Source organism: Lygodium microphyllum, chromosome 15, assembly GCF_053477565.2.
Source record: "Lygodium microphyllum isolate KBCC chromosome 15, Lygodium_microphyllum_v1.1.10, whole genome shotgun sequence".
In the NCBI taxonomy this organism is placed as follows: Eukaryota; Viridiplantae; Streptophyta; class Polypodiopsida; order Schizaeales; family Lygodiaceae; genus Lygodium; species Lygodium microphyllum.
In genome coordinates this window covers 119,923,751-119,995,839 of record NC_141149.1, presented here as the reverse complement: position 1 = coordinate 119,995,839, position 72,089 = coordinate 119,923,751, and the positions used below count along the sequence as shown (strand labels likewise).

Genomic DNA, 72,089 nt, shown 5'->3' with positions numbered 1-72,089 from the left:
CCATTTCTTGCTTGAGCTATCAAGCATACTGTATGCTGAATTGGGCCACCTCATTCTTTTGTTACATAATATGTACGAATGAAACAACCAAAAGGTAATGTATAATATAGTTTAAGCTAATGTATAATATAGTTCAACTTTTTTAGAGCCAAAAAGGTGTGCCACATATTGAGATTGAGTGAAGTTAGGATGCAAAAATCGGAGTGATGAGAAACCTACCTATCTTGGTTAGCAAGATCAAATACAATTGTATGAAAATAACTCTAAATAAGGAGTAAAAACTATTCAATCCCAAGGACAGAATGTAGTGGGAAGGTAAACCTTTGTTCAAAACTCACGAAAGTTCTAGGAGGTAACTTTTGGAGCTCACTTTGGTAAAGAGGCAATAATGGAAGGGGCATATCCTTAAAGAAACACACACTCATGGTGTACAAAGACACAATGTCATAGACGTGTATATACGCATGTGCATGTATACGAGCATGTAGCCACACAAACGCGCACACACACTCTCTCTCTCAATCAATAGGCGAGTGGAAAACGTTACATTAGTGAGCCCTTACACGAGATTACACGGAGGCCTCATACATTAAACGGACGTTGGGTGGGTTTGTTGGGTGGGGGTGGTTGAGACGGTGTGTTTTCTCTTCTTTCTCACGTCGCCTCTTATTCTACTCCCTCAATCTTGGCGTCCTTTGGGAGCCCCGGCACGGGGAAGAAAAGGAGGGAGGGACGTTTCTGCGGCAACAGGCTCTCTCTCTCTCTCTCTCTCTCTCTCTCTCTCTCTCTCTCTCTGTGTTTCGTGGTTCGTGTTGATGGAGTGTGTGAGGAATGACTGATGCAGGTGCAGAAGGATGGCGCTGGCGATCAGGATGATATGATGCGACAGGATATGGTATTGAATTAGAGGCCGCGAGGCAAGATTGGTGTTATGCGGATGCAATAATAAAGATGATGGGCGGGCAAGGCGCAGCAGCTATCAATGAAGCAGCTGCAGACGCCGCCAGTGGTGGTATTATCAGTCGAAGCAGGGGGGTTTCCCGGCCGCCACGTGGGAAGCCCTATCCAATCGTGCATTGCCAGGTGGCGCGCCTGCGGAAGGAGGACCGCCAGCTCATCCGGGACATAACCGAGGCTCTCCAGGAGAGTCCCTGCGACTCACCATCATCTCCATCATCATCATCATCGTCATCATCATCACCATCACCATCGCCATCATCATCAGCTTCATCATCATCATCATCTTCTTCTTCTTACCATATCCGTCCACACAGGGGCAGCAGTACGATGGCGATGATGCTGCGGCAGCCGCACCTGCACGACAGCGCCGGTGAGCTCCACGTGTCCTCTTTTAATTCGTCCTCGTCTTGTAACAGCAATAACAGCACCCCCCGCGCCTCCACCCCTTCCCCTCTCGGCGTGCGCGCCCGCAGCTGGTCTGCCGAGGCCTGGGACGCCGCGACCTCTACTTCCGCTTCTTCCAATTCCTCCATTAATTCCTCCAACCCCTCGAATCCCTCCTCCAATACCTCCCTCCTCTCTCGCACTGTCAGCAGCAGCTTCTAGGGTTCTGGATCGAGAGAAAAAGAGAGGTGTTAATGGACGGCGCTACAGCGGCCTCAGCACTACAAGAAATAGAAGGTGTCCACTAGGTATAGCGTGCGCCATAGCACACCTCGCGGTGGGAAAAGATGGCTCCTAGCGGATTTCTAGCTTTCCTTAGCCCTCCTTGCACCTCATCGCAGCATATCTGTAAATTCCTATGGTCTTTTAGGATTTGCTATTTTGCCTCGCTCACTTTAGTAGCTTATATGTTAGATGTAAACTATCTCTTAAGTCCTACAATTATGGAGCATGTAATTATAAGTGGTGTCTTAGTATTTTTGTTATGCGTGGTGTATTTAAAATTGATGTAGTATATTTCTTATTTTATGTTCTAAGTATTGTTCTCTTTTGTGCGCTATATAGTTTTTCAAGAAAAATTTCTTACCAACATTGATTATGCATTCCATGATGACTTGAATAGACTATGTGAGGGAAAGCCTATAAGTCTTCAAAATACAAAGATATGACGAAGTTTAAGCTTTAAATTTTCTTTGGTTATCAAGTAACAATCACAAGGATGGGATGTGCTCTAACACATGTAACTTCCAATAGCCCATCTCTGAAGCTCAGAACACCAATTAAATTTTCACTAAAGGTGGTTTTCATGTCCAAGCCCATGTTGTGCTCGGTTTTATCCATGCCCATGTTGTGCTATACAAGTTGCAATATCCAATAGTTAGAGCTCATCTTTCCAATGAGACTCTATGGTCTCTAAACATAAAGCTATGGTTATGTTGTGATAAGTTGACCTTGCTGTGACCTAGAAAAAGAGGAATAATTGAGTTAGTTCTTATAGAATCATCATATTAGGACTTGTCGAGAGTTCAACCGTTATAGAAAACACGTAGCGTGTGTAGATTGAAGAAACATCATAGATAAAGAAAAGTCATATCACTTTTGTATATGATTATATCAAATGGTACTAGACATAATAATGTTGTGAAAAGGTATATGGGTGGCCATGAAAAAAGGTGGGTGTATTAGATTGCCCTAATATTTTATGGAACTTTTCACTCATCCCATTTTGCCAAATCAATATGAAGATCAACCAATCTACTATTTTCTATATCAAGGATCTACCCTCAAGTACCTTGCACAAAATTGACAAAAAAATAGCTCAAGAATAGTAGGCATCAATGTGTAATAAATCAGAAACCGCACTCTATCGACTCACATTCGAGTGAAACCACATTAATGTTTACAAATACCATGTCCAATGACATTTCTAGATATCATCTATTATGTGTGTTTTCTTTATTTGACCAAAATTTCATTTTGAAAAATATATTTTATTCACCATGTCACTTCTTAAAGGCAATTTTTGTCACCATAATATAGTCCATGGAAGGCTCAAACCGATTAAGACTGATGTCTATCTCTAGTAGACTGTCTCAAAACAAGTTGTGAGGCATGTACATCTTGTCTAATATCATGATTATGGGCCACTAGAAAATTAGTTGCATGCTATCTAGCTAGTTGTATGATAACAAGAGGCTCCTCTTTAAATATCACCCTATGTACCTCAACAACGTGCTCAAATTGCTTATGCATCTTCTCCTCGTTGAAAACATCATGGCTATGAATAACTAGACTGCAAATCCCATAGGCAATAGTCCATCTCACCTACATTACCAAAACCAAGAAATATGTATTTACTAATTTAGGATTCAACTTATTCCATTGTCCTTGGAAACATGGCAAAAAGCCTCGTATCCAAAGACACGCAAATGAGCATATAACAAAGGTTTTTCAAACTATACCTTCTTTGTAACTTGACAACCAGTAGTAGTGTATGGGAATCTGTTTATTAAGTATTTAACAATAGTAACTACCTCAATCCAAAAATGCTACGATAAGCTTGACTAGCTAAGCATACTACATATTCTCTCCTAAATCGTCATGCTCATGCGCTTTGCAATATCATTTTGGGGTGGGTTGTTATAAGGGGCAATCAACTAATGGTTAATACCCCATTCATTGCAAAACTCAAATGCTTTTGAGACATATTCACCCCATTATCTGACCTTAGGTATTTCAGTCTATGCCCAAATTGGTTCTCAACAAGAGTAAGTCGATGCTAAAATATAGAAAATGCATCCAATTTCTTATTTATGGGATATGCCCAAACCTTATGCAAATAATCATCAATGAAAGTCACAAAATTCAAAGATGTCATGGTGGCCAAATGCAGTAATGTCGATAAAGTGATTGATAAAAGCTATATGGAACCTTTCAAAAGCACTAGTAAACGCTTGGTTGAGAAGTATGTGAATGACTTAGAAGGTTGCAGTTTATTGAATTCTATGAAGCTTTTGGAATTATATACTTTTGACGAGTCTATTTCTTTAGTTTTACAATTTAGTATAGATCATTTGAGCAAGTTGGAAGATTATATCCATGGAAAAATTGTTGTTCCATGCCATTTGTGAGTGTCTTGAGAAGCACTCTTAATAGTTTACTCTTCTAGCATTCCTTCTTCTTCTCTTCATATGCATTGCAAGTCAACAACCATTAAAGCAAGTGTGGATTAGCAAAGTAATTGAGCATGCAAATGTGGCTTGTGAGGGAGGGCCTAGTCTTGAATACCCCAAAAGCCATGCAACTTTCTTGTATGATAGCCTCCTCACTCATGAGTTTTTATCTCAAACAATAGAAATCAATGTCATAATGATGCATTAATCCAGTAATTTATGGTTCACACCATCTATGTTCTAAAATTATATGCGCATAGCCTAGCAAAGTAATATGAAGGTTGGTGCAAGTCCTATGATTTTGATCATGTTGTTTTGAACTTATTAGTACAAATATGTGCAACCCCATGGACCTTGCACTACTTATTAGCAAGCTGTCATATGATTTTGTATCTCTTTTTTTAATCTTACACTTTGTATTAATCTCTCATATCTTCAACTCACTTATCACAGTCCATTTATTTCTTCTCAACCTCTTATCATATAAATATGTTTGTGATCTATCATTACGTGTGATTATCTCTGCTATAGGATCTTCCAATTCATAACTATTTTGGTGAAAAAGGCTTTCCACAAGCATATTTCTAAGCAAGAAATATCTCAACCTGTGAGATTCAATGTCCTTAAAAGTGAGGTGGATTTAGGGTGCATGAAAAAAGCCTCAAAATACTATGGATAATCAAGTGAACCGAGAAAAGTAGTCTACCCAAGTCAAAGGGTTATATAATTGATTTTTGTAAGAATAGAGAAGTGATAGACCACAGTGCAACATCGAGTCCTAGAAAGAGAAAAAAAAAACATACCCTTAGGATAGGATAGTTAGTTCTTGTGTAAAGGGACTGGGAGTATGGAAAATTTCTATTCTGGTTCTATAGAATTAGAAACCACTATTATCAACCGATTCTTATTTCTCCACAGCTGGAAGAAAGACGAATCTTTCACTATTATTCATCTATCAATCAATAGGATCTCACTAGGAGTAACTAAAAGAAGTGGAAAGAATTCATAAAAATACATTGAGTTGTACGAGATAGGAAACTCTCGAGTTCAGCTCTTAGGGAGGGTCCCCCCATAGTGGGAGATTATCCATACCAATCGAGGGGAACATGCCATTCAACAAAATTATGCAAGAGCTTCAAAGTCTTGGTTCGATTAGGCGCTAAGTATTGGAAATTAGCAATATCACTTTTCCCAAGTAAATACATTGAAGCACAATATTGGTTAGGAATTACAAGTCACTACTGCCCGCAGGGGGGGTATAGAGATTGATATAATCAGCAAGAAGAGTTGAGGCAAATGAATTGATAAGAATCAAAATATTTTTACATCCCCTATTCATATTTGGCCCCCTCTCCTGTCCATATTTAAACTCTCGAGCTTCTCAAACTCATAGTTCATTCCACAAGGTCCATGAAGCACTTATGAGCCATGTAATAATAAGATTAAATGCATGCCACATGGATCAATCTTCTACCATAGCCATTATAGTTTTAAACTCATAGACAAGAAGGGTATTTTATGTTACATAAATCCAATCTCTTAGAAGTTTTGTATCTCCTGTCAATAGGTTGTTGCTATCCTCCGTTCAAAGAGAGGAGAATCTTAATGACTATTCGTTCACCAAAACCAAATGTCAAGATTATGGTGGAAAAGGACCCCATAAAAACTTCTCTTGGGGAAGAGGAAACTTCGTACAATCCATTTGACAACCATTTGATTGACTATTAGTTTTAGATTGGGTAATTGTCACTATCACCAAAAAAAGAAAGTTTTTAGAGAGGCTATCCAATTGCTTGAGGTAGGCTATAGAGGGTTTCAAGCATGAGAGGAAGTAGAGAGTGGCAGGAATGACTACGTGTTTTAGAACTATGACTCTTCCTACTAGATTGAACTAGAGACCCTTCCATTTATCTAGTTTTTCCTTTAATTTTTCCATAACCCAGCCCCATCTTTGTTTCAAAGAAACTCCAAATTCCTTAGGGATTCCAAATAATCTAAAAAACTTTCCTTCTTTTAATATTTTGCATCCTTCTTTGAGCAGCGAATTAGAATGATTTTTTATTTGAGTTTTGCTACCTGTTTTGGTGGGTTTGATAACATAGCCAAAAGCTAGAAAAAACATTTTCAAGCAGTTCCAAAATGATCTTATTAAGATAGTCTCATTATTGATTGTACCATTAGTGTCATCAACAAATTGATTGACAACCATTTGTTTATTACATGGGATTTTTATACCTTTGATGTTGCCTTTACTGACATTATTGTCAATTAGCCATCCTAGTTGCTATGGCAAAGAGTAGAGGAGCCAAAGGGTAGCCTTGCTTGATTAACCTTCTCAAAGGGAAGGCACCTAAGAGTTCTCCATTGATTGCTACTCTCACAATAGCATTTCCAAACAAAATGCTAATATATTTAATGAACTTTCTACTTAACTCCATGTTAACCAAAGATTGCAGTATAAAAGTCCATTCCAACCTATTTTTTGGGCATGTTCAAACCCTTCCCATAAGTTAAGTATAGAGTCAAGAATGTATCTTCCTTTAATGAACCCCTTTTGTTCTATTCTTTCCCATTCATGTAAATGGTTGGATGATCGCCTTGCCAATGTTTTAGCAAATACTTTATAGCCTGAGGTCAAGCAACAAGTAATAGGTGTCCAGTTATTGAGGCAATCCTTATTATCTCTTTTGTGGATTAGCTTAATAACTCCTTCATTAATGCTAAATGGGAAGGCTCCAAACCTCATGGCTTCCTCCTAGATGGCTAGCAACGGTGAGATTAAGATTCCTTTAAATTCTTTATAGAATTCATTAGGGTGACCATCTAGTCCTAGACTCTTCCCATTAGCCAAGGATTATATGGCATTTGTCAATTCCACTAGTGTGAGTTCTCCATCTAAAATTTTTGATATGGACTGCGGCACCACTTTTTTCCTAGTTCTTGATATTTTTTCTCGAGCTAGAGTTACTTCTTCATCATATTTTGCAGGATCACTAAATATATATATATTATTATTGTGATCTCTCTTGATTGTCCAAGGCTAGTGCACCATTTGGTTTCCTAAGTAGGAGGATGTGGTCTCTTTCTCATTTGGTTTTCAGAATGGAAAACGTCACTTTGGTTGGCTTGTCAACCTACCTACCCAAAAGCTTCTAGTATATAGTGAGATCCTAGTTGCATCCTCTTCTTCTAGCTTCCTTAGCTCTTGGCGAGAGCATGCCTTAGGGCATCCTATAGGTTAGCATTGCCTCTACTAATTTCTAGTTCCAACCATTGTATGTCTACATATTTCTTGGTTCTGTTTTCTCTTCTCAAATTAATATTAACTCTCTTGGTTTCTCTCAGTAGTTCTTGGGCCTTGGCTCTACTGCCAATTTCCAAGCCAATGTTGGAGATGTTTGGCTATTAAAAGATTCCTACCATATTCTTTAAATTCCATTCTGAACTGGCTCTAATTTGAGCAACTTAGGTTCTGTATGAAGCCACCTTGCCCTTACATTGTGTAGGTTGTTGGACAATGTTAGAGTGATTGGAAAGTGATGTCAAAGGACTATATCCTTGTTGGCCTTACTGCTACAATTGACAAACGTAGAAAGCCATACGGATATATAGAATCTGTCTAGCCTTGCTTTTCTAAGGTTAGCTCCTTTCTGGTTATTAGCCCATGTGAATCTTATGTCCTGGCTAGCATCTACAAGGTTGTGAAATGTTCTATAAATCTCCCAACTATCTTTCTCCTTGCCATTTATGGTGTTTATTTGATTAAGGAATATTTCTTCTATGCTTTAAACCATGTTGAAGTCTCCTACTATAATAACTGGACACAGGAATTTGAGGAGGCTTGGCCACAATGTGCTTCTTTCATTAACATTGGTTGGAGCATAAAGAGAAACTTTAACAAATTCCTCATTAGTTTTCATACTACTAAGGATCCATCTATGATTGGTGTCCTTTGAGATTCCTATACATAGACCTTTAATCCTTATATGGATTCCTATTGTTGTTGACCCCCCACTCCCTCCTTTGTGATTTGATGTGGTCCATTCATAGTCTTTAGAGATTGATTGTAGGTTTTTTAGTAATTGCATTCTGTTACTTTTAGTTCCTGCAACAAATAAAACACGTCATGCATGGATTGGTTATTTCCTAACCAATATTTAATGGCCCTTTAGTGTTATAAGATAATATTTTAGAGACATGATCATTATTATCTTTACTTGGATCTTTTTAATTTATCTTTTTTGACCTGGTCATTTCCTTGGATGAAGGGGTTGCTGCCACTAAGTCCAACTTTGGAAAACCTTCCTTTGAAGGCTGAAGCCATTTCATTATTTTTTATTGGGCTCAAAAAGAGGATAGGTTCAACTAAGAACTCTTGAGGCAAGCTTCCTCTTCAACATTAGTGAGCTCAATCTCATTAATTTGTTCATTGAGATTAGTTTTGGGTTAGGATGAGCCTCACGTGAGACGAATTTACTTGAGTTTCATCTACTAGGATCTCATCATCCTCAAATTAGATGGGACATTGACTGGATTCTAACTAACTTGCTTTGAGGATGAGGGATTTGGGTTACTTGTACAGTCTTACTCATCGAGAGGTCCATCAATAGGGGGAATATTTATTGTTAACGGATTTCTTGTTTTTACCTTTTTCATTGACATTTTTATTTGCATTATTTTTCCTATGAACCATTTGGAAACTATCTTTAGTTTTGCATTGGTGGTCTGATTAAGAATAGGGAGGTCTTTGGGTTTCAGCTTAGGACAATCCCTAATGAAGTGCCCGACTTTTAAGCATTTGAAACATACATCCAATAGATTCTTGTGAACTATATGATATTTTTTCAAAAATATCCTCGATGAATTAGAGATTAACAAGGAGTCATGTAGATTTTGGTCTAGATCAATTTATATTAGGACCTAGGGATGCCAATGAGGATAATAATTTGCCCTAGGGGGGAAACCAAACCTTTGATGAATGGCTGAAGGTTATATGGCAAGCTAGGTAGTTCTATCCACATAGGGACCTTGGTGGGCTTGGGACCTAAGGGGTCAAACTCTTTAGTCCATTTGAAGAGTGATAGAGATGCATTCCTTAGTATCCACTAGCTATAGCTTTGGATAGCAAGCACATTTATTCACTTCTAACAAAAATATCATATAGTTATATGGTTCGAAGATATGAGTCTATCTAACAACAACAACAAAATGGATACCTAATTTGCCACCGTTAGAGTCATCGTTGTTGTTGGATTGGGAAGAAGTATGCATGCTAATTTTGGCTTCTTCTTGGGACTTCATGTCTCCTCTTTCTCTACTTTTACTACCTCCTTGTTGAGGAAGTTCACCAAAAACTTGATTTGTTTCATAGACTGTCTGCACAAGGCCAAGAGAAGGGGCGTCTTGTCTACTATCTGGGATGTTTTCCTCTGGGCTTCCTTCAAAAGTTCTTCAATTCCCTTCTGCATGAGACCTTGCCTAGTGAGCACACCATTCTCATCCATACTGCAATGTCCAATGATAATGACTATTCACATTATGGATGTTGGTTGCTAAGCTCATTGCAAAATGTTGTAGCCTCGCAAAGTTGTTGATGCTATGTAGCAGATTGTTCATGATAGTTCCATACAACACTCCCAATCTATCTACCTAGAGGGATAGGTCACAAGTTGGATACACCTCTTGACTCATCATTGTTGCAGAGAAGGAGCCAAATCTTGGTAGTGCTCGAAACTTTGTTGCATGTAGGAGACCGCTCTCACCATAGCTTAGTCTAGTGGAGGTGGAAGAATGATGGCACCTTTATTCCCACATTCCAGGATTCCATACAAAATCCTCCAATCTAGTGTTGAGAGATGGGGATAATGTGACATCCTCAAGGGAGGCTTCCCCAAAGGGCAAGACTTCTCGAGGGGAGAGCTAATAGCTAGTTAGCTATCCATTCATTCATTTTGCACTTAGTTGATCTCAAACCTTTCTAAATCAAACATTCAAAGCTTACCATCCCCCCTCCCTTCCTCATTTGGTTGATTTTATGCCTTCATTATTATTCTTTATTTTTAATATTATTTTATTTTTCAATTAGAGAAAACAAAATTCCTTCAGCCATTTGCTCAACCCCATCAAAGCTCACTTGGCCTACTACTGGGCTACTCGATCAGTCCCTAGTCACAAGAGTCCTTGGCCTCACCCCTTGGCTAGTTAGCCATTTCTTGGTTCCCACAACCAAGGCTAATTGGCCCCCATCAATGTGCAAAGGCTCGTCTCTCCATCCACATGGCTCACCATGTTAACATAAAGGGTTGCTGCCATAATCCTCAAATGTAATAAGTCAAAAATTGCCATTGTGGTCAACATGATTACTTCGATGGTAGGGTGCCACATTGACTCTCAACAGGCTTGGCAGATTTACCATGTTAGTAAATGTGATTAGGAACATTTTAGTGTGGAAATTCATGCATACTTATACCTTGATGCTCACACGAGTCTCCCATCACACCTTTTGTGCACACCTTGATGCGTCTCTACACAAACTAATTTCAAATCTCTACCCATGTATCTACCAAGTCATCGACATAACTAGTTCATGGGGCAAGAATGATAATTAATAATCATCATGCATCAACTATTGTTGTTGTGGGAGCTTTCGCTCAACCGCCAAGACCCACGGACCACTTATTGTTTCAAGCGTTCCAAGCCGAGCACTAATGGCTACCTCTCACATAGTCAATGCACCATCCATATCTACAGGTGTAGTGGGCTTACCTCTATGCCGATCGAGTTACCTCCTCTCCCGCGCACTCTGGTAGCTCCGCGATCCAAGTGCAAGCTTCAAGCAAGCTCCATCCTCAAGCTCCATACTCCAAGCACCCTAGCCACGAGCAAGACAAGAGAAGAGAAGAAAAGAAGAAGAAGAGAGAAGAAGATGGAGAGCTTCTCCTCCTTGGTCCCTCACCCTCACACACTCACTCCCTCACACTCTCACATTCCCTCTCTCAAGCACAAGCTCAAGCAAGCAAGAAGAAGAGTGTGGGAGCTTTCACTCAACCGCCAAGACCCTCGGACTGCTTATTGTGTCAAGTGTTCCAAGCCGAGCACTAATGGCTACCTCTCACATAGCCAATGTGCCATCCATATCTACGGGTGTAGTGAGCTTACCTCCATGCCATTCGAGTCCTCTCCCGCGCACTTTGGTAGCTCCACGATCCAAGTGCAAGCTTCAAGAAGCTCCATCCTCAAGCTCCACGCTCCAAGTTCCATCACCACGAGTAAGAGAAGAGAAGAGAATAGAAGAGAAGAAGAGAGGAGAAGATGGAGAGCTTCTCCTCCTCGGTCCCTCACCCTCACACACTCACTCCCTCACACTCTCACACTCCCTCTGTCAAGCACAAGCTCAAGTAAGCAAGAACAAGAACAAGAAGAAGAAGAGGAGAGCTACTTTTGGCCACACACAAGAATGAGCTTCTCATTCCCTTTTCAACTTTATATACAAAACCCTAAATCCCTTTTTGGGCAGTCATCCCCTTTTCTCTTTTTTACATGGCCGGCCGTAGCCTAGGCCATTTTTCCCATTGTTCTTCTATCTTCCTAGCTTCCTTTCCACCACCCATCTATATTTACAAATTGCACGGGTGAGAGCCTGGCGCTCCTTGAGTTAAACCGCGGTGCGCTTGCGCTCTTTTACACAAGTTTTGTCTTGCGTTTTTCCTGGTGCGCCTTTGTATTTTAAAATGCACCTTTCTCATTTTGCAGCTGCCTTGGACTTTTAAGGTCGCCCTTGCGCTTTTGGCCTTTTCTTCTCTTCCTTCTTCAGCCGAGCTACCTTTTTTCTGCCTTTGCCCTGCATGTTCTTTATTTCCTTTTGCTTTCTTCGTGTTGGGGTTAACATTACCCCCCTCCTAGACGAGTGCCAGTCCCATGGCACTCACCGTCATAGGTATCAGGCAGTAGCATGCATTGAAGACGTGGGTAGCAAGGACGATTGTGGTCTGCTTTGGGGGAGTTCTGAGGTTGGTGCGGATGAAGGTCGGTGGGGCACTAGCTGTTCCGAGTGGCATAATGATATGATTGTTGTAGGGGGCGATAGGGTAACTCTTCGTTGGGAATGGCTACTCATAGCTGGCACAGGGATTGGTGTGCGTGGGATGCTCTTAGTGGAGTTTGTGCGTGATGATTCTCTGGTGATTGGCATGATGGAGTGAAGGACAAGAGTTTAGATTTGAGCGTTGATGTCGAGCTGACGGCACTTTCGTTGGAGTCTTTAATACCTGCAATTGGAAAACCTTTCAAGTGGTCTCTCCCTAAGGGGTAGTGCTAGTTGTGTTAGCGTGCACAATACATATTTGGATGAGTTTGGGAGACGGGTTGAACTCTGAGCAAGCTTGGAGTATTGTCCTGCACTTGAGGACCCAAACTGTGTATAGACTTTCGTGTAGATATTATGTGAGTGTCTGTGCATACTTAGATATTATGTAGGTAGAAGACTGCGGCTTGGTGGCTCATAACGTCGTGGGGATGAAGCAGAGTGGTCCATGGTGGAAAGAAGTACATGTGAAGGTGGGTGCGCCATCTTGTGCATTGTGATTGTAGACGTAGCATGATAGGGCACGGGGATAGGGTACGAGCCGTAGGTGGGCAACATTAGGCCTGTGGATGAGAACGGTGTACTGTTCATGGCCATTCGGGCGGTGCATACCCCAATTGGTTGCCATGGTTTTAAGGCAAAGTGTGAGAGGGAATTGTGGGAATGGTTCAGGGTGACAGGTCTAACCACAGGCGAGATAAGCTCCCTAGGGCTGTCCTGCCCTTGATGTGCCCTGAACTATTGTGGGGGATGCTAGGGGGCTAGGGGACTAGAGATGGAGCCAGCCGACCAAGGTCACTGGATGCAACTAATTTTGAGGACCCCTAGGTACAGTGATGTGTTCGTGGGTGCTTTTTTTTTTTGCCACAGTACAACCATTGCAATATGCGGGGGCTATGAGCTTTTCAATGGGTCAGGACATGTCAAGCCTCGGAGGCTCGGGAAATGGATATGACCGTGATGAATTTGCCCTAGCCTCGTTGTTAGGGGAGCCGTTGTTGTGATGTCGGTACGATTGCAGCGCCCCCGTCGTGAGTGTAGAGCGTGACCCAAGAAGAGAGTGTAGCCCATGACTACGCGTGGGTTCATGCGATGTGGGCACTTGCGAGGGTGATTGTTCGCGTTCAGCAGCGTGACTTTGTTGCAATTAGTGCACGGTCGTGGTTTTGCGGTGACCCAGGCGTTGAACATGTTTGCACGAAGACCTGTGTTATCCTTCATCCACTTGTCACGTCGTGAGAGCACATGCTTGATTTCGTTAAGTAATTCAACAGATGTAGTTACGTTAAAACATGACTTTTCAAAATGCTATGATGTTAATTGCACTGCCTATGTGATCGCTTGTCAAAGACGCGGCATACATTAGCGACAGGCAGAAGAAGTTGTACAAGTGGGGAGTTGCTCTTTCACCCATCAAAAGACAAAAAGTTAGGTCCTGATAACTTGTCAAGCTGCTTGTACATCATAGGGCTTAGTCGATTTCTACTAGGCGGGGCGAGTCTAATTGGTTGGGCGATTGGGCTGGTGCTGGTGCGGGATTGTCGTGAGGTCGGGCAGGGCACATGTCGGCCGAGACATGGATGGTATAGTCTCGGGCCGCCACCATTTCCAAAATGCATTTAAATAATTCGTCGAACTCTTTCATGTCACTGGCCGCCTTTCCTACCCTTGGGCATTTGGTGCTTGAGCGCTCGTGGGGGATTTGTGCATCTGGTGTTGCCACGGCTTGCACGCTTAGCTGAGCTTTGACTTTCCCTATCCGAGGATTTTTAGGCCTTCGTCCGGGACGGTGCCATTTAGGTCCGCGTTTCTTTGCATATCTCTTGAGAGTGGGTACATAGTGCACCGGTGGAGGGGCGCATGCCGTGTGCTCTCGTCATCCGCGAAGAGCATCTCTGCATGCCAGCTGTCCGTGGTTCTCCATGTTTTCCTTCTGGGGGCCTGCAAGATGCAATCCAAGGGTTAGGCCTTGATACGGAATAAGATTGTTCGCATAGGAGGGATTTCAGTGTGGGTTGTCAAACGCATATGACTAGAAGAGAAGGTGCGGAACATGTTGTACTCATTGTAGAGGGATGGCCCTCGTAATGGTGTCCCTCTAGCCTCTAACTACTAGCAGATCTTGACTCACGCTGAGTTACATCGGTTGGTGGTCCTGCGTTTGGAGGGCTCATCCTCGGAAGGATAGGCCGGGAAGGGAAAAGTGTGTAGAGAGGGACTGCGCCCTGCTTACATCACTAGGGATATTGGTCAGGGCTTTCCATGGTGGCAATATGGGGTGCATGCCCTTTGCCCGGAGGCGGACATGATCTGGTGAAAGGGGGACCAGCCTAGCCTAGCATGTTGGCCCCGATTCTTTGTCTACGCTTGACTTTTTATTGCTTGTATGTGTTGATAATGTCTATACAGGGTGACACAAAAATCATTGTTTATATATATACTTTTTTTTTTCGAATCCATGTCACTTCACGAGGATAGAAACCAATTGTAGAACTCAGGATTGTACTGAAGCGTGGCACACGCATATAGTACACGTAGCAGCTTACTCAATACTGATAGATATTTCACCACATCGAGTAGCATGGAACCTTGTCCGAGTCTACTGGCGACATGTAACTCCTCCTCAGTGAGAACCTTATCAAGCAAAGGGTTTTCTTGGCTTGGTTTAGCCAAGTCCTTGCCCCAAATGGCAGTCAACACTCGAAGGAAAGTTGGTGCCACATAGATTGGGTCTCTTTGGGATCGCCATTTGGCCAATCGCTCCTCAGAGACTGTCATGATCTGAGCTCCTCGTTCGGCCATTGCAACGTGGCTTTCACACCAACACTGTTCAAATCGACTTCGGTCTACTGACAGTCGCTTTAGTTGCTCTATTTCTAAGAGATTCGATTGGCAGAGCGCCTCATTGAATGTGACAGTTAAGCGCAGTTCGTCAGCTTCCTCGCCCGAGATGAGAAGCAAGCATTCGTGTAGGAGCCTACTATAGTGCTCGTCAAGGTGTTCCTGCTCTTCCCAAGATAAAGGAAAGGGCAAGCAGTCTCCAAGCTACTCTTTAGGGAATGCGCACATGTCTGCAAGAACATAGACACGTGTGAACACCTTGAGCTTGGCATCCAACTCAGCTAGGCATTCTGCGACACCTCTATGTTCGACGAGGACTTGCTCGATTGCCATCTCATGCAAGGTTCTAGGAGTTTGCCTGGGCTTTAGCATAGTTGGGGGCTCAGGCCTAGAAGAGCAAGATTGCTCAATGCTAGGAGTGCTCATGCGCTTGGGGTTTCCATGTTTCTCTTGAGGCTTTGTCATTGCGTCATGGTTCTCTTTGGACGTGACTGGTATGAAGTTGTCGCCCTGTTGTGGCAGGATTATCTCCACTCTTGATTGGTCAATGAGAGTTCTATTGTCGGTGGATTGAGTGTTGGAAGCAACTGTTGATGGCAACGGATGCTTTAACTTTTTAGAGCACACGAATGTGTCTAAGGTTTCACCGCTATTAGGAGAGACATCAATGGGTTCATTGGTGGATGGACATGATGCTTTATTCCCCAGCTCTCCAACGCTCTTGGTTTCAATGCTCTTGGGGTCCATGACCACCTGTAGCGGCTGTTGTTTGCGATGTTTTCTCCTCTTTCTCTTGGTCAGTGAAGGCATGTCTCTCAATGGTTCAGGACCTTGGACTCGGTCAACCGTTGTTGCGCCTGGTTGGGCCTTAGTATTTCCTTTCTCTAGTGTGTCCTCATGGAGCATAGCCGCGGCCCACTGAATAGCCTTGCTAGGTTGAGTGGTTTGGTGCGTTATCTCCTTGGCCACATCTTTGAGGGGTTTCTCCTCAAGCCTAGGCTTTAGGTGCTTGGGACGGATTGGAGTTGTCAAGGATACTGGTTGTGGCACCTCCTCCTCAGATGAAGTGTTAGGGACACGTTCTGCAAGGGGTGTGGTCATAGCTGAGGGCTGTGACTGCTGCGATCCCTGATTGGGAGCAATGGCGTTTAGTCCAGTGGGTTGGTTACTCTTGGTGGATCGCAGTGTGGAGTCCGTGGGGCAATCGGACATGGTCATGGCTTTTGTTGTTCTCTGAACACTCACCTATGTAGATCTCCTAAGTTGATCCAGTCACATTGGGTCACACAGGAGTATCCGTGGGCCGAGAGCTACGGCCAGTGTCATGTTTCCCCTCTTGGGTGTTTGGAAGCCTTAATGGAGACAGAGATTGGGGGTGAGCCCCTGCCATTGACAGTTGTCATTGTGCCTCCTGGGTCCGTTTGGGAAGAGAGGACGTAGGGGACCTAGGACTCTTAGGCAGACCTGGCATTAGCTGAATGATTTGCTTGTGATTGTTGGAGAATTCCGTCGTTAGCTTTGCTGAGCAATTAGCCCTATCATGAGTGACGTTGTGCCTGTGGTGCTCCTTGTTCCCTTGGGAAGTCAAAGGCTCCTTGGCCACTAGTGGACCTCGTGCACACTCGACGGATCCCTCTGATATCTGCTTGCTAGGCACGCTAGGCTGAGGATCTAGTATTTGATGGGTCATGTTCGGTTTCTTGATTTCAATCGTGAGGGACGCAATCACTCCAATATTTTTGGTCCGAGACTCGGATTTTCATTTAGGGATCCTCCCATGCCTCGTTTCTTTTGACCTAATTTGGGCTCCTGACCGAGGTGGTTTAGTAGGGGGTTTCGGTACCCAAATCCATCGGTTGCCTGCATAATACCCTTGAGCACGAAGCAACGCCTTGGATATCCATCGTGGCGTCGTGCCAGCTCTCCATGGATGCCTTCGTCTATAAGGCTTGGGCTTCTTTCGTGATCTTCTACGATATTTGTAAGTCCAAGCCCTATCCTTGGGCTTATCTCCTAACCTCTTTGTTTCAAGTATGGCCTCACTTACTGGTTCTCTCTGTTCGACCTGCGCTTGTATCAACTCTTTCAACAACTCCCTACTCTCATTACTAGGCTTGCTTGGTATGTCAGAATGCTCCTTGCCCTTCCCTCGAGGTCTGGTGAGGTCACCCTCGCTAAAAGTCGTGATTATCCTCACACCTGCTAGTGCTAGGTATATCCTCTATGCTATATAGTCAGCTTCACACTTCGTTGCCTTTTTTAAGGGCCTTCCTAGGAGGATTTCCTTTCCACAATTCTTGCTATTTGGAGGAACATAGAACAGGACTGGCAAGATTTCTATTTCAATAGTTACAAGGATTCTGCACTTCCCTAGAAGTGCTTGTGGGTTTTCCCCGTGAGGCTTAAGAGTTGCATTAGTCGATTTGAGCTCTGGTTGACCTAGTAGAGTCCATGCTTCGTAAGTCAAGATATTGAAATCTGCTCCTTCATCAATGAGAGCATCAACACTATGCTCTCTTTTTGCGGTGAGTTTGACCCTAAGATAAGCAGGTGGTACTATGTCTTCATCATCCGGGTCTTGGTTTACAGCTTCAAGCCTTCTGATACATGCCCTTGAGTCCCTACCTACACAGTCAGACATGGATTCTCCACGGAGATCTTGGATTGTCTGTGCAGCGCTGCTCGGGGTACATCTATCATCAGGACTGTCATGTCTAGTCATCTCCGCATTGGTAGCTTGATGATGTTGCATTCTGCTTTGACTAGACGTAGTTTGAACACAATGTACATGTGTCCTTGTAGTGTGGCCTTTTTGCCCTTGATGGCTAGATTGGCCCGTTAAGGTTCTAGGGTCTCTGTTTGCCTTTATTCGGGTGTGGGCTTCTAGTTGCTCCTTTTCAAGTGAGCATCCATGCTCGCATAGGGCCATTACTACCCGAGGGTCTAAGTTGGAGAGCCTGTCCACGGCGTGCGTTTTCTCTCCAACCTACTTGGGGGATGCAGAGGGGGCAGAGCCCCCTTTGCGGGGGTCCGGGAGGCAGTCCCCTCCCTGACCCGCAGGGCCGTTACAGTAAACACCATGCACAACTTGGAGGATTGTTCAGCCAAATCTTGAACCACTTGCTCGAAGTTTCGGCCCAGTGGTGAATCTACGATGCGCCTTTCGCTCTATGTAGCCTGTGGGGTCAATTTCGAGGTTCAGAGTTTTTCTAATTCGTTGCCTCGTTCATTTTTGGGTCCAATCAGGCTTTTCCACTCAGTGGTTTGCATCTAAGTCCCTAGTTTCGCAATTGCCTACCTCTAGCTCTGCTAAGCAGCTGCGCCCTACGATTTTGCCTATTTTGTGTGCCAGAATCAAGTTCTGAGTGTTCTAAGGGCTTCCGAAAGTTTGCGCTGCTGAGTGTTGGTTGGGTCAGGTAAAGTTTTCTAAAAAGTTGGTAAAACCGCACACTTAGCCTAATTGGTCCGAATTGCAGGGTCCGAGTGCCCAATTCGGCACGTCCGAGGGTCGAGTGGGAAGGGCCGTACGTAACTGTCCGAATTCACAATTTGGCTAGTCCGAACCCGGGTGTCCGAGGGCCGAGTGGGCCGAGGCTGAACTCTAAGGTAGTCCGAGTGCTTGATTCGGACGGCTCGAGTGTGGGCGTCCGAGTGGTAGTGGCCAAGTGGGTCGAGTCGAGCGGTCTGAGGGCCAATTCTGGGCCTCGAACCAGAGTCGTCATTACTCGGATGCGCCGAGCGCCGCGCGTCTTTTCGCCAACTCTCACGAAATTCTTCGTACCGGGTGTTGGAGGCCTCCCCCCTTGTTGAGCAACTCCAGATCCATCCTACTACTGTAGGGAAAGGTGTAGAATTACCTAGGCTGGCCAAATATCTCTCTGATGCCAAGATTGAAGCGGATCTCCTCACCAAGCTTTCCTCTTCTCTCCTGCTCTCCTGAAACCCTGCAATGCACAATGTGGCCTTTCTTGCCACTTTTGGCCCTTATACCCCTTCCCAGGTATGATATTGATATTCCCAATGGCTCACTTGCCAATCTTAGGTATCACCAGCAAGTTTTTTACCACTTTTGCACGATTCTTGCCCTGTTTTTGCCATGTTTTGCAACAGTAAACCCTAGTGCTTATTTTCTTTGTTTTTCTTTGTTTTCTCCTACTCTAATGCATCCAAATCACAAAGTAAATACCTACACTACTCCATCTCACAACATAAATCTCAAAAAGTAAAAAACCTACTTCCCAAGGAGATCGAATACCATCTTCAACCCCCTCACTTCCTACCTATCTCAAGCACCGGTTTGTGGGAAAACCCTTACTTTGATGCTCGATTCGAAGCGCGCAAGTGCTCAAGGCTTGAATCTGTTGGTCCCGGCAACGGAACCAAAATGTGGGAACTTTCTCTCAACCGCCAAGACCCTCTAACCGCTTATTGTTTCAAGCATTCCAAGCCGAGCACTAATGGCTACCTCTCACATAGCCGACGCGCCATCCATATCTACGGCTGTAGTGAGCTTACCTCCATGCCGTTCGAGTTACCTCCTCTCCCGCGCACTCCGGTAGCTCCACGATCCAAGTGCAAGCTTCAAGCAAGCTCCATCCTCAAGCTCCACGCTCCAAGCTCCATCACCGCGAGCAAGAGAAGAGAAGAGAAGAAGAGAGGAGAAGATGGAGAGCTTCTCCTCCTCGGTCCCTCACCCTCACACACTCACTCCCTCATACTCTCACACTCCCTCTCTCAAGCACAAGCTCAAGCAAGCAAGAATAAGAAGAAGAAGAAGAAGAGGAGAGCTACTTTTGGCCATACACAAGAATGAGCTTCTCATTCCCTTTTCAACTTCATATACAAAACCCTAAATCCCTTTTTGGGCGGTCATCCCCTTTTCCCTTTTTTACATGGCCAGCCGTAGCCTAGGCCCTTTTTCCCATTGTCCTTCTATCTTCCTAGCTTCCTTTCCACCGCCCATCTATATTTACAAATTGCACAGGTGAGAGCCTGGCGCTCCTTGAGTTAAACCGCGATGCACTTGCGCTCTTTTACACAAGTTTTGTCTTGCGTTTTTTCTGGTACACCTTTGTATTTTAAAATGCACCTTTCCCCTTTTGCAGCTGCCTTGGACTTTTAAGGTTGCCCTTGTGCTTTTGGCCTTTTCTCCTCTTCCTTCTTCAGCCGAGCTACCTTTTTTCCGCCTTTTCCCTGCATGTTTTTTATTTCCTTTTGCTTTCTTCGTGTTGGGGTTAACAAAGAGGAAGAAGAAGAAGAAGAAGAAGAGGAGAGCCACTTTTGGCCACACACAAGAATGAGCTTCTCATTCACTTTTCAACTTTATATACAAAACCCTAAATCCCTTTTGGGCGGTCATCCCCTTATCCTCTTTTTACATGGCCGGCTGTGGCCTAGGCCCTTTTTCCCATTGTCCTTCTATCTTCCTAGCTTCCTTTCCACCGCCCATCTACATTTACAAATTGCACAAGTGAGAGCCCGGTGCTCCTTAAATTAAATCACGATGCGCTTGCATTCTTTTACAAAAGTATTGACTTGCGCTTTTCCTTGTGCGCCTTTTTCCCTTATTTAGGACTTTTATGCGCTTCTTGTGTTTCCAAATTTTTCTTTGTGCGCCTTCGTCTTACGTTTCACTTTGCCTTGGCCTTTGTCTTCTACTTCAGCTTTTTCGGATTTTCCATCTTTATTTGTTTGAGGGTTAACATCACCCCCTCCTAGACGAGTGCCAGTCCCATGGCACTCGCCGTCGTAGGTAGCAGGCTTTGGCATGCACCGAAGACGTGGGTGGAAGGGACATCTGTGGTTGTCGTGGAGGAGTATTGATGGTAGGTTATTGGGGGCATGTTGTTGGCCTGGGTGGCTGGTGGTAGGGTTGTTGGAGTTGGTGATAGGGCTGTTCTTTGTTGGGGATTGCACTCATGGCTCGCACAGGTGTTGGTGTTCTGGGGATTCTGTGTGGGCGACAATTCTTTGGTAGGCTTGCAGGATGATAAAGGATAAGAACTCAGAGCCGAGTGTTGATGACGAGCTGATAGTACGTTTGTTGGAGTCTTCAATACCTGCATAATTGAAAACCTCTCATAGGTGGTCTCTCCCTAGGGGTAGTGCTAGTTTTCTCTATCGTGCACAAAACATAGTTCAATTAGTTTGGGAGACAGGTCAAACTCTAAGCAAGCTAAGAGTATTGTCCTGCACTTGAGGACCCAAATTGTGTATATATTTTGGTGCAGATATTATGTGAGTGTGTGTGCATACTTAGATATTACGTAGTTAGAAAACCCTGGGCTAGTTTCTCATAACAATGTGTGGATGAAGCAAAGTTGTCAATGTTGAGAAGAAGTACACGTGAAGGTGTATGAGACATCCTTTGTGTTGTGACTGCACGACGTAGCATAATTGAACATAGGGGCACCACACTTTCGGTGCTGGTAGCTATTGGACATGCTTGATGAGGACAATGTACTTTTCATGCCCATTCGTGCAGTGCTTACCACAATTGATTGTAATGGTATTAAGGCAGAGTGCAAGAGGGAATCGTGCGAATGGGTCAGGGTGACAGGTCTAACCATAGGCGAGACATGCTCCTTAGGTATGTCCTGCCCTTGATGTGCCCTGAACAATTGTGGGTGATGCTAAAGGGCTAGGGGACTAGGGACAGAGCCAGCTGACGTCCAAGGTCACTGGACGTACCTAATTTGAGGACCCCTAGGTGCTGTGCTGTGATCGTGGGTGATTCGTATATTTTCTTTCTTTTCTTTTCTTTTTTTCTTTTCTGTTTTTTTTTTTCGTTTCTTTCTCTTGTTCTTTTTTCTTTCTTTCTTTCTTTCTTTCTTTTTTGGACTTACCTGAGTACAACCATTGCAATATGTTGAGGCTATCATCCTTTCAATGGGTTGGGAACCTGCGGATAATTCAACTGACCCGGCTCACCACATTGGAAGATTCACAACACCTTTCATATTAGTTTATTATGACCCTTTAGAGGCCAATTACTTGTACACCCTGTCTATGAAAACCCACCTTTGTTAGATGAAGAGACTGAAATCCTTGAGCCTCTTTCAATGGGTTGGGAACCTGCGGATAATTCAACTGACCCGGCTCACCACATTGGAAGATTCACAACACCTTTCATATTAGTTTATTATGACCCTTTAGAGGCCAATTACTTTTACACCCTGTCTATGAAAACCCACCTTTGTTAGATGAAGAGACTGAAATCCTTGAGCCTGAAGCTATTATAGATACTAGCTTTATGACCACTAGAACCGGACGTAGATATTCTAGATATTTGATCAAGTTTAAAAACCGATGTATAATGAAGCCAATATTCAAACAATCTTGCGACAAGTCCCTTTAGCTGATTAGATGGAAAATGGCCTTTAAGGCCTTACAAAGGCCTATTTGATCCCTTTGAGCTAATGGTCGAAGGCTCAGGAAATGGATATTATAGTGATGATTGTGCCCTAGCCTCGTTGTTAAAGAAGCAGTTGTTGAGATGGGGAGATACACTTGAGATATTGTAACCCTCTTTGGAACGTGTGATGTTGGTACAATTGAGGTAACAGCTGCCGTGAGTGCCCAGCGTAGAGTGTAACCCAGAAAGAGAAAGTGGTTAAGATCATACTTTGGGTCATGCGACGTGGGCACTCGCAAGGGTAATTTTCACTTTTGGCAGCATGGCTTTGTCACGGCTCTTCGTGAGGTTGGTGGTTTTGTGGTGACTTGGGCATTGAACATGTTCGCACGAAGACCTGCGTCATCCTGCATCCACTTGTCACTTCATGAGAGTATATGCAAGTCGCATGCATCAAGTACAACGAACAAATGCAATCACATCAAGATATTACTTTATCAAAATCCAATGATGCTGATTGCAATGCATATTGTGGTGCTTGTTAAAGGCATGGCATATATTAGCAATAGGTAAGGAAAGCATATCCAGGTGGGGAGCCTGCCCCTTTAACCATTTAGAGACAAAAAGTTATGGTAAGATGGCCTTTGTTAAGCTGCTTATATATCATACGGGCTACTCTATTTGTATGAGGCGGGGCGAGTCCGGGTGGTCGGGCAATTGGGGCTCTGCTCGTGAGGGGCTCCTGCAAGGTTGGGCAGGGAAGATGTCGACTGAGACCTGAATGGTGTAGTCTCTAGCCGCAACTGCTTCCAGAATGCTTTTGAACAATGCATCAAATTCCTGCTTGTCTCGAGTTGCCCTCTCCTCTTTCGAGCACCTGGTGCCTGAGCGTCTGGTAGGGGCCTGCATGACCAGTGTTGCCATGCCCCGTGTGCTCCCTTGAGCTTCTATTCCCCTGGCCTGGGGATTTTTTGGCCTACGTCTGGGGGGTGTCACTTGGGGCCTCGTTTCTTTGCATACTTTTTAAGGGTAGGTACATAGCGTTTCGGCGGAGGAGCTTATACTGCATGCTCCCTTCCACGACGGATAGCGTCCTTGCAAGCCAACTGCACTGTGTGCTCCATGTCGGCTACCATAGGGAGACCGGCAAAATGTGAACCAAGGATTAGGCCTTGAGGCAGGATAAAACTATTCGCATGGAAGGGATTATACAGTGGGTTATCAAGCGCATATGATGAGGAGGGGAGAGGTGAGGCATGCAGTGTTTGTTGTACAGGGACGGCCCCCGTGATGATGCTCATTTTTCCTCCATCCATTAGCAGATCTTAGCTTATGCTAAGTTGCGTGGACTGGTTGTCATGGAGTGGGGCAGGGCTCATCCTCGGAAGGATAGACCGAAAAGGGAAAAGGTGTATAGAAAGGGATGGTGTCCCATCTACACCATCAGAGATGTTGGTCAAGGCTTCGATGGAGATAATGAGGGTTGCATGCCCTCCAATTGGAGGCAGGAATGGTCACACGACTTCTAAATGTGTGGTGAGAGGAGGACATGAGGAGCTTAGCCTATCAAACCTAACTCTTCTCCTTGCACTTGACTATCATTGCTTGTGTGTGTTGATATTGTCTACACAGGGTCACAAAATTCATTGTTTATTTATGTACATATTTACGAATCCATGTCACTTCACGAGGATAAAAGCCAATTGTAGAACTCCGGATTGTACTAGAGTGTGGCACACGCATCTAGTACTCATGGTAGCTTACTCAATATCGATAGATATTTTACAACATCGAGTAGTATGGAACCTTGTCCGAGTCTACTGGCAACATGTGACTCCTCCTCGGTGAGAACCTTATCAGATAGAGAGTTCTCTTGGCTAGTTTCAGCTAAGTCCGTACCCCGAATGGCAGTCAGCACTCGAAAGGAAGTTGGTGCCACATAGGTTGGGTCTCTTTGAGACCGCCATTTGGCCAATCGCTCCTCTGAGACTGTTATAATCTGGGCTCCTAGTTTGGCCATTGCAACATGGTTTTCAAACCAATGTTTTTCAAATTGACTTCGACCCTCTGATTGTCACTTCAGTTGCTCTATCTCTAAGAGATTTGGTTGGCAGAGCACATAATTGAATGTTACAGTTAAGCATAGTTCGTCGGCTTCCTCGTCAGAGGTGAGTCGCATGCGTTCATGTAGGAGCCTATCATAGTGCTCATCAAGATGTTCTTGCTCTTCCCAGGATGGGGGAAATGGCAAGTATTCTTCAAGCTGCTCTTTAGGAAATATGCCCATGTCTACCAGGACATAGACACGTGCAAACACTTTGAGCTTAGTATCCAACTCAATTAAGCATATGCGACACTTCTATGTTCAACGAGGGCTTGCTCGGTTGCTATCTCATGCAAGGTTCTAGGAGTTTGCCTAGACTTTAGCATAGCAGGCGGCTCAGGCCTAGATGAGCAAGATTGGTCAACGCTAGGATTGCTTATGCTCTTGGGATTTCCATGTTTCTCCTGAGGCTTTGTTATTGTGTCATGGTTCTCCTTGGATGTGACTGGCATAAATTTGTCACCATGTTGTGACAGTGTTGTATCCACTCTTGATTGGTCAATGCGAGTTCTGTTGTCAGTGGATTGAGTGTTGCAAGCAACCGTTGATGGTAACAGCTGCTTTGATTTTTCAGAGCACACGGATGTGTCTGAGGTTTCACCGCTATTAGGAGAGACATCAATGGGTTCATTGGTGGATGGATTCGATGCTTTATTCCTCAGCTCTCCAACGCTCTTGGTCTCAATGTTCTTGGGCTCCACAACCACCTGTAACTGCTGTTGTTTTCGTTATTTTCTCCTCTTTTTCTTGGTCAGTGAAGGTGCATAACTTAATGACTCAGGACCCTGAACTAGGACAGCCGTTGATGTGCTTGGTTGGGCCTCAACTTTCCCCTTCTCTGGTGTGTCGTCTTGGGATGTAGCTGCACCCTATTGGACAACCTTGCTAGGTTGATTGGTCAGATGTGCCATCTCCTTGGCCACACCTTTGAGAGGTTTCTCCTCAAGCCTTAGCTTTAGGTGCTTTGGAAGTGCTGAAGTTGTCAAGGATACTGGTTGCGACACCTCCCCGCAGGTGAACTGCTAAGGACACGTTCCGCAAGGGTCGTTGTCATGGCCAAGGGTTGTGGCTGCTATGATCCCTGATTGGAAGTGGTAGTGGCTAGTCTAGTGGGCTGGCTAATCTTGGTGGATTGTGATGTCAAGTCCCTAGGGTGATCGGAAGTGGCCGTGTCCTTTGTTTCCCTTTGAGCATTCACATGTGTAGATCGAGCATGAGTGATCTAGTCACATGAGGGTGCACAGGCATATCCTTGGGCCAAGAGCTACGGATAGTGTCATGTCCCACCTCTTGGACATTTGGAAGCTTAGATGGAGATAGAGATTGGGATCGAGCAGCTGCACTTGATGACTATTGTTGTGCTTCCTGTGTTTGTTTAGGGAAAGAGGGTGTAGGAGACTTGGGAGTCTTAAGTGGCTCCGACACTGGTTGGAAGATTTGATCGTGACTGTTAGATGATTTTACCATTTGCTTTATTACGCATTTAGCCTTGCCATGAGCAATGTTGTGCCTATGATGCCTGCTATCCTCTTGGGGAATCAAAGGCTCCTTGGGCACTAGTGGCATTTGCGTATCCTCAATGATTACATATGATATCAGCTTGTCAAGCACGCTAGGCTAAAGATCTACCCTCCAATTGGTCCCATTTGGTTTCTTGATTTCGACCGTGAGGGGCTCGGTCACTCCACTGTTGTTGACTTGAGACTCGGTTTTTCGTTTAGATCTCCTCCTACGCTTCTTTACTCTTGATACGATCTGTCCTTCAGTCGACAAAGGAGGTTTAACAGGGGGTTTTGGCACCCAAATCCATCAGTTACCTGCGTAATACCCTTGAGCACGTAGCAACGCTTTGGATATCCATCATGGCATTGTGCTGACCCTCCATCGATGCCTTCGTCTGTAAGGCTTGGGCTTCTTTTGGGGTCTTCTACGATATTTGTAAGTCCAAAGCCCGTCCTTGGCATTGTCTCTTGACCTTCTTGTTTCAGGCATGGCCTCACTCACTGGTTCTTGTTGTTCGACTTGTGCTTGTATCAACTCTTCCAACAAGTCCTTGCTCTTGTTAGTAGGCTCGATTGTTATGTCAGCACCTTCCTTGCCTTTCCCTTGAGGTTTGATGCGGTCACCCTTGCTAAAGGTTGTGACTATCCTCACTCCCGGTAGTGTCAGGTGTATCCTCTGTGCTACATAGTCGGTCTCACAGTTGGTCGCCCTTTTGAAGGGTCTTCCTAGGAGGGTTTCCGTCTCGCAATTAGCACTCTTTGGAGGAACATGAAATAGGATAGGCAAGCTTTCAGTTTCAATTGTCGTAGGAATTTTGTACTTTCCTATCAGTGCTTGTGGGTGTCCCCTGTAGGGGCTAAGAGTTGCATTAGTCGATGTAAGCTCTAGTTGGCTTAGTAGGGTCCATGCTTCATAGGTCAAGATATTAAAATTTGCTCCTTTATCAATCAGAGCATCGATAGTGTGCTCTCTTTTCGCGGTGAGTTTGACCCTAAGATAAGCAGGGGGTACTATGTCTTCATCTTCAGGGTCTTGGCTCATAAATTTAAGCCTTTTAACAAATGCCCTTGAGTTCCCAATTGCACAACCAGATGTGGAGTCTCCACTGATGTCTTGGATCGCGTGTGCAATGCTATTCAAGGTGCATATATCGTTAGGACTGTAATATCTAGTCATCCTCGCTGTTGTAGCTTGATGTTGTTGCTTTCAGCTTTGACCAGATGCAGTCCGAATGCAACACGTACATGTTTTTGCAGTGTGGCCTTTTTGCCCTTGTTGGCTAGATTGGCCCATTGAGGTCCTAGGGTCTCTATTTGTCTCTGTTCAGGTATGGGCTTTTGGTTGCTCTTTTGCAAGCGAGAATTCATGCTCGTGTAGAGCCATCACTATACTAGGGTCCAATTTGGAGGACCTGTCATGGCGCGTGTTTTCTCTCCAACCTACTTGGGGGAGGTCTAGGGGGAGGGGGGACAGTCCCCCCTGGCCTGTAGGGCTGTTACGCTAAATGCCATGCGCGATTTGGAGGACCCTTCATAGCCAAATTTTGAACTACTTGCTCTAGATTTTAGCCTAGTGATCGATCTATGATATGGTCTCGACTCTATATGGTCTCTCGATCAGTTTCAGGGTCTACATGTTAAAATTTGAAAAAATCCAAATTCGCCCCAACAGGTCCGAATTGCAGGGATCGAATGCTTGATTCGGCCCGCGTCCGAGGGCTGAGTCAGGTGGGCCGAGTCAAGTCGGCCGAGTCGGCAGGGCCGAGGGCCGAATTTCAAAGTTGGTTCGAATGCTTCACTTGGACGGGCCGAGTGAAAGGCGTCCAAGTAGTGTGGTGAGCTGGATGGTCCAAGGGCCGAGTGGCCGAGCGGTCGGAGGGTCGATTTTGGAACTCGGCCCAGAATCACCATCACTCGGACGAGCAGAGTGCAGCGCGTTTTTTTACCGGATTTCAAAAAATTCGTCGCGCCGAGAGATGGAGACCTTCCTACTGGTCAAGCAGCTCCAGATCCAACCTACTCATGCAGTGGAAGGTATGGAATTACCTGGGCTAGGCAAATAACTCTTGGATGGCTAGATTGAAGTGGATCCACTCAACAAAGCTTTCTCCTCTCTCCTGCTCTCTTGAAACCCTGCAATGCATAATGTGGCTTTTCTTGCCACTCTTGGCCCCTTATCACCCTGCCCAGGCCTGCACTCACCCGAGTCTTACTCCCTTCACCAACATTTAACCCAAAATTTCATTTTTTGCCCTTATTTTTTCTATTTCAATATGTTATACAGCAACATAAAACCCTACTATTTGCTCCAATGTTTTGCTCCTATCCTTTCTAAATGCAAGAAAAAATCATAAGGAAAATAGCTACACTACTCCATCATACTTTCCCAAGTCCAAAACAACGAAAACCTACTTGCTAAGGAGATCGAAGACCTTTTCAAATCCCTCGCTTCCTACCTATCTACCTCAAGCACTGGTTCGGGGAAAACCCTACTTCAATGCTCGATTCGAAGCGCACAAGCGCTCAAGACTTGAATCTGTTGGTCTTGGCAATGGAACAAAAATGTGGGAGATTTTGCTCAACCGCCAAGACCCACGGACCACTTATTGTTTCAAGCGTTCCAAGCCAAGCACTAATGACTACCTCTCACATAGCCAACGTGCCATCCATATCTACGGGTGTAGTGAGCTTACCTCCATGCCAATTGAGTTACCTCCTCTCCCGCGCACTCCGGTAGCTCCACGATCCAAGTGCAAGCTTCAAGCAAGCAAGAAGAAGAGGAGGAAGAAGAATAAGAAGAGGAGAGCCACTTTTGGCCACACACAAGAATGAGCTTCTCATTCACTTTTCAACTTTATATACAAAATCCTAAATCCCTTTTGGGCGGTCATCCCCTTATCCCCTTTTCACATGGCCGGCTGTGGCCTAGGCCATTTTTCCCATTGTCCTTTTATCTTCCTAGCTTCTTTTCCACCGCCCATCTACATTTACAAGTTGCACGGGTGAGAGCCCGGCGCTCCTTAAATTAAATTATAACGCGCTTGCGCTCTTTTACAAAAGTATTGACTTGCGCTTTTCCTTGTGCGCCTTTTTCTCTTATTTAGGACTTTTCTGCGCTTCTTGTGTTTCTACATTTTTCTTGGCACGCCTTCGTCTTACATTTCACTTTGCCTTGGCCTTTGTCTTCTACTTCAGCTTTTCCGGATTTTCCACCTTTGTTCGTTCGAGGGTTAACAGTTATCAGGTGGAAATATCATATTTTTCACGATGAATAGAATGAATGTCATGACTAATTAATCATCATGAGTCAATTATCTCATATGGAATGGTTACACTAGCTAATCCTTTGGTAGTATTGTCAAACAATGGTTCAGGGAAAACCCTACTTCAATGCTCGATTCAAAGCGTGCAAGCGCTCAAGCACCGGTTCGAGGAAAACCCTACTTCAATGCTCGATTCGAAGCACACAAGGCCCTTGATGTTTGGACACACAACTTATCTTCATCACTCCTTTCCATATTGTACATCTACATGGAATTAATAAGGCATGGACATATGATCTCATCCTTGCATCATGAAAAGAGGGTTTAGCTAAACTATTTCCCAAAAAGAAACTTTAGGAATAATTATTTGATTGCAGCCACTAAGGTTGACATAAATGATTTACAAATTGGTCATTGAGATACTGCCAATCAAATCAAAAGGTTGCTAGATAATGGTTCATCGTGCTCGCCTAAAAGATAAGTTAATGATAAGATTGCCAATGTGAGTATTGGTATTGCATATGTTGAATATGCATGATCCAATGTACTCATAGTGTAGGTGGATATAGAAAAGGCATTTGACTTTGTAAAATGGCATCAATATGGGATATTGGGTGTTATGGTTGCTTAGTGTTCTTGTAACCATCCTATTCTTGGAGACTCATCTTTTTTACTCTTACACATCATAGAGACCACTTAAGTGGCTTTTGCTTAATTGTTTATCTCTCCATGAGATTGACCATGAAGTTTACATTTTTCTCAAAGTTTTTGTTTTTGTTTTTTTCTTTTTTACTCTTACACATCGTAGAGACCAGTTAAGTGGCTTTTGTTTGATTGTCTATGTCTTCATGAGATTGACTATGAATTCACATTTTTCTCAAAGTTTTTGTTTCTTTTCTTTTTTGAGAAGACTTGAAATTTGAAAGACAACTTCAGGATGCTCCCAAGGTTTGAACTCACGTACACATGTATACACCCACACACTCAAACCATGTGGGCTTAAGGGAGATCTTGAGTTAGAGTTTGAGTAGAAGCATCCTAGCTACAACCCCGTTGCCCTTTTCTCAATCTCAATCTCAATCTCTAATCTCTAATATGTATTAATAGAAGGTTTTGGGAGTGCACATGGCAATTGCTCATCACTCCTCAAAACTCTCTCTCTCTCTCTCTCTCTCTCTCTCTCTTTGTTGTGAAAATGAAGTTTTCAAGTGAATAGCTTAAATATGAGAGAGAGAGAGAGAGAGAGAGAGAGAGAGAGAGAGAGAGAGAGAGAGAGAGAGAGAGAGAGAGAGAGAGAGAGAGAGCCCCTACCCCTTCTTCTTCTTTCCTCTCTCAGATGTGTCGATGGATGCATTGTTCCTTCTTCTTCTAACCAACACACTTCCCCTTGCCCACACACCACCATGCTCCCTCCCTTCTCCTAAATTGACACATCTATCACACACACACATGCGCGTGCGCACACGCACACACGCACACACGCACACACACGCACAAAGGATGCTGACCATGATATCTTCCTCTTGGACCTACCTTCCACATAGTGCACACACCACAAATTTCATCACCAAGGTCCTGTACATGGGTAGGACCTTTGGCCTGAAGTTGACCATTGTGTTGTCTCACTCTACATATGGGAAATCCTAGTCATTGGAGAGCTTAATGGTGGTGTTAAGCGGTCCCCAAGGAAGGGATACATTCCATTTCATTGGAAGCATAAGCATGACCATGATGGACCCTTCGAAGGGACTAATTGCAAATGCTAGTTGTTGAGAGAAAAGAGGAGGGTGGCCACTTTTCAATGGGCACCATATCATTTGTGGTGCGAGTGGGGCAGCTAAGGAGGTCATGGAAAGTTAGGTGGGGTAGGGCCATTTTTCAAGCCTATGGAACAATTCAATAGTTTGAGTCCTTTTAATTAGTTGGTTGTATAATCAAGAGGGCCAAGGAAATAAATCCTCTTGCCGACTCTTATCATGCAAAGCATCATACCAGTGTGAAACACCAACCCAACACCATTGTGAAGCATTGCGGCAGCCTAGGTGTGTCGAGCATATAATACACTCTACTCGTTTCACAAAAAATAAGTGTGACAACACGCCCTTATTAGGAGAGAGGCGCTGAAAGAGTGGCTAGCTTAGATAGAGTGCATGTTGCAATAGAGAAGGGAGAAGGATAAGGCAGCGGTAGCGGAAATCGGGACAATGGCGACGCTCTCCATTCCGTTCTCTCGACTGTCTCTTCAACCGCAGCAGCAGCATCATTGGACGCCTACTCGCGCCTCTCTCACATGCCAGAGCAAGCAGGCTAGGGCTCTTTGTGCGCCCGCTCGAAGCTTTCTGGGACAGCCACTGGTTCACGGTTAGTCTTCTTCTTCATTCTCACCTTAATCTCCAGCATGATTATCTTCTTCTCCGTTTTTCTGTTTCTTCTGCACTGTGTCCCTTTTTCTGCTCATTCTTCTGATTATATGTGTTTTTAGGACCTTCGCTCTCCAGGCCCTTCTCTCCGCTCACCACTAGACGGCGCTCTCTCACAGTTTGTTTCGCCGCTGCCGCTGCCAGCAAGAAGAAGCAGGCCGACTCTGCTGCAAAGAGAGCTCGCCAGTCTGAGAAGGCCCGTATTTACAACAAATCGCGCAAATCAGAGATTCACACACGCATGAAGAAGGTGAGTGCCCGTCCCTTCCTGCATCCTGCCAAAATAATGCGATATTGTAAGGCTTTCTTTATTAATATTACCTATCCAGTCTAATTGTTCTTCTACGTCATGTCTGTCCTTTTACCTTACAAACTTATAGAATCGTGTCTTTCTCTTGTTAACTTGAACCATTACCTATCCAATCTAATCGTTCTTGTACGTTAGTCTGTCTTTTCACCTTACAAACTCTGATAGGATCGCGTCTTTTTCTTGTTAAATTGAATGCCTATGTAAACCAAAACGTGAACAATTACTACCTGCCATTTCTTATTGTCAATCATGTGTTTCTCAAAATGGTGTTTAATTTCGCTCAAGGCCTTCAGCAAGGTGGTTTGTATCAGGTTGCTAGTACTGGATTTGCTTTTAGGTGTATTGAACGTTTTAAGCAGTAGATACCTTCCTCACATTTCTTCCAGGACAATTCTAGCTGTATTACCCTCTCTACTGTTTTGAGTGATTTTCCTTTTCAATTGAAGAGCCACAGCCCATGCTTCCGGGTTAATGAGGTTCTCAGTGTGCTGAGATGAATATGTACTGGTGGCAACAACTTACTGGATTTCTCATTCCAGTAATATCGAGAGTGGGTAATGTCCTGTAGCTAAAGTAAAGCTGAAAAAGAAGCCTGTTTGCCCGTAATTTGCAGGTTCCATCTAATTAGGTTCTGGCAACCATAGGGTTTTCTGCTTTTCAACAGTTCACAGATTCCGTTTTTGCCCTAGTCATAGAATTATAGATTCTCCACCAATCTTGGAATTTAAAGATCCAATGCATGCTCCATTGTAAAAGAAAACACATATTTTTGATTTTGAAAGATGTCTTAGGCTGACTTGTGAGTGGAGGAAGAACCAATGCTATTTAGTTGTCTGGCCTATCTTCAAGGTGGCATTGCTGTTATGCTAGGTTGTCTAATGGTAGTGGTTAATCATTTGGGGCTCTCTCAAGATATGTAGCACAGATGGATTTCCAAATGCTTGCAAGGCAATGTCTCTTGCAAGACTACTATCAATGCACAATCAGTTGGGGCTCTCTTAGTATACCCTTAATAGCTTTTCTATTCCTTGTAAGGCAAATCTCCTTAAAAGGCTTACTTTTATTGAGCCTTAAAACATATGGTACTTCATCAATTGTGGTGCTTTGGTTGCGGAGACTATGCTTCAAGGACTCCGCTTCCCAAGCTAGAGCGCTCTTGCACTACACATTGACACTCGTTGGTTTCAAAGCTTGGCGCCCCTTTCGGTATTTCTTTCGATTATTGAGATATGCTCAAAATTGGTTATAAGTGGCTGTATTTCAACGATTTCTCATGACATAATTGATCCATGGGTGCACAATGGTCTTGATACCTTTACTGCTGGCCTCGAAGCAGTTGTAGAGTGTTCAAAACTACGAATGAACACCTCAGTTTACCAAACCATATAAATGAGAGCAAGCATTTGAACCCAATTTCGCAAAGCATTTACTGAGATAACTCTCGTGCATAGTTCCCATGCAGTCCCACGCTGTTCCTCTCACAAACAAGGGGGGTTTCTCATGATGAAACTATGAGAATGTTGCTTTCTTCGTGACAAAATTGCCCAGAAAGTGTACTAGGCTTGAGATCTCAAAGAAAAGGAAAGGATCTCAGCCCATAGTGCTGTTATAACGTGTTTTTCTGATATTTAGCTAAAAAACAACAGCATATCTTGTTGTATATGGAGTTATGAGGTTACCCAATGGAATCCCTATGCGAAGAGGAGAAAAATCGGTTGCTCTCCACACTCCATTTATGTTGTAAACTCATCTCATGGCTGCAATTTGCAATTTTTTACGGCAAGAAAGAGAATAGTAACTGTCTCCAAACTTGGTTTTTTTTAAATGAGAGAGAAGTCGTCCCAAATAGCTAAGATAAGCTTTCCAAATGAATAACCAGTTGCTTCTTAATATTAGCACATTTTTTACTAAGGGTTAATTAATGACTTAGTCATTAATTATAAGTAAGTTGCTTAGTGGGAGAAACTTTAACTTAGGGTCTGCTTAATAACTCAAGTATTCCAAATGAGCCGCTTATTAGACTTTCAATGTAACTCAATTCTAAGATATAAACCTTCAATTTAATGAAGGTTTCATATTGTACCTTGTTCTTTTAGCCTTGGCCATGTACCACATGGCTTGCATACTTGTTCACTATATGTGCTAGTGTCAAATCTTTCATTGCCGATACAATGGTAACCATGCTAAGAGCTAGGAGTACTAGAATTAAAATTCTTTAATTTTCGTGAAGTTTAATTAAATCATTAAGTTTATTTCTCATCATGGTGACAACCCCCTCTTGAAACATCGCAAGCGACCCCGATTGCATGTAGTCAAGATTTAACATGGTATACTAAATGACCAATACATGTTTTCTAGCAATCAAGCATACTGCTATTATTGTATATATTATCAATGTATAGTTGTTCATACATATTTCCAAGTAACCAAGCACATTGCTATAACTCCATGTATTGCCAACGTATAATTATCTATACATGTATCCATGTAACGAAGCATGCTGCTATTACACCACGTTCTGGAAATGTACATTTTTAAAAGAAGATAGTAGTTATTGCACTAGTATACAACAAATCACAACCGTATAAATCGATAGTTATAAAAATGATACTCACTGCACTAGTAAATAATTTCAAAGATAATTGTAGAAACACAAGTGTCTTGTAGGCTAATTCCTCAATCTATGCTTGTTATCTCATCGCTGATATCGTCACACACATCACTATGGAAAGATCTAAGAAGATTCACATGAAAAGCATTGTGAATCTTCTAATGATCAGGTAGCTTCAACCTGGAAATCACCTCATCGATCCTTTGCAACACTTATAAAGGCCCATAATATCTCTCACTGAGATTAGAAAAAAGATGCTCTTTACTTTTCATTTTCTTTAACTTGGCCTTTTCAAAGTGTAACAAGACTTAATCACCCTTTGCAAATACCAAAGCTCTACACAGTGACGATCAATTGCTTTCTTTTATTTTGCTTGAGTATTTTGGAGAGCTATTTTTACTTTAGCATAACCTTCATCTAAACTCTTGATATACTTTTTTGTCTCAAAGATCTTATCTTTTGTATGCAAAATGAATGGAACTTTCTTCCCCCCTTTCACAATCTCACATGGTGCCTTCCCAATGGAATTATGCATTGTGTTGTTATTAGCATATTCCACAAGAGTCAAAAATTATTTCCATTTCTTTTTATGCTTAGATACATAGCATTTGAAAAGATCTAAAATACGAGCATTTGTTTCTTCAGATTGCCCATCTGTTTATGGATGAAAAGAATATAATTTTAGGGTGGTATCCATATTCTAAAAAATGCTTCTCCAAAAGAGACTCATAATGCAAGGATCCTTGTTACTCACAATAGACTGTGGCATGCCATGATATTTAAAGATGTTCTGCATGAACAATCTTGCCATGTGATTTGTAATTATCTTTTTTCTCAATGGAATGAAATGAGCCTATTTGCTAATATGCAAATAATGGTCCAAATGCCATTATTCCTTGTAGGTGTCCTAGGAATATCAAAGATAAAATCCATGGCTATATTATCTGATGGTCTATCAGGAATAGACAATGGTTGCAACAAATTGAGTGCCTTCTGTTGGTTGAACTTGACCTTTTGACATACAATATATGTGTGTACAAAGTGATCTATATCATGTCTCAAGGTTGGCCAATAAAAAAAAGTATCAACTGCTTTCATAGAGGAATCAATCCCATGATGCCCCGCATAAGGAGGTGCAGGACTTTCAACCATAACCTTGGCCCTTAATTGCTTTGCAACACATAATTAACCACACATCATAAGAAAACCCTCTCTAAGAGTATAGTGCTCATGGTGCCGACCATCTGATAACAGATCATAGACTCTAGTAAAGCCCGTATCCTTTGGATTGTGTATTTATCTCATCTAACTCATGATAATATGCTATAGACATTGTTGAAACCTGTGGTTTCCTAGACAATGCATTGGCCACAACATTCTTTTTACCCTCCATGTGCACTATCTGAAAGTGAAACATGGATAAAAAGTTGGCCCATTGCATATGTGTTATGAGGACATGTATTTTTGAAACCTCACTTAACATGTGGATTAATTTTTAATTACATAGTTAAGTAAATATTGCACATGTGAGATGTAACTGGGTTTAGAGTAAATCTACGAGCTTAGTGTTTCCAAGTGGAAAGAGCATGAATTGCATCAAGTAACTCTATCTCAGAAACCGGCAAATTTTTCTCAGCACCCTGTAAAATTCTACTCTTATCCATAACATGGCCTTCTTCCATTGGAACTGCAACAGTGCTGTTCCAACATGCATCACATTGAACAATGGAAGCTTTTCAAAGATCCGGCATGATCAACACTAGAGCCAAAGCAAGCTCTTCTTTCAGCTTATTGATGCTGGAATTTCATTATCAGCCCATGTAAATGGAACTCTCTTCTTGTGCAATGAATGAAGGGGTGAAGCAATTTCGGCAAAGTGGCATATGAGCCTTCTATATGAGACCAGTTGCATATTGCTTTCACTTTTGTAGAATCCATTCTAACATCATCTTTTGAGACAATATGCCCCAAGAAGTGAATCTCTGATATGAAGAATTCACTCTTTTTTGCAGATTGTGTTTTCTAAGTTCCTTAAAGAAAATAGTCAAATGCATATGATGTTTTGCCTCATTCTTTGAAAAGACTATGATGTCACCAAAGAATGTAATAAAAAACTTGTAGGGTTGAAAAATTCGATCCATTATGCGGTTAAATGTTGTAGGTGCATTTGTAAGCCCAAATGGCATGACTAAGAACTCATATAATCCAAAAGTGGTCCTAAAAGCCATATTGTGCACATCTTCTAGCCTTATACATATTTGATGATACCCACTTTTAAGGCTCATTTTGCTAATGATTGCACTTCTCTCTAACCGATCAAGGATATCATCAATCCTTGGTATAGGGAATCTATTTTTAATGGTATTTTTGTTTAGCGCACGGTAATCAATATAATTTCTCCATGAGCCATTCTTTTTTTGCACAAGGAGTACAGGTGAGCAAAAGGGTCATGAATTGGGCTGAATCAACTCTTTTTCCAACATCTCATTAATTTGATTCATTATTTCCTATTGTTTGGCATTGCTTATTCTATAGGTTGGCTTATTCGGAGGTGTAGTACCAGGCGCAAGGTCATTAGAATGATCCTTTGGCCTTTTAAGTGGTAATTCTCTAGGTAGAGAGTTAGAAAAGAGTCTTGGAATTCTTTTAAGAATTTTGTCCGCTCATTATTCAGCATTGAAACATTAGACTTGTCAAGAAATGACTGAGGAACAAGAGAGACAGTAGGGTTTGCGGGGAGAGTATGTATGGCAAACACTGAGAAGAGGAGAGAAACTCAGATGACTAAGATGATGGATTGAAATAATGAAGTGTATCTGATACAAGGGTGATGTAGCATGAAAGATGCCTTGGAGCAAGGAGATTGTTGAAGAAGCCTCTGAGTCTGCAAACATAGGGATGATGAGGTGTCACCTAGAGCAGGGTGATTGCTAAAGAAGCCTTTGAATCTGCAAACACATGAATGATGACTGATGCTAGCTGTGCTACGAGTGATGCCAAGTGGTGAGGAGCGGATGGGCCCAGGCTATCAAACGCAAGGTCTAGTGGCCACTAAAGTTGATGCCACTTGGAGATGAGGTCGCCAGAGGTTGAAGGAGCCATCAGGACGACAAACACAAGATGCAGGCAGTGGGGGTGATGTTGGTTGATGAAGGTGACCTCTCGGATAGCCCAAATATAGATATTAGAAGCCACAAGGACTAGTGCACCGTCACTTGAAGGAGAGAGGAGCAAACTCACACCAATCTCAAACAAGAGAAACGCTTGTAGATAGTGTGACACCTGATGAAGAGATGACCTCCAAGTATTCAAATGCTAATGTAGGAGTGACGCTAGAAGGATGTGGACTATTGCCTAGTTGAAGAGGATGACACCAACTGTCATGAGGGCATGTATTTTTGATACCTCGTTTAACATGTGGATTAATTTTTAATTACATAGTTAAGTAAATGTTGCATATGTGAGGTGCAATTGGGATTAAAGTAAATTTACGAGCTCGTGATCCGAGGAAATTACAGAATGTCAAAGATAAAAGTTGCCATAAGTTATGTTGCACAGGTACTTGATGGTATCTGGTGCCAGTTGTTGGCCTAGGTCATTCATTTGGCCATAAGTGTCAGTTGGTAACACTAGAGAAGTGGCGTCTAATGGTACCTAATGCCTATCTGATGGTCAAAGATGGTGCAGAGACACTTGGGAATGGAAGATGCCTAGTCAATTTAATTATTGGTCAGTCAGATTATTTTTCAGAGCACCAAAATAATTACTAGATTAATTTTCAGTATTTAAAGACTGAAAATTAATATTTAATAATAGCTAATGCTGGAAAAACCATTTGGGAAGGTTGCCACTTGTAAAAAATGCCCATGCAAGACTGAAAAACGTCTTTGGAGACTGGAGAGAGGCATTTTTAGTGTATTCAGCTTGCAAGAGAAAGGAAGGAGAGGCTGCTGGTCTGATTTGCAGCCATTGGAGGACCTTTTGAGGCAGGCAAGGGTTGGAGAAGAGTAATCAACAGCAAGTGTCAACATCTACAAGCTGTTGAGATAGGGCAGTAGCAGTAAATGACTGATTTTCTTTAGTTCTTTGCATCTATATGCTGTTGTGGCAGGGGAGCAGCTGCATTTGACTGATTTTCAGTCATTCTTCCCGATAAAACTCTGAATTTTCTCTCTCTACAGCTTTCTCTCTCATCTCCTAGCCATTTCGTAGCCTTGCTCCAAAGATCTTAGCATTTGAACCCTTGGAGGCTGAGAAATTGCAAATTTCTCTACTATACACTAATTTACAGTAGAAATTAGCGTTTAGCAGCAACCTTGTGAAGGTGCCAGAAATTGGAAGCTCCAAGACTTGGATTCAACAGGGGTGAATGTGAATTTCAGCTAAATTCAGGTGGAGGACTAGCCAAGCGTTGAATTTGGGGCATTTCCATCGTCTATTAAGTGACCGAATCAAGGAGCAAAATAGATTGAAGACTTGTTGGTTACTTCGGACAGCAAGGGGAGTTGAAATACCGAAAGGGATAGGGAGAATCCCATTGTAAATCAACTTCTTTTTCAATAAAGCTAAAGAAATACCGAAAGGGGCACCAATTTTGGGGCCAATCGGATGTGCATTGTCCAAGATCAATAGGTAAATTTGTATTTTCAGATTTGCATTAATTGTTTGTTGTTGTAATTAAGTTGTAATCAAGGATTTACCACCCTATCCGAGGAGGAAGGCTAGTTACATGGTTCCATTGCCGAAATACCATCAAATCCTTTGAATTGGTGGGCCCATGGTACTTGATTGCAACTTGGGACTATTGCATTATTGCTGAAATTGTTTTCAGCAGTGAAATACAGCAAGCATGTCTTCACATGGTGATATAGGATTGAGTGGAGAGGATCCATCACTCCTTGGTTAATCATGCGGTGAAAGGGAAAATGCAATGATTGATGTTGGGTATGGTTCTCAACATGGACAACATGTTGAAAATGTGGGAAATGACCTAAATGGTGGCACTTCAATGCATAAAGAGGCCGATGACCAGCAAGGAGCTGAAGAATTTGATGATAGCTTCAAGGATCGAATGCGTATGGCAGCAAATCTTTTTGTTAAATTGGCAAAGGATCCCAAGTTTGCTCGATTCTTGAATGCCCCAAAGAAGGATAGCAAAGGCAAAGAAAAGAAGACACCTTCTACAGCTTCGAGACAGCCACAAGAACCGAAGGAAATGCCTTAGCCTTCTTTAGAAGAGCCCAAAATGCCTGATGAGCACAAACAGTTGGTATTTGTGGGGCAGCAAGTGCAAATGCATGGCCAACTTGGTAGTGCCAATCCATGGGAACATGGGCAGGGGGCAGTAAGGCAATTATGCACATGCAAGCATGGGACATCAACGATACTTTGGTGGTGGTACCATTTTTCATGCTATGATTGGATATGCACTACATGCGGTAATGTATGGCACAAATCCCTATGGTATGCAGCAGCCAATGCATGGCTCACAACACCCAATGTGTTCGGGTAATGCAAGTGGAATGCCTAATCCCATGTATGGTAGCATAGGCATGATTCCTGGGGCACAAAGCGGGCCATATTGTAACGTGTCCCCCTTGTCCACTTGTGGGACACGTCTTAGCAGCCCATCGAGAAGAGAGTCTAGAAAGTGCCACCCGGCACCCACAAGGAATGTCACAGGGTTTGTGATCAAGGTCTTCCCGAGTCTGCCACGAAGCGGAAGCATCCGGCCGTTTCCACTTAGGACCGATCTGAGTCAGGGTTTCCCTAATATTCAAGTTTCTAGGAGGTAGCTAGCGTCGAGTCCTAGACGAACCACTTTGCGTAGAACATCAGGGTCGAAGCGGATTTTTACTACACTTGGTTCAAGGGGAATGGGAAACGAGAGGGATGCGAAGCTCGACCTCTCTGCCCATAAAGCATAGTTCCATTCCATTACCCTAAAATAGCATAAATCGGGACTCTAACTCTATTGATTCTAGGTCATTGTTACCTCGGTGTCAATTCCTTTGAGAAAAGTTCCCGGCCAACCGGGACCACCCTTCCGTAGGACGGACCCAGAGTCACGTCCACTGCACTTTTCTCGGGTTGCTTAGTTATCTAATTACCTACCACAATTAGTTTGACAAGCAAAAACAGCTTCTTTAATTAACCAATTAAACACTGGTTCCTTCACGTAACTTAGGCACTGACACAGAAAAACAATGTCAAACAAGTTCCTTTTTCAACATTTGATCTTTATTTATTAAGTCTTTGGAATACATCAAATAACCTGCTCGAAGGCTATCCTAGCAATTCTCAGGGATCGCTATTCCAAGTTCTGCCCGTTGACTAGTATACGGGCCTCGAGATCCCATCTCGAGTCACGTCGGCCTCTTGTACAGGATCCGGAGGCAAGGGATTTACGGTCAGAGCCTCCCCTGGCACCCAAGCGTCCTCCTGCTCCAAGTAGCACCCACGGAGAGACCTCTCGTGGCGGGTTCGGTCCACGTACCCGGCGCGGCTAACAACCCCCTTGGATGGGGTCAGGCAGACAGTCGGAGGTAACTGATGCTGCCTCTCCTTCCAGGCTTTTAACCTGAAGCATTAGTTGTTTTTCCTGAATTAGTTTCTTGAGCAAAGAAGTACAAACGGTGCACCTAAGTGTACAATCACGAGCATTCCAGTGGTCGTTCGTACGGCCAATTGCTAAGGTGTGATTCCTTCTCCCCGAATACTTCCAGTATTCGATCCTGGATTAATCGCGACTTGGCAAGATCCCAAGGGTTTCGTAAGCTGAGTTGCTTGTTTATCCCTTTTTCCTTGGGTTAGGGTTTATACCCTATTGACCCAAATTGTTACTACTTTAGGTTTCCTTATATCATGGTCAATAAATCTTGGACAACCCCGTTGTCCTAACTTGGTTGGTCAAATTGCTTCTTGGCAATTCACTACTGCCCTAAACTTGACAAGACAGTTCCCAAGAGGGAGTGTTGTAGTAGGGCAACTACTCAATTCTCAGAGAAGCTAATTTGTAATTAGAACTTGCCAACCTTGGTCTAAGGTGTAGCGGTACTATTTTGTGATTTAGACACAAGAGTATACGACGTTGTAGCTTGTAGTACGAGATAGGTGTCCTTGTTGGATTATATCATTCCTCGTACGGTATTTCTTGATCAAGAATACCTTTGATCAAGATATAGGGTTTGGGAGTCCTATTGACTCAATCCAAAACCCTAACCCTACTAGGCATGATAAACGTTTTGGCCCTAGGGTCCCTAAATTCCTTGCGGAAGTCTAGTATTTGGTCATTTGATCCTTAGGGTGAGAACCCTAGATCATTCTTGCACGGCGTTTAAATAATCCTAACATTTCATGGATGTGGGTAGGACCTTTAAGATTGGAAGTATTAAATCAGCATCCCAACTGCGATACTAAGCAGAATTTTATCATAGCTTGACCCTACCTAGCACATTGAGGTGATCGTCATATGCTGACTAATCAAACCTTTATGATTTTCACGTAAGCTACTCAATTATATGCGAATTACTTAGTTGATCTAACTAACCCATGATTAAAGATGATCTTCCCTTTAAAGATGCAAATACTTTCTTCTAAATTTGCAAGTACTTTCCCTAAAAGATGTAAGTAACTGTAAGATGAGTGAGATGTATCATTCCATGCAATTTCAAGACCATAGACCTTTTTGCCTTTATGCGACTAAAGGATCTACAATGATATTTCTTTTCCTTGCCCTATACTATAATGATTGACATTCAGAGCTAACTCTTATAAAACCTACGTTGATGCATCAAATTCAAAGCTTTAATATTTTAATGATGCATCTTTTCCCAATTTCGAACTTTGATAAAAGAACTCTATGCATGGATGCATCATTCTTTCATGACCAGGTGCCAATGAATACATCATTGATTTAATGTAACTAAAATGTAACTAACATTGCATGCGAATTGCATAATATCAAAGTTCACAAATCTTTTCCTTTCGTTGCAACTATTTAGGCATCATTTAATGTTTATCTACAATTATCTTATACACGAGTCACAACCAGGAATTTATTACGTAAGTGCATTATGTCATAAGCCCTATCCTTTGCGAGATGCAACCAGGATGCCTTCGCATAGTTCCATCTTTTAACTTATGCATCATACGTTAAAAAATGTGACTATCCTTGACCATGGAAGTGTAAGCAAATGCAAGTACTCGTCATGCAACTAAACTTTGTAAATCGAACAAGTATATAAATTTTCCGATGCACTTAAGTTTCCTGTGAGAATTAAAACATGCTTTGTGCATCCTTTCCATGCGGGGTTAATTTTCGGAACTTGGGTATTTAAAATCGGGGCGTTGTCCACTCTCGTACTTTGGGTGGAAGCTCTCGCGTGCGCTTCTCTTGACTTTTGCTTAGGAGCCATTGATGAAGTAAACTTCGATTCAGCAACTCTCCCTTGGCTCCCTTACGAGCTTCGAGGTTACTACTGCCCAAGATCTTTCTCCCTGTGCAGGAATCGGGCCTTGCAAGACACGGTTTTAAAAAAAACCGGGAGGCACGGGTGAACTTGGCCTAGAGAAGCTTCTTCTCAAGCTTCTGGATAACAGGGAGATGACATGTGAGGGAGTGATGATGGTGACGATGGTGAAGATGACGGCGACGACGACGACGACGATGATGATGATGATGATGATGAAGACGACGGGGTGGCAGTAGCCTGGCGGCGCGGACAGTAAGGCGGCAGCAGGTCGACAGCGGGCAGGTCCTCACGGCGGGCAGCACCACCATGCCCCTCCCAAGCTTGGGAGGGGGGTTTATATGGGGTGAAGGTGGGGGGGGGGGGGTGGCCATACAAGTGGTAGGTTGCATGCCCTCCTCCCCATGCCTCTCCTCACTCCAACGGATGCTCCCTCTCCCCGCCATGCAATGGGTGAAGGGGAGGGAGTTTAAAAAAATTTGCAAATAATTCATTATCCTTTTTCCCTTGAAGGGGAGTTCCCGTGGTGGACTACGGTTTTTGAGCCACGGTTTTCTATACACAACACGCGGCTGGTATCGTTTATGCACGAGGATGGAGCACTTAGGCCAGTGTTTCTTTGTTGCGGGAGATTACTTCGGATTGCTTTTGCGCAGTGTCTAGGGCCTTTTAATATTTCGTTGTAGAAATATTACACATATGGATATGTATCAGCAGCCCTAGGGAGTGTTGAAGCACAAGGAATTTCGTGCTGGTCATGTAGGTACTTTCAGATAGTGCTGGTTTTTATGCAAATACAGCCAATGCACCCTTTTTCTCAGCCTTTGCCTCTTTGACATGTGACTTGGGATCATCATTGTGGAATCTTGCATCCTTTCCATGCAGCAATGTGTTGGCGTAGTAGCAATTTCTATAAGGTGAGACATATTGAAAGTAGTTGACTTAATGCAAAAATCATGAATACCCTTTGGCAAACTACAAATAATCTTCTCCACTTGCTCATGGAGGGGTACTATGCGATAAGAAGTAAATGGCAACAATGCATCCCAAAACTTCTTATTGTACGGATCCAAATTCTTGCAATCTTTGGAATTCAACTAATTCCAAGCTGTCATAATGTCTACTTCAAAGGTACTTGTCAACCAATTTGAATCAAACATTTACTTGAATTGGACACAAGTGGTAGGTGACTTTCCTTGAATAAGAAGTGTAGTCCACCACTGCAATGCATTTCCCTTAAAAAATGTGGCTTCCTTGCGTATCTTAGATGCCTCTAGAATAGGCTGCATCAAACAGCTGAATAGAAAACAAGTGCTTTCAGCCTATCTTGTACACCACTGAAAGGCTCAAACTTTCATGCTTTTGCCACCTTCGTCATAGTCCTTTGGTGGACCTATGGGAGTCTAGCTGCAAAAAGGGTGCATTGGCTGTATTTGCATAAAAACCAGCACTATCTGAAAGTACCTACATGACTAGCACGAAATCCTTGTGCTCCAATAGTCCCTAGGGGTGCCAATACATATCCATATGGCCCGCTTTGTGCCCTAGGAATCATGCCTATGCTGCCATACATGATATTAGGCATTTCACTTGCATTACCCGGATACATTGGGTGTTGTGAGCCATGCATTGGCTGTTGCATACCATAGGGATTTGTGCCATACATTCCCGTATGCAGTGCCTATCCAATCATAGCATAATCAATGGTACCACCACCAAAGTATCCTTGCTGTCCCATGCTTGCATGTGCATAATTGCCTTGCTGCCCCCTGCCCATGTTCCCATGGATTGGCACTACCAAGTTGGCCATGCATTTGCACTTGCTGCCCCATGGATACCAACTGTTTGTGCTCATCAGGCATTTTGGGCTCTTCTAAAGAAGGCTTAGGCATTTTCTTCAGTTCTTGTGGTTGTCCTGAAGCTGTAGAAGGTGTCTTCTTCTCTTTGCCTTTGCTGTTCTTCTTTGGGGCATTCAAGAATCGAGTAAACTTGGGATCCTTTGCCAATTCAGCAAAAAGATTTGCTCTTGTACACATTCGATTCTTGAAGCTATCATCAAATTCTTCAGCCCCTTGCTGGTCATCAGCCTCTTTATGAATTGAAGTGCCAACATTTGGGTCATTTTCCACATTTTCAACATGCTGTCCATGTTGAGAATCATGCCCAACATCAGTCATTGCATTTTCCCTTTCACCACGTGATTGACCAAGGAGTGATGCATCCTCTCCACTCAATCTTGTATCACCATGTGAAGACATGCTTGCTGTATTTCACTGCTGAAAACAATTTCAGCAATAATGCAATAGTCCCAAGTTGCAATCAAGTACCATGGGCCCACCAATTCAAAGGATTTGATGGTATCCCGGCGATGGAACCATGTAACTAGCCTTTCTCCTCGCATAGGGTGGTAAATCCCTGATTACAACTTAATTACAGCAACAAACAATTAATGCAAATCTGAAAATACAAATTTACCTACTGATCTTGGACAATGCACACTTGATTGGCCCCAAAATTGGTGCTCTTTTCGGTATTTCTTTAGCTTTATTGAAGAAGAAGTTGATTTACAATGGGATTCTCCCCATCCCTTTCAGTATTTCAACTCCCCTTGCTGTCCGAAGGGACTAACAAGTCTTCAATCTATTTTGCTCCTTGATTTGGTCACTTAATCGGCCTTAACCCACTTCATAGATGATGGAAATGCCCCAAATTCAACGCTTGGCTAGTCCTCCACCTGAATTTAGCTGAATCCAAGTCTTGGAGCTTCCAATTTCTGGCACCTTCCCAAGGCTGCTGCTAAACGCTAATTTCTGCTATAAATTAGGGTTTATAGTAGAGAAATTTGCAATTTCTCAGCCTCCAAGGGTCCAAATGCTGAGATTTTCGGAGCAAGGCCGTGAAATGGTTGGTAGATGAGAGAGCTGTAGAGAGAGAAAATTCAAAGTCTTGTCGCGAAGAACGATTAAAAATTAGTCAAATGCTGTTACTGCCATGCCATAACAGCTTGTAGATGCAAATAACTGAAGAATATCAGTCATTTACTGTTGCTGCCTTGCCTCAATAGCTTGTAGAGGCTGTCACGTGCTGTTGATTGGTCATCTCTTTTTCCCCTCGTTGCCTCAAAAGGTTCTCCAATGGCTGCAAATTAGACCAACAACATCTCCTCCCTCCCTCTTGCAGGCTTAATCCACTAAAAATGCCTCTTTTTAACATCTAAAGACGTTTTTCAGTGTTGCATGGGCCTTTTTGAGAAGTGGCAGCCTTCCCATATGGTTTTTCCAGCATTAGCCATAATTAAATATTAATTTTCAGTCTTTAAATACTGAAAATTAATCTAATAATGATTTCGATGCCTTGAAAAATAATCTGATTGGTCAATAATTAAATTGGTTAGGCAACTTTCATTCCCGAGTGTCTTTGTGCCATCTTTGACCATCAGATTGACATTAGGTATCGTTAAACGACACTTCTCTAGTATCATCAACCGGCACTTATGGCCAAATGAATGACCTAGGCCAACACCAGTACCAAATACCACCAAGTACCTGTGCGGCATAACTTATAGCAACTTTTGTCTTTGACATCCAGTGATTTCCTGGAGTCCCAGGCCTGTAAATTTACTCTAACCTCGGTTACACCTCACATGTGCAACATTTACTTGACCATGTGATTAAAAATGAATCCACTTGTTAAGCGAGGTTTCAAAAATACATGTTCTCATGACAATAGGAGTGATTGGCTTTGTATGTCTAGGACAAGCGAAGATTAGTCTCACCCATGGGACCCATCTCATCATCTCTAATGCCCAACTTGGCTGCCAATTTGGGGGAAATGAAGTTGGCGCAAGCTCTTGCATCAAAGAAAACTAAAGCATGCTGATCCCTCACTTTGCCTCATGCACGGCATAGCTCTGAAGCATTCATGTTTGAGTGCTCACCAACAAGATTAGATACTAATTCAGCAGAAGTTTTATGCTTCTTGCCTTTGTTATCCTTATTGTTATCTGCATGGTTTTTAGACTTACATTCTAGGCATTCATGTGCTATATGCACATCTTGCTCACAAACATAGAATTTATTTGCATCATGCAATGCCTTTCTTTTAGCAGCTTTCTTAGCAAAAGCAAATGACCTTTTGCCTTGTTTGCCTTTTTGAAAAAATGACTTCGATTGATTTTCAACATTCAACATGTTGACCCTTTTTTGAGGATTTAAACTTGTTGCCCAAAGATTCAGTCTTGCTGTCCTTGTTTTCAGCATTGTCCTTTGAAGCATCTTTGTTCCCCTTAAATTGCATGACATGTCCTTTCATCAACGCATACGTTGTATTTTGCATTTTCAGTCAATTGTGCCATGCTGGTCACTTCTGTCTCGGTGCAATAGTCACATATTTCTTTGAGTAGACCACAATAGTAGATCTCTATTTGCTCAGCCATCGTGACTTCACGAAAAGAGCTAATTGACAACAAAGCTTCCTAGAATTTGTTTGTGTACTCTTCCAAATCAACACAATGAATTGCATCCAATTTGTGCCAAGCTATTGTTACATCCACTTCAAAAGTGTCTGTGATCCATTGAGAAGAGAAAACCTGTGTGAATTGCATCCAAGTTGATGGTGCCTTGCCTTGCATTAAAAGGGTTGTCCACCACAAAAGTGCATTTCCTTTTAAAAAAATGGCTGCCTTGCGCACTTTTGAAGGCTTGGGAAAATTGCCCCCAGAGTAGGCTGCATCAAATTATTGAATGAAGGTCAAAGCCTTTAGTCTATCTTGCATATCATTAAAGGTTTCAAATATGATTACTATCCCACGTTCTTTGTAGTCTTTAACTTTACCCAAAAGTGTCAAGTTATCATACATGGGTGGCTGCAAAAATGGTGGTCTTGGTGATGCCATTCGTGCATATGCATTTGAGATGTGCCCAATAGTGCCTTCCAATTGACCAAACATTCCAATTTGCATACTTGACTGCATACCAATGTTACCATATATGCTAGTGTGCATTTAGGGCTGCATTGCCCCATGATAGTTTCCTTGAACACCCAACGTAGGGAGCCGAAAACTAGTTGTGTTTTGCTTGCCAATATTGGCGGGTACAGCGGCATCCATATCCTGAAACAATGATCCACCCCCAAAATAACATGGATGTGTAGATGGTGGAGGAATTTTTAGTCCATGAGGAATATACAACACATTTTTCCCTAATGGATGATCATGGTGCTGAATTGGAGTTCCCTACACATTTGGCATTATAGGTGCCGGAGTAGGAAGCACCTTTGAAAAAGTTCGCCCATGAGCCTCACTTGGTTGTTTCGAATGCAAAGCAACCTTTTTCCCTTTAACACTAGGAGCTGACTGCATAAATTCAGCGAATTGAGGTTGCTGAATTAACTGTTGCAAGTTTATAACAACATTTGCTAATTGTGGTCTCTAGGAGCTGTTGCTTGCAGCCAACTTGCCTTTTCCTATTGGAAAATGGAGGAAAAACAGTCCCAATTAGCTCCAACAGCTCCCCACGATTCACAACAGTAGAAGGATCACGTTTTTCCTCTTCTTCATCCTTCCACCAGCCTTCCTGGGCAAGTTTGCCAGATGTCAGCCTTTCCAAATGGTTTTTCCAACGTTATTAATTTTCAGTCTTTAAATACTCAAATTTAGTCTAATAATTATTTTGGTGCCCTGAAAAGTAATATGACTGGCCATTAATTAAATTGGCTTGGCAACTTCCATTCTCGAGTGGTGCGCAGATCGGACGCAGGTAGCTCACGTAGTGAATTCCCAAAGGTCCCCAAGAACAAAGCACTCTACTTTTTAGCACAAAAACCAATGAGAAGGCAAGCACGACATGAGACAAGAGACAAATTGGGTTGAATCTCCCCCATGCCTTGTGTGAGCGCTTCACAAAGCATGTATTTAATATATATTTTCAATCTTTTTGCTCAAAAATAGCCCAATTACAAAAATATACAAGCTTTTAGCTTTTGAGTTTGCTTTCTACCAAAAATAGGAAAATAAAGCTAATGGACGGTGCCCAAAGAGTCTGGCACGCCCAATCTCAATGTCCAAATAAAAATAACATATCCAGGCGCATAAGCGCATACAAAATAATAATAAATAGTCGATGTCTCTATAGACATAATCAAAATATAGGCGTGGCGCCTATCAAAATATAGTCGAAAGATCGGAAACCCGCTAGACTCCAATGCTTTCCTCCGCCACTGCTGCTATCTCTACACATCAACTGAAGCATTCACAATCGTTAGTAAAATAACACAATTAAACCGACAAAAGTGAATACCTAGCAGTCTTCAGCTACATAAATAAATCAGCTGGTTAGAAATAAATCCTAACCTTAATTTATTACGAGTGCGCACTCTAAACTCATAAACGTTTATTAATTTAATATGCATTTTGCGGAATCACCCGCTATGGAATCACCCATGTACACACTAAATTAATGAAACGCCCGAAAAGGACAGGCGTCCCCATCAACTTCTCGCACAAAGAATCCTCTTTGCGTATGAGCCCCGGTCATCTAAGTTTACGGAATCCACCGTAAAACCTCACGGAATCCACCGTGGAATATGCCTCCTGGCATCATACCCCCGGGGTGGGATAGCAATTGACCTCAATTGCTATTAGCTCAATGTGGAGCTAACAGAGTGGGGAAAGCATTTAAGTCTCTAGCGTGCATCCATTGTGCTTCTTCTACAGGATGGTTCTTAAATTTCACGAGATATCTAGAGTACCTTCGGCCAGTTCTAGTGGTCATGTAATCAGTGTCTATGATGGCTTCTGGTTCAAGGATTTCAGTCTCTTCTTCTAGTAAAGGTGGGTTTTCATATACAGGGTGGATAGGTAATTGTCCTCTAAATGGTCTCAATAAACTAATATGAAAGGTATTATGAATTTTCCAATGTGATGGCAGTTCTAGCTTGAATGCATTGTCATTAATCTTATGAATGATTCTAAATGGTCCGTAGAATCTAGGGGCTAATTTGACAACTGGATGTCTATCTACACTTTGCAGTCTACGCTTTTCTATTCTAAGCCAAACATAATCATCTACTTTGAAATTCATGGCTTGTCTTTTCTTGTTGGCTTGTTTGGTATATGATTGTTGGGCTTTAGCAATCATATCCTTGACCTCATCAAAAATAGTATTATGCATAACAGCAATATCATCGGCACTTTGGATTCTATTAGACAAAGATGCAACAGGTGTAGATAATCTATGTCCATAAATAACTTCAAAAGGTGCTTTCTTTGTAGATGTGTGCGGTGTATTATTGTAAGCAAACTGTAATAAATGTAAATGAGTATCCCATGTTTGAGGTTTAGAGATAGTGTATGCACGTAAAAGATCTAGAATAGTGCTATTTGTGGCTTCTGTTTGTCCATTTGTTTCTGGATGAAATGCAAATGAGAAATCAATCTTTGTGCCTAGATTTGAAAACAGTGTAATCCAGAAATTATTACAAAATCTAGAATCTCTATCTGAAATAATCACTTTCGGCAATCCATGGTTAGTAAAAACAATTTTCAAAAATAACTGTGCTGCTTGTGATGCTGTTAAAGTTTTCTTACATGCAATGAAATATGCTTGCTTACTAAATCTATCTACAATTGTCCAAATCATGTCATGATTAGATTTAGTATTTGGTAAGCCAGTAATGAAATCCATAGATATATGTTCCCAAGGTTTAGATGGAATAGATAAAGGCATTAATAATCCATACTGTTTACCATGATGTCTCTTTATTCTTTGACAAATCAAACATTCAGAAACAAAATTAGACACATCTGCATCCATATGCGGCCAATAAAAATCTTCAGTTAACATGCGTAATGTAGAAATGATACCTCTATGACCTTGATATGGGGGACAATGAATTTCATTTAAAACAAAAGATCGGAATGGAATAGTAACACACAGTCTCTTTTCAAAGAACATGAATCCATCATTATATGATAATGAATCAATAGGAATGAAATTATTTTGAACTAATTTTTGCCAATCAGAATGAAAAGTAATATCCTGGTTATAGGTGTCTTTCATAGCAATCAAAGAATCAAAAGATATGATAGAAATGTTATGAATTGCAGGTCTTCTACTTAATGCATCGGCAACTACATTTTCTTTTCCAGGTTGGTATTGAATGATAGGATGGAAACTTTGAATGAATGAAGCCCATTTGATATGACGGTCAGAAATTTGGGGTTGGCTAAGTAGATGTCTAATGCTTTGCTGGTCAGTCTTTATCATGAATTCTGAACCCATTAAATAATGCTTCCATTGTTTCAATGCTTGGACAACTGCTAAGAGTTCCTTGTCATAAGTGGAATATTTAAGCTCAGAGGGTTTCAGTTTAGAACTAGAATATGCTATTGGATGGTTGTCTTGCATTAGCACGGCTCCTATTCCTGATCCGCTAGCATCAGTCACAACTAGAAAGAATGGTCTATTAAAGTCAGGCAATTGTAGGACAGGGGCATTGGTCAATGCACGTTTAAGTAAATCAAAGGATTTCTGCTGGTTTTCAGTCCATTGATAAACAATGCCTTTCTTAAGAAGTTTGGTCAGTGGTAAAGCAAGTAATGAGAAATTACGTACAAACTTCCTATAGAAACTAGCAAGACCAAGGAATGAACGTAATTCATGTACATTTTTAGGAATAGGCCAATGCAATATTGCGTCAATTTTCTTAGGATCAACTTTTATTCCTTCTTTTGATACAATATGACCTAGATATTCTATTTCTGTCTTAAAGAATTCACTCTTGTCAGGATTTGCAAACAATTGATTTTCTTTCAGTAATTGAAAAACTAATGATAAATGCTCATAATGCTCTTTTTCACTTTGACTGAATACTAAAATATCATCAAAGAAAACAATCACACAATATTGATATTTTAGAAAAATACGGTTCATCATTCTACTGAAAGTGGCAGGTGCATTAGTTAATCCGAATGGCATAACTAAGAATTCGTAATGGCCAAACTGTGTTCTGAATGCAGTCTTAAATATGTCGGATCTATCTAACCTCACCTGATGATATCCAGATTTAAGGTCAATTTTACTAAATATAGAAGATCCTTGCAGTTTGTCCATAAGGTCGTCAACTCTAGGTATAGGATACCTATTCTTTACAGTGATCTTATTTAATGCTCGGTAGTCAATACACATCCGATAAGTATTATTCTTTTTCTTGACTAAGAGCACAGGTGCACCGAATGGAGAACTGCTAGGTCGAATTAAACCTCTATTTAGTAATTCTTCTACTTGACTCTGGATTTCTTTTTGCTCTATTTGATTGTGCCTATATGGGGCTTTGCAAGGTGGTTGTGTGCCAGGTATTAGGTCAATCTTATGGTCTTCTGGACGTGATGGAGGTAAACCTGGTGGTAGGTCTTCTGCAAAACAATCCTTAAAATATGCAAGAAATTCCTTATGCCTAGGGTGCATATGAGTTTCTTTTGCGTGCAATTCATTCACCCAAATGAGATATGATTTAGTGTTCTTGCGTAGTGCACGTTTTGCTTGAGTATGCGAAAGCAGTGGAAACATATGAGATGCATGCATACCAAATAATGTAATAGATTTTCCTTGAAAATTTATATTCATTGTGTGTGTGGAATAATCTATATTGGGATTATGTTGGTGTCTCCATGGCATTCCTAGAATAATGTCGCTAGACTGTAATGGGACAACTAAGAAATTTCTTCTTTCAATATATGGACCAATTTGAATTTCTAAATTTTGAACTTCTTGTGTGCCATTGTACCTAGTACCTAAAAATGCAGCTTTTATGCGATAATGCGTAGGTACAGTATGCAATTTTAATTCCTTTACCAATTTTGCTGAAATAAAGTCATGCGTACTACCGTCATCATGCAATAAAGTTCTTTCTTTTCCATGCACCATACATTTCATAGTCAACAATGAATGTAAAGTAGGCATACCTGGTAGAGTGTCGGAAGTAGTAGTAGGATCATCTTCTTCTTCAGTGAAGTCCGGCATATCCTCATGCTCTTCTTCGTCCATAGCTCCAAGGTAGTTGATATGTGCTGATGGCTTCTTTGAATGACAATTTGCTGCGAGATGGCCTGGCTGGTGACACTTGTAGCATACGATGGGCTTGGCTTTGGTCACATTATTTGCAATGGCTGGGAGTCTGGGTATATTTGGATTTGCTTGTTGGATAGGCTTAGGATTTGGATTGACAGTGGATGGTAATGCGGGTGGTTTAGGCCAATTCTTGCGGAAAGATGGTGATGAAAAACGACCTGGATTAAACCTTCTGAAATTTGAATTGAATTGTTTAGATCCATAATTACCGTTTGCTTGGAATGGCTGTGGTCGTCGATCTCTTCCACGTAACTTATCTTCAGTGTCATGAGCTAAGGAGATGGCATCTTCAAGAGTAGCAGGCTTGAACATATTCACCTCAGCGTAGTAATGTCCAAGAAGTCCAGACATGTACTTCCGCTTATGTGTCGTCTCTGGTACGTCTTCAAGCATGCGTAGCTGTAGAAGTGCATTCCAAAAACGCTCTGTATACTGTGGTATAGGCTCACGGTCGCGTTGTTGCAGTAAATCCCATTGCTTGATTGCTTTCTCATGAAATTGCGGTGGAAGGAAATTTTGCATGAACTTCTTCTTGAAATCTTCCCATGTAGCAGGACATTCTATGCTCTTGCGGACGACAGTCCACCAAAGTGAAGCTCTATCTATCAGATGATTAGTAACACACTTGATTTTATCTTTCTCAGGATAAGTTTCCTCATGGAAATAGTCATCAAACTGGCTAATGAATGATAAAACAGTCTTTCCTTCTCTTATGCCATTGAAAGTGCGAAACTTGAAACTTCGTTTACTTATCTTGGATTCCTTGCGAATGGTTTGTGCTTCAAGAGTGGCGTCGATGGTACGGCGTATCAAATCTTCAGCTTGAGGTTCTTCTTTATCAGTGGACGCTCCTTGTAGCTTTGTCAATTGCGCTTGCAAGGCTTGCCTAGCTCTTCGCTCTTCGTCTAATTGCAACATGATAAGATCCAGCTTTTGTTCCATGGTAGGCTCGGGTAGGTCGTCTTCAGCCATAGGATCATCCATAAGTGGGGTAGTCATCCTGTAAAACTCAACAAACCTTTCTCACTCAAAATCAGTTAGCGGGATGAGCGTAGCTCAAATTTGGGGTTACAAGGCTATGTATTTTTGGGTATTTTCTTCTTCAATTTTCAGAAATTCTGAAGTATTTCTGTCTCTGTTTGCTGAAAGTACTTCAACGAAGTTGCAGATAGGTAAAACAGCTTGCTGCGAACAACTTTCCAGTTCTGAGTTTTTGCAAACGAACAAGTCTTCTAGGAGTTTCGAGCGTTAGTCAGTTCTGATTTAGTCTGACTTGCAGAGTTGCAGACTTAACAGACTTGCAGGATTGTTGACTTGCTGGACTTAGCCGATTTGCAGGACTTGCAGTACTTGATTCCAAGTGACTTACTGAACTTGTCTTCTGTAGTGCGAGACCAGGAGTTTTTTGACTTCTCTGCCTTCACTGACTTGCAGAGTATGGAGGGACTTAAGCTTAATTAGTTAAGCTTAAGCTTAAGAAGCTTAAGAAGGAGGAAAATAGGCCGCCGTTTTCTGATCGTGAGGGGGGGGGGGGTCCGTTTTTTCCGCGCGTGATTTTCGGAATGCTCCTCCTTGCCAGTCGATTACGATTTGAAGCTTGTTTTAAAGTTCCTTAAGCTTAAAACTAAGCTTTAAGCTCAAACTAAACTTGATTAGGAAAGATCTTATCTGTAACTCCACGACTTCATGAAGAAAGTGTTTGAGTGGTCCTCCGCCGACAGAGAGTGGTCCTTCGCGATCTGAGAGTGGAAACAGGGGTTCTTGATCGCCAGAAGTCTGCCTGTATCGACGGTTCGCGACGAGATTGACTGTAGAGGCCGTTTGTTCCTGGAGCTCCGCCTTCGCCCGAGATTGGTAGCGATTGGAAGCCCTTGATCTCTGCTCCGCTCTGATACCACTGGTGCGCAGATCGGACGCAGGTAGCTCACGTAGTGAATTCCCAAAGGTCCCCAAGAACAAAGCACTCTACTTTTTAGCACAAAAACCAATGAGAAGGCAAGCACGACATGAGACAAGAGACAAATTGGGTTGAATCTCCCCCATGCCTTGTGTGAGCGCTTCACAAAGCATGTATTTAATATATATTTTCAATCTTTTTGCTCAAAAATAGCCCAATTACAAAAATATACAAGCTTTTAGCTTTTGAGTTTGCTTTCTACCAAAAATAGGAAAATAAAGCTAATGGACGGTGCCCAAAGAGTCTGGCACGCCCAATCTCAATGTCCAAATAAAAATAACATATCCAGGCGCATAAGCGCATACAAAATAATAATAAATAGTCGATGTCTCTATAGACATAATCAAAATATAGGCGTGGCGCCTATCAAAATATAGTCGAAAGATCGGAAACCCGCTAGACTCCAATGCTTTCCTCCGCCACTGCTGCTATCTCTACACATCAACTGAAGCATTCACAATCGTTAGTAAAATAACACAATTAAACCGACAAAAGTGAATACCTAGCAGTCTTCAGCTACATAAATAAATCAGCTGGTTAGAAATAAATCCTAACCTTAATTTATTACGAGTGCGCACTCTAAACTCATAAACGTTTATTAATTTAATATGCATTTTGCGGAATCACCCGCTATGGAATCACCCATGTACACACTAAATTAATGAAACGCCCGAAAAGGACAGGCGTCCCCATCAACTTCTCGCACAAAGAATCCTCTTTGCGTATGAGCCCCGGTCATCTAAGTTTACGGAATCCACCGTAAAACCTCACGGAATCCACCGTGGAATATGCCTCCTGGCATCATCGAGTGTCTTTGCGCCATCTTTGACCATTAGATTTGCATTAGGGACTATTAAACACTAGTTTTCCATTAGTGTTACCAATTGACACTAATGGCCAAATGAATGATCTAGGCCAACAACTAGCACTAGATACCACTAAGCACTTGTGCAAATTAGCTTATAGCAACTTTTGCCTTTGACATCTCGTGATTTCCTTGGGTCTTGGGCTCGTAAATTTACTCTAAACCCAGTTACACCTCACATGTGTAACATTTACTTAACCATGTGATTAAAAATTAATCCACATGTTAAGTGAGGTTTCACATGACAGCCATCCCAAGAGATCCACATTGGTGACGCATCTTAATCATGAAAGCATTTCATTCAAAGTAAAACAAACATGCATTTAGTTCCTTGCACTCTACATACCAAATAAAAACACTAATAGGTAACACAAATGCCTGAAGCAGCATGTGTACAATTGTTGCTAGAAAGATGTCCTTCTATGTATCCATAGTTGTACAAAAGGTACGACACTCAAAGCTCGAGTAAGCATTCATATCCAATAGTGCGAAAATATAGTGACTAGTACAATGATCATATTAAGTTCCAAAGCAATCATTACATATGTGTGCCTGTCTATACCAAAGGAGCAAAAATGATTTGTTAGAGATTAGTCATCTAGTGGACTAGCATTTCTTAGGCTATTATTGGTGAAGTCAGTTCTTTCAAAGGTATTCTTGGTGGGCATTAGGCATTTTTCCCGTCTACAAGCTTCTCTTAAGCTTACATATCAAATGCTTCTTTCCATGTATAACAAAGCCTTTGGCTGTTTCATGTACAACTCTTCTTCCAAATCACCATGTAGAAATGCAATTCTAACATCCATCTGATCAAGGTCAAGATCCATAGATGCTACTATGGCAAATAACACTCGAAGAGTGGTCATTTTGACAACAGGAGAAAACACTTCATGAAAATCAATGCCCTTCTTTTGTGTATAGCCCTTAGCCACAAGTCTGGCTTTATATTTGGGTTTGCCATCCGCACATTTGATTTTATAGATCCATTTGTTAGGAATGGTTTTTTTATCCTTAGGCAATATAACCAAATCCCAAGTATCATTATGATACAATGACTTCATTTCTTTTTACATAGCTAGCTCCCACTTTTTCTTTTAATCACATGATAAGGCCTCTTTATACGTAAGAGGCTCACTTTCCTTTGTGAGCAAAATGCAGTCCAAAGAAGGATCAAATCTTTATATAGGTCTTTTGAAACGTGCAGACCTTCTTACCCAATGATTTGTGTTATCAGATAAGGAATCCACATCCAAGGGAATATCAATGACCTCATTGTTTGGCTGCTGAACTGCATGTTCAGGTTGCTGTAATACAATTTCAGGCTGCTGTAATTCATTTTCAGCATGCTGATTTTGGTGCTCAAGTTGATGTTTAGCCTGCCCTTGCTGTCCATTTTCATTTGGCTTAATAATGATACGCTGATTGTCATAATCAACATCAAAAGGAGCTGAATTTTCAGTGGTTGATGGCTGCTCAAGTAAGTGATCATACTGAAATTTAACTTTCTTTTTGTCTGAGTGATTAGATGTGACATTTTTCAGCAGCTTTGACTCATTGAATATCACATCCCGGTTGCGTAGCACCTTTTTTATGCTTGAAACCCAAACTCGATAGCCCATTTCACCTTCATCTCCATAATCCATGAAGATGCCTCTATGAGATCTCATGTCAAGATTGGTTCTCCTATCAACAGGTACATATACATAGCATTCGTAGCCAAAGACTCTTAAGTGGCCATATGAAGCAAGTTTGCTAGACCAAATCTCTTCAGGGATGCTACTTTCAAGTGGATGATGTGGAGATTAGTTGCAAATATGCACCGCAGTTTTAAGTGCCTCTTCCCAAAATGATTGCGAGAGTTTAGCTGTGGATAGCAATGAGCATGCACCGAATCTTCTCACATAATGTGCAATTCATTCGCTCAGCCACACCATTAGATGATGGATTGTAAGGAGTTGTAAGCTCTCATTTAATCCCATTGTCATCACAAAACTTATTGAATGCTCTAGATACATACTCTCCCCCATTATCTGTTCTTATGCATTTTAACTTTTAAGCCTTTTTGAGTATTAACCAATGTATAAAACCTTTTAAAATCATCCAATGTCTTATTTTTTTGCTTAAGCAAGTAGACCCATAGCTTCCTAGAATGGTCATAAATAAAAGTCAACAAAATAACGGAAATCACTATGAGTTTTTATTGGCATGGTACAAACATCAGAATGGACTAAATCCAAGATACATACCTTTCTAGAGGCTCCATGAGAGTAGGGATTCTTTACATGTTTACCAAAAACACAATCATCATAAAAATCAAGCTTTGAGCTTTTCACATCAACTCTTCCAAGTGAAGAGAGTGCTTGCAAACCCTTTTGGCTCATATGTCTAAGACGCTTGTGCCACAACTCCATGTGTGACTATACTTTACCAACTGCAACAAACTTTCCAGGAAGTGCCTTGCAGTAGAGATAATATAGAGTCCCCTTTTTACTCCTCTAAACCTTTGCTGTCTAGCCGCCCAATAGAAAGCAAACTCTTCTTGATGCTAGAAACATACCTAACATCATGAAGTATTAATTTTTGACCATTTTCTAGAGCTAGGTGTATGGTGCCCATTCCTTCAATATCACATGCATGATTGCTGCCGAGGTAGACTTTTCCAAGATTACCTTCTGCATAAGTAGAAAAACACTCCAGAGATGGAGTTACATGAAAAGAAGCACTGCTGTTAACAATCCATGATTGTGAAAAACCATCATGAGCTGACAACCAGGCATCTATCACATTTGTCTTAGTGATATACATGTCCTCCACTGTTATAGCTAGCAGATCTGAAAATGCAACGAGTAAATCGGCATCTTTATCTTCTATTTCCTCAATAACAACATTAGATACCACATTTACTTTTTCTCTCTTTAGGGGTAGAGCTGTCATCCTTGTCATTCTTTTTGCCTTTTGCATTAGCCTTCTTTTTATGTTCTTGTTTCGTTTTAAAGTACCTGCAATCAGGCTTTTTATGCCCTTTGCGACCACATTGATAACAAGTTACATCTTGTTGTTTTTCTTTGCTTTTGCTACAATTTTTGTTTTATTTGCAGCATTATATATTTTTTCAGGTCTTTCTCTGACATTGTAGGCTGATCCACAATTTTTCTCTCTTGTCTTGTGTCTAATCTCTTCATTCAGAATAGAACCACGCACACCATCAAATGTCAAGTTGGGGTTATTGTACAATGATACAATCAATACTTCCCATGAATCGGGCAAGGTCATAAGCAAGAAGATAGCCCTCAATTTAGGATTCAAATCTGTATCCTGTAACTGACTCAAAATACTAGTGAAAGCATTCAAATGCTTTGAGGCAGATTTGGACTAAGCTTAAAGTTGACCAACTTCCGCATGAGATGTACTTGATTGACAAGAGTTGTATTCTCATAAGTAGCCTTAAGTTTCTCCCAAACTGCATAGGCAATATCAAGTCCCTTTATATCAACCAAGATATAATCTATGATGGCCATTTTAATGTAAGTAATGGCATTTTTAATTCATTTTAGCCCAATCCTCATCTAACAAAGCAACATGCTTATGTTATTCTAAAGCATCATCACAATCCTTTAGAAAGAGTATACCCTACATATGATCTTTCCAAAGATCAAAACCATTTCCGTCAAATTTATGAATCTCAAAGAGATTCTTTGTGTCAGATGTAGATGCACTGCCAGCCATCTTCAACAATACACAACTGCAATAAAGGGCTGAATGTTTTCAAGCAATAGCAAGGTTTCTGAATTGTAACAACAAGTATACACTCTTGTACTTCCAAAGTGTCCAAGAAGCAGATGTTTAGCTGCAAATTTCAGTTTGAAGTACTGATTACAACATATGCATGAATCAAATCTGATACATTTGCAAGTACTCACTCTTGTACTTCCAAAGTGTCCAAGAAGCATATGTTTAGCTGCAAATTTCAGTCTCAAGTACTGATTACAGCATATGCATGAATCAAATCTGATACATTTGCATTTAGGATAGCTTCCACTTTAGTAGTACATCACCAAAATTCCCAAATGCAATGACCCAAATGCTGTATTTACCACTATTTCACTGCATAATGAGTATTCAGCAATGCATGTACCAAGAGAAGCTGCCCCTATTCAACATTTGAAGCATCCAAAACTCTAAAGACTCCCACTTAGCAATGAATCTGCTACAAATTTCATTGTCGAGTCTCAAAACAACTCAAAAATACATCACCAATGTGAAAATCCCCAAAATTCTGCAATGAATTTGCTCCAATTGCATAAATACGTCATCCCGAGCATCAAGTGCGGGCTAATGTTGCAGAAATTTCACGATTTCTGCAAAAGCCCCAAATAACGGGGTCTGACAGTGCACAATTTCCAAAAAATTGGCTCATCCAAGCAAAAATTTCACTTGCATTTGAGAATCCCCTAAAATTTATGAGGCTTGTGCACTCAATGTTTGCAATTTATGGTCTAGAGGTAACTGCAATATGTGCCAAGCACCAAATTTGGAAAAAGCTCCAAATTTTAAGACACGGATTTGCACTCTGTGCTTGTATGTGTGAACATTTGGTAGAGAGGGAAAAATAAGGTGAAGAAAATTAAGGAAAAATGGGCCATTGACCTTTTGCCCATCATTTGTGCGGCCGAACACCCTGTTGCCCGTCATGCGGAATCCCTCCGGTCCCATCGTGCAGCGGTCGCCTACAGTACAGTCATGCAGCAACGTCGTGCAGTAGTCGCCTGTCGGTCGTTAGTTCGTCTGACACCCGTTATGCTTGCACCAGACCAGTCGCCTACACGTTACGCCCGACAAGTCACCCGACCAATCAGTCAACCTGATACCTGCTCGTCTACTCCTCAATGACTTGCGTGAGCCATTGGCTTTGATACCAGTTTGCAAAGGTGAAGCGGAAGCAGATAGAGAAAGAGAGCTCAGAGCAGGCACAATAACTGAGGAGTTCAATGACTCAGGGCTGAACAGTGTTTGACAGTGATAGAGTGAGAGTGAGTCGTCGGATAGGTGTGTACCAATGTGGTACATACAAAGAATAAAAGAATGTATTTATACTAAGAGTACGGTACACTTACACCAGTTAGGGTGGGTTCACATATGTGACGTAATATATACACGGGAGAGCGTTAAAGGGCCTTTACACCCAACATTCAGGATTGGTGGCTGCTCCCTCATTAGCTGTCTTCCTCCACTTGGGGGTGATTGCCCTTGGGCTTTTGATGTTGCTTTGATGGCCTCACACCCTTGTGAGTGGATTATTGATAGTGGCGCCTCTCAGCACATGACTCCTTCTGTAGTAGGTGTTGCCCATTTGCAGCTTTTGCATGGGAAAATTGTTATTGGCAAAAGCTCTTCTAGTCCTATTCAAAGGAGGGGTAAGATTCGGCTTATTCTAGATGGGCAGGGTGGTGCCCATACTTTAGAGGTGCTTTTTTTAGTAGATATGCCAGTTTATGGCTGAGTCTATGCATGTAAGTGGGCTAGGGCACCAAGATATTATCGTGATTATTTAGGCATTTTTCTTGGCATTTTATGATGGTCATTTTAGCACTTATTGCTGTCTGACCAGCATTAAATGCTGACCGATCTGACATGATTTATGGCATTATTTTTCCCTATTTATTCAAGTTTCTTCTCCACATTATGATCATTCATCACTTCACTGGTTTTGGTGGAGGGAGAGGAGCAGGTGCGAGTGCCTTCACAATTGGTGACTCACATTGGTTTTGTACTGTCTCATATCTTGGTATATGGATTCCATTTTCCGAGTACCTCTTTGCTTTTGAGTTCCTTGTGCATTGTTCTTTTCCTTTGCAGTGTTTCTCTTTCTCTTTTCTTTGTCTCTTGTGTTCAGTAGTCTATTACAATAGTTTTCCACATGCTTCCATCACTGCATCCACTTTTGATATGGTATCAAATTGTAGGATCATTGTTCTTGCTATTGTTTTACATTGTTTCAGGTCTGAGTTTTAGCTTTTCTGCTGCTGATTGGATCTGTTTTTGACTGCTGCGATGGATTTTCAACCTGAGTGACCATCTTCTAATCATTTTCGGCTTGTTTTCTCAGTGTTTTGTTTTTCAGCTTTTTTGGGCTTGTTTTAGGGCTGGGGACTTGTTACTGACCCTTCCAAATCTGTGTTTCAGTGTTTGCTGCCTGCATTTTACTGATCAGCACGTGCGTTTTGGCTGTTTGCTCTTGTACAGGGCTGGGTGATAGTATTTTCAGGTTGGTTCTGGTTATTTTTGGTCCGTCTTCTCATTGTGTGGTACACTGCTCAACTTTAGAGAGGATTCATGTGCATCCAATTGTCATGTTCTCATCACTACATTGCTTACTGTTGATCTTTTCTCTATGTGCTTTCTTTACTGCATGGAACTTGGGCAATCCTTGTGAATTTGTATTTTTTGCATTTTGTTCTCCCTAAAGATCCCTTACCTTTCGTCATATTCTCTGTATCTCCTTCATGATGGCTCCTACGACATCTTCTCTTGATGGTCAGTATGTAACTATTCTTTCATCATCTACAAGTGTTATGTTGGAGACTTGCTATATTCAGCTTCAAGTTTTTGTGAGGATGCTATCTCTTGGCACTTTAAATGTTCCAGTTTCAGAGAGGGGTGCCATACTGTGCTATTATTATGGCAAGAAGGGATACCTTCGGAAGGATTGCAGGACATTAGTAGCTTTACAGTAAGAGCAAGCGTGGATGGTGACGACGGGTGATGACTCTTTGGGTGAGTCTTCCTCTTCTCTAGGTCCAGGTTTTGGCTCCATCTATGTGGCTTAAGAGATGGTTGCAAGGGCCTTCCTTCCAAGCTGCTAGTATAGATGATGGGTCCTCTCTCACAACTCTTTAGTGCCAGAGAGGTAGTGTGAGAGGGTGGTGAGATGGGGTAGGCGAATCTCATCTATACAGGTATATAGGTGCATAAGTTCTACAGGCGTTTCCTTGATGCACCCACCGAAGTTTGGCGAGTTCAAATCCTGGAGCTGGGATTGATACCCAGGTCTATGATGAGTTGCTTCTTTGATTGAAAGTGGGATTGGCTCCTAGTCTAAGCTCACATGAGGGAACACTTTGGCGGTCTAGTCAAAGGTGGGGAATCCATGGTCACATATGTTCAAAGGCATTTTTGACAGGATGGTCTTGTATGCTATTGTGAGACATTGTTGATAGATACTGAGAGTTGCTATGATTTTTTCCTATTTTCAGGAGTTGATATGATCAACATCGACATCAGGTTCTCTTGGAGTCACCTTGGTGGTGGCTTAAGCACCCAGTGCTTGGGTATCCATGGTTCTACTCTCGTGGTCCTTGTTATATGTATTATGATGGGACATTGTCATTGTATATTGTATTGTATGAGATCCCCCATGATTTGAGAGAGGGTGTTAGCAGATATGTCAGTTTATGGCTAAGTCTTAGCATGTCAGTGGGCTAGGGCACTAGGATATTATCGTGATTATTTAGGCATTTTTTTTGGCATTTTATGATGGTCATTTTAGCAATTATTGCTGGCCGATTGGCATTAAATGTTGGCTAACCTGACATGATTTATGACATTATTTTTGAACATTTATTCAGGTTTCTCCTCCACATTATGATCATTCATCACTTGATTGGTTCTAGTGGAGGGAGAGGAGCAGGTGCGAGTGCCTACACAGTCGGTGACTCACATTGGTTCTGTACTGTCTCATATCTTGGTATATTGATTCCATTTTTTGAGTATCTCTTTGCTTCTGAGTTCCTTGTGCAGTGTTCTTTTCTTTTGCAATGTTTCTCTTTTCTCTGTCCTTTGTCTCTTGTTTTTAGTAGTCTATTACAGCAGTTTTCCACGCGCTTCCATTAGCACATCCACTTCTGATAGCTTTATGTGCCAAGCTATTTGCTTTTGGTACCACAAGATTTGTGCCATTGGTGCCTCTTGGTTGAGTTTGACGAGGATTCCTTTCGGATTCTTGATCGTAAATCAAGATAAGTGTTTACTTCTGGTTACGAGGAGAATGGAGTCTACAAGCTATGGTCTCCTTTTACCTTGACTTCTCTTATTCTTATCTCTCAGACAGAGTCCAAGCTTTGGTATGCTTGGTTTGGCCACCTAAATTATGAGTACCTTCAGAAAACATCTAGAGGATAGCTTCTTTGAGATATTCCGGACATTGTGGTGAGCTAACAACTGTGTGTATCTTGCATTCATGGAAAATAGCATTGTCATGCCACTCCCAACAAGGCTTCGAGGCGGTCTTCAGTATCCTTGAAGTTGGTTTCTATAGATCTTTGTGGATCTGTGAGAATGGAGTCCCTTGAGGAGAGCTTGTATTTCGTGTTGATTGTGGACTATTTTAGTAGGATGACATGGGCTTATTTTTTGCAGCTGAAATCAGAGGCGTTCTTCCACTTCAAGGATTGGTTACTCTTTGAGGACAACCGATCAGGCCCGAAACTAAAGACATTACAATTGGCTCAAGAAAATGACATATTGGAGTGGAAAAACCAAAGTGTGATTGAGATGGCTCGCACCATGATGGAGCGTAGGCAAACACCTTAGTGTCTCTGGATGGAGGCTGTGGCTATTGTAGTCCACATCCCTAGCAATCCCCCATTTCGACTGTTGTTGGTATGACATCCTATGATGTGTATTTTAGGTCTAAGCTTGATGTTTCTTATTTCAAGGTTTTTCAGTGTGACGACTATGTCCATCGTGAAGACACAGCGTGATAAATTTGAAGCGACTTCTTGAAGTTATGTGTTTGTGGGCTAAAGCTCGCAATCCTAGGGTTACCGATTGTATGATCTTGTTATATGAGATGTTTGTACGAGTTGAGAAGTTTGGTTTGTGGGTGTTCCAGCCTCAAAGGAGAGTGAGGAGCATCCCGTTCTTGGAGATCTAGGTTGGGCGCTAACGATTGTACATTTGGAGCCCATGCCTCGTGGAGATACTTTCATCTTTGGATGAGGATACTACCTCCCTACTGGCTTCTCCGATTTAGTCATCGTCGGTGGATGTTTTGTAGGCTTTATTAGATGGAGCGCGACGAGGAGAGATTCAATTTTCTCTCAGCTCCACAGACACTAGGATTCAGGGATTGAGAGAGTCCGTGTTTGTACTAACTATTGTTTAATGACCCGTGTCATATACAAGAGGGAGTCCATCTTCATGAAGAAGACTTGCAGTCACATCATTGGAAGAAGGTTATGGAGCAAGAGTTGGATGGCATTTGGGATCTTGTGCCTCGGCTCGTTCATAAGAAGGTGATTGGTGTAAGATGGGTCTTCAAGTCCAAATATCACAGTAATGGTACCTTGGATAAGCACAAGGCGTGGCTCTTTGCAAAGGGCTTCACACAATGGTCAGGGGTGGATTTTCATGACACCTTTGCACCTATAGCTTGGATGGCTATCATTAGAGCTGTCTTGCCTTAGCTAGCTACATGAGATGGCTGATTTAGCTTGATGTGAAGTCTGTCTTCTTGAATGGTGATTTGAAGGAGGAGATCTATATTGAGCAGCCTCCGGGATTTTCCTCATTAGATGGATATATGTATAGGTTGAGGAAGGCCCTTTAGGACCTCAAACGGGCTTTACGTGCTTGGAATGAGAAAATAGACTCGTTCCTCCAATGGAATTTCTCTTCTGATGCCTAGTTGAAACGTGAATGTCTGCACCTTTGCTAGAGGGCATGTGTTGTTTGTGCTTTTTGTGAATGATCTTATTTTGATAGGTGGCCATGCCGAGAAGGTCAAGGAGACTAAGGTGTAACTACATGAGGTGTTCGAGATGACAAATGTAGGTCTTCTTCATTTCTTTTTAGGCCATGAGATTTACCAGACTTTGAGGGGGATTTGCATCTCCCAAAATGTGGTATGTGGAGGAGCTTTTGGCCATCTTTGAGATGGAGCAATGCAAGGGTATTTCTAGTCCTATGGATTCGAGTTGGAAGGCTATGGCCCATGGAGATTCTCCAACGATGGATGCTATCTGCTATAGGTAGTTGATTATGTCCTTAATTTGGCGTCTTAATACTTGGGTTGATTTGTTCTTTCCTCTAGGTTTGTTGGCTGGTTTCATGAGTGATCCAAACTGGTACATTGGAAAGCTACTATGAGGATTTTGCAATTCCTAAGGAGGACCCTTGATCTTGGTATTCATTATCCAGCAGGTATTGGAGATTCGCCTTTGATTCTTACAGGCTAGAGGATTCAGATTGGTCCAGAGATGTTGACCAATGGAGGTTAACAACAGGACATTGCTTTACTTTGGGTGTAGGTGTTATCTCGTGGAGTAGCAAGAAGCAGCCCATTGTTGCCTTTTCTTTTACAGAGGCGGAGTATAAAGCGGTGTCTTCTACCACATGTTTGTCAATGTGGCTTCGGAGGTTGCTAGGAGAGCTTGGCTGCCCTCAGTCCTATGACCATTGTTGCGACAATGAGAATTACTTTGCTTTGGCACGAAAACCCAGTGTTTCTTGCTAGGTTGAAGCACATTGAGATATTATACCATTTTACTGGTGTTTCGTGCCAGGTCGAAGTACATTGAGATACAGTACTAGTGATGTGGTTTATTGCAAGACAAAGGATAATCTCAAAGATTTGTTTACGAAGGTGCTTCCTCAGGTCGTTCTTTGATAGCACTCCAAATTTGCAAGCCTTATGTTGCGTCTTGGATCTGAGAGGGGGTGTTAGAGATTAATCATCCCCTAGACTAGCATTTCTCAAGCTACTATTGGTGCAGCTGCTAGTTCTCTGAGAGGTACCCTCGGAGGGCATTAAGCATTTTTCTTGTCAGTTCGGGCATTATTTCCAGCAATTGCTAGAATTTGGGCAGGTTTTGTGGGCAGCATAGTGCCATGCAGGCAGGCTATATTTTTCGCATTTATCGCAGCAGCTCAATCGGCCAAATATAGTGGTTCCATTTGGCAAGATTTGTGTTAATAGGATTGTCAGCTCATATGTGAGTTTGTGCATGCCTAATGGGCTCGGCCCTTTGTTGTCATTTTAGGCATTTTTATTGTGGTCATTTCATGTGGTTTTTGGCATTTTATGCTAGTCAAAAAGTTGTCCAACCAGCTGCTGGTTATGGCCTATTTTGGGCCTATTTATTGTTGGGCTTGTCCTCCTCCTCTTCATCAATCATCATCAGTGTTTAGGTGGACTGCTTGTTGGAGAGAGGAATTGTGCCAGTGCCCACACAGCCAATGACTTGCTGTTGTATGCGAATGTCTTGTCTTTGGTATATGGATTCCATTTCCGGAGCATTCCTATGAGTTCTCTTCTTTGCAGTATTCTCTCTTTCTCTTTTGTCTTGTGTTCAGCAGCTTGTCTCAGCACTTGTCTATGCTTCCATTGCTGCACCACTTTTGACATGGTATCAGATTGCAGGATCTAGGCTCCTGTTGTGTGTTTCTTTGCTGATTACAAGCCTTCTTCACCCTTGCTGATCAGACGGCTGTTTGTTTCTGCAAATTGACCTGTTTGTTGCCAGTTATCCTTGCGTTTTCTGCATTTGATGCAGCATTAGCTAATGTCAGCCCTCCCAAGATCTGCATTTTTAGACCGCGACTCTTTGGCTGCATCTTGCGGCTCCTATGTTGCTATGGCCTGCTGCTTTTCTCTCAAATTTTTTGCGTTTTCAGCCTTTGACAATTCTCCATTGCCAAGTGCCATCTTCAGACTATTCTTTTGCAGATTTTGGTATTGGCAACATTCTGTTTTTGTGATCAGCTTGTGAATGCTGCATATGAACTCTATTTTTGTGTAGTCTTTGCTATTTGGTTGGCTGTCTTCTCTCTATGTCCATCTTCTCTTCTTCTTCTCTCCAGATGGCTCCTGTGTGCACTTCTACAGATGATAAGTTACATGGGCTTGACTATCTTACATAGAGTGCAATGATGAAAACCTGGTTCGTGAAGAAGCCGATTTGGTACATTGTATGTGGAGGAGCAATCGAGCCTCATCTATACAGGTATATAGGTGGATAGGTTATAGAGAGGAATGTCCGTGATGCATCGACATAAGTCTAGTAGGTTAAAACCGTGGACTTGGGATTGATATCCAGGTTCATGATGGGCTATTATTTGATAGAGAACAAGCTTGACTCCTAGTTTGAGCTCACATGAGGGGACACTTTGGCGGTTTGGCCAAAGGCTGGGATCCATGGTTACATATGTTTAGAGGCATTTTTGACTGGATGGTCTTGTACATAGTTTTTATTAGATGTGTTTGATTGCCCAATCTGACGTATGAAAAACATATGAAAACAAGAAAATGAAATCTTGTTTTATACTTGGCATACTTTTTAGGAAAAAAACAGATTGGAAAAAGAAATAGACATCACAATTTTACCAAAAAGATTGTTAGTGATTCCCATGTGCCTTGCCTTGAATTTTGGCCTAGACTTTTCTCCAATGTGGTGTCCTCAATTGCTCTCACAAACCTTGACAAAATGTGTGACAAATCTGTCCATTCACATCTTATAAGTGTAATGCATAAGAATACATGCTGTCCTCAATCCAATTGACTTGCAGAAGTGACATTGGAGGTGCAAGTCTAGTCCCACAATGTTGCAACATTGCAAGGCGAGCTTCAGGGCATTCTTGAATTGGAACATTCAGGGCATTCTGGAATTGGAACATGTGGCTTTGCTTGAGATGATACAAGGAGATACATTGTCTACTTTAGTTGAAAACAAATCTGGCTCATGATGCTGTGTGGTTAAACGAGTATGAATTCTATGTTCAGGCTTAACCACATCTCCAAGGACAAGGCCAACCATGATGCCATGCAGTTGTACAACCTGTGCCCTTACCATTCTCCTCTGTTTGATGCCATCTGGCTCCACGTGGCTTTCTTTATGTCCTTTGTAGACCTCCTAGATTTTGGTGATTGTCCTTCACAGGTGTGTCATATACACAGTTGCAAGAACCAGCTTTATCCATATTTCATGAGGACACTGTCGAGTTCTCTCATGGTTCGAACACATATTTTTTTGAACTCTCATGATTTGACAAATTTTTGTTTTATAGTTGACCGCATCTCAAACTGGAGTCTGCTGTCTTATTGTTTGTAAAAGGTATATGGTTGATATATTGTGTATCCATCCTCCTTTTTTTTGGTGTGTATGAATTATGACTAGCATAAATTTGGCAAGGTCAGAGAACTCTTGTGTGAACTGCCAAGTTTAGCCTGTGCCTTGCTTTTAATGGTTTGATAGCCCATTTTGACAGATCTGCACATAGAAATAAGACAAGGTGTGCAATGGTGGTTCTTGTTTTCCACAAGCTTATAGTAGGGTGAGGGAAAGATCTGTGCATGGTTTATTTGTAATCCTTTTATTGGGTATACAACAGGTTTTTGTGGCACTCGAGGGCCTGAAAAAGAGTTCAGAACCTTCTGTAGATATGCTAGAACCTGTAGAGTCCCTGATAGCTGAAGCATTCTCAACAATTGACAAAGCAGTGAAGGTTGGTACCATTCATAGAAACACAGGTGCGCATAGGAAGTCTCGACTATCAAGGGCAAAGAAGACACTTGAGATACAGTTAGGCTGGTACACCCCAAGTCCAGCGACATGATGTGTGTTTTCTTACTCGAAATGTGAAATTCAAGACATCAGTGGCAGATTTGTTAGCTGTTGTATTCTCCAGCCTGCCGCTGTTTATAATTGGTATTTAACAAAGTGCAGATTGAGGCCTTGTGGTCTTTGGAGGCAACTAGATAGTGGTATCAAATGCCAATCTCTTGCAACTAATTTGAGTGCTTTACGCTTGTAATCCAACTGCCTGGTTAGCTTACATTGAAGGTTGGTTTTTGGGCAGCAATACTGTTTGTTTCGTACTCGGACTTTGTTTTTATGATGAGTCTGTGGCATTGCAATGATCAACACACTGGGCCAAACAGTAAAGGTCATATTGACTGTGTATTCTGTGTAATTGTAAGATTTTGGGAGGATACTTCACAACTCATTTGATAGATTAAATAGCACTCGATGACAAAGTAAGGTTGTGCTAATCTCAAATGGAAGGAAACCTTCATTGCCCTGTAATATTAATGTTATTAGCTGCTCTAATTGTCTATTAGATAGTGGCTTTGCTTGGCTCAGGACAGTAATTGACTCAAAAATTATATCAATTACCATACCAGTTCCATCTAGTTTTGCCAATACTAATTGTATTTCCTTGCAAGACATCTTCAATGCGCTTATCTGGTACCTAGTTTCTTGTGTGGTGGTGCATTTCTATATTCACACAAAGTTTAAACTTTCCAGCCTTTTTGAATAAAGAGGTGTCTAAACAACATTTTGACTTCATTCTCAAAGTGTTGAAGTTTACCAGATTTGTTTTCCATAATCAGCAATTTGGGTGGTGTGCAACTATAAATTCTTCAAAAAGTTGAGTTTATAGGGACATATGGTGATGGACTAGAAAAGGCCCAAAGTTGTGATTATGCAGTCCATTGTAGGATTGCCAGGTGTTGCATTAATGTTCCATGGTGTATTTATCCGGTTAACAGAGAAGCAACTGTCAGAACTTATATATGAGGTAGGGATACAAGGACTATTTATCTTCTTATTATACGAGTAGGTTCATGTTTCCACTTGGCTGTAGGAGCTTAAGACAAGCTCGATGTCAATCCTCTGAGGTCCCCTTGTAATGACTTCTAGCACTTCTTTCAGGTTTGTAGCCCAAGTGGGTTGAGCATGTGGTTGTGGACATGGGTGCATGAGTTCAAAACCTGGATACAACCTTTGAGGCATCTTGTAACTTTAAAAATTTTATGCCGCCTCCAAAAAAAAAAAAAAAAGGGACATCTAACAGTTCTTTCATCATACAAATCTAGCAGCTTAGATGCATTAGTCAAGTTCTTTAGTGAGGGTGTGGTAAGTGACCTTTTGCACTAGGTAAGGTTGGATAGGTGTATAGTTTGGTTTACTTACTAGGTTAGGAGATAATAATGTGTTGCAAAGACCAAGGGATGGGATCACATGGGGTTGCAATAATCTTATATGTACACAGGAGTTGTTGGATAGCATGCGTGATGCTTGATGCTTTGACTTGGTATTGATTGAAAGTCTTGAGATTTATGCTCAAGACTTTAGACTACCATTTGAGGTGTCTTCGGCATGGATAGGAGATGGATTCCTCTGCTCACGTGCAAGGTCTTATTGGCAGCATTCCTTCCAGTTTGGAGAATGTGATAGATATATAGGGATTCTATGATAGTTGACATCATGATCCTTATCGTGAGGAGTGTAAGCTGTATCATATATATGAGGGTGTTCTCTGTGCGTCATATGCAAGAAAAGATATTCAGATTTATGGTAGCCTACATGATTATCCTTATGGCAATGTTGACATGCTTGATTAGGGTGTCTGGCATGCTCCATATGTGGGAAGAGACAACTACCATGGGGATTATGGCATATACGATTGAGAGTATGTGAATTCTAGTTGTTACATGGATCATTAGGAGATTGCACATAGCATTATGCTAATGAAGTTTGACTTGCTAAACTCATGCAAGGACTACAAAGATTGAGGATGACTCTCTAAACATGCACATGATTATACGATAGTTGGGAGGTATGATAGGGCTTACCTCAGTTGGATGGGTATGCCTATATGTGGCCTTATGGCTTAGAACACTGATGAATAGACTTATTTGGACACTTAATTGAGGTCAACTTATGACACTTGTTCTTCCCATTGATAGATAGAATTGAACGTTGGACACTTAATTTTCCCATTGATGCTTTGCCACTTCTTTTTGGATAGTTGACAATGGTTGGGGCTATGACCACATTATGGTCTCTTGATTGCATAAGGGGATAATACATGGCACCTAAGCTCCTAACCTTGGACTAGATATATGCTAGTATGTTTTGTAGGCCCATTTGGGATTATGCTAGTTGAAGCTAGAATGGATTGGTGCTCCATTTGGGGTCATCCCCATTGTGAGCAACTTGTTTTAAATGTAACCTTTAACTAAGGCTTAGTTTTTGAGGTCAAACTCTCCAAAGTCTCACATGTAGGTTTGTCTTTAGTTTTGAGATTTAGTGGTTGGGAAGTT

The 72,089-nt window shown here is 42.0% G+C and overlaps 1 protein-coding gene across 1 annotated transcript; it reads left to right on the top strand.

Moving 5' to 3' along the window:
- Positions 1 to 31,307: 31,307 nt before the first annotated feature.
- Positions 31,308 to 69,857, top strand: PRPS20 (chloroplast 30S ribosomal protein S20). Its single transcript, XM_087694673.1, has 3 exons — positions 31,308 to 31,584; positions 31,706 to 31,893; positions 69,371 to 69,857. The coding sequence occupies exons 1-3, from the start codon at positions 31,428 to 31,430 to the stop codon at positions 69,593 to 69,595; spliced, it is 570 nt and encodes a 189-aa protein (XP_087550799.1). The 5' UTR covers positions 31,308 to 31,427; the 3' UTR covers positions 69,596 to 69,857.
- The last annotated feature ends 2,232 nt before the right edge of the window (positions 69,858 to 72,089 follow it).

Bases quoted from the DNA above. Each gene is read 5' to 3' on its own strand.
- PRPS20 (XM_087694673.1), top strand. From the start codon at position 31,428: ATGGCGACGCTCTCCATTCCGTTCTCTCGACTGTCTCTTCAACCGCAG. The intron at 31,585-31,705 runs GTTAGTCTTCTT...ATGTGTTTTTAG, and splicing joins GGGACAGCCACTGGTTCACG to GACCTTCGCTCTCCAGGCCC. The intron at 31,894-69,370 runs GTGAGTGCCCGT...GGTATACAACAG, and splicing joins TTCACACACGCATGAAGAAG to GTTTTTGTGGCACTCGAGGG.